This window comes from Ylistrum balloti, unplaced genomic scaffold, assembly GCF_031769215.1.
Source record: "Ylistrum balloti isolate Yb309-2 unplaced genomic scaffold, AGI_CSIRO_Ybal_v1 Utg370086, whole genome shotgun sequence".
Lineage (NCBI taxonomy): Eukaryota > Metazoa > Mollusca > Bivalvia > Pectinida > Pectinidae > Ylistrum > Ylistrum balloti.
This window is the reverse complement of record NW_026782120.1, coordinates 468,752-532,500: the sequence shown is the minus strand read 5'-3', so window position 1 is coordinate 532,500 and position 63,749 is coordinate 468,752. Positions and strand designations below refer to the sequence as shown.

At 36.3% G+C, this 63,749-nt stretch overlaps 2 protein-coding genes across 2 annotated transcripts; both read left to right on the top strand.

Annotated features, from left to right (window-relative positions):
- The first annotated feature begins 7,951 nt into the window (after positions 1-7,951).
- LOC132549886 (monocarboxylate transporter 12-like) lies at positions 7,952-19,751 on the top strand. The gene is made up of 6 exons (XM_060213855.1): positions 7,952-8,026; positions 8,537-8,632; positions 12,112-12,255; positions 13,653-13,796; positions 16,950-17,744; positions 19,375-19,751. The coding sequence occupies exons 2-6, from the start codon at positions 8,578-8,580 to the stop codon at positions 19,749-19,751; spliced, it is 1,515 nt and encodes a 504-aa protein (XP_060069838.1). The 5' UTR covers positions 7,952-8,026; positions 8,537-8,577.
- Positions 19,752-28,913: 9,162 nt separating this feature from the next.
- Positions 28,914-63,518, top strand: LOC132549885 (blastula protease 10-like). The gene is made up of 11 exons (XM_060213854.1): positions 28,914-29,007; positions 48,100-48,209; positions 48,966-49,040; positions 50,044-50,139; positions 51,546-51,645; positions 53,932-54,061; positions 56,419-56,500; positions 56,688-56,882; positions 58,914-59,043; positions 61,582-61,701; positions 63,391-63,518. Exons 1-11 carry the CDS (start codon positions 28,914-28,916, stop codon positions 63,516-63,518), a joined length of 1,260 nt encoding a protein of 419 aa, XP_060069837.1.
- Positions 63,519-63,749: the final 231 nt, after the last annotated feature.

The window sequence follows — 63,749 nt, the reverse complement described above, 5'->3', positions numbered from 1 at the left end:
TATTGCGCATTGCGTGTTATCTAGACATGTGTCCTTATATCGATTATTTAGAAATGTATAAGTGTCGCTTTCAGAGTTATTCTTTTCTATTATAACTATTCTACATTTCCAGACTGATTGCCTTGTCAACTAACATCCCCAGACGACAATGGCGTTGTCTGGTCTGCTTCACAACATTAACATAAAACACAACATATACACTCCCTGTTTTTTTTTCTTTTGCTTTTTTTTTCATTTGAAAACGTAAAATAACGAAAATTTAATGCTTTTTCTGTAAATGTCACATAAATTTCACTCACCACGCAACTTAATTTTCAATCATGCAAAATATAGATTTTTGTCAGACCCGTGAATTAATTTTACTGAAGTAGAAACCACTGAAAATCTTGTATAAATATATATCAAAGCCAAATATTTCATCAGATTCAAATGTTAGCGTAAACATTTGAAAACTTTACCAATATTACAGTTATGGTAGTAGCTTGATATGGTGAATTAGGAAGTGTTGAAATGTGCTGGTTTACAAGATATGTTGGCGTCCTAATACACCTTTCTGATACAGAAAAAATTATCAAATACTGAATACCTCACACAGCCAAACATGTAGCCGTCCTTGAGCTAACACGTCAATACTGGGTCAATGACACAAGAAAATATTTCATCTTGAACAATGTCCTAGAGTCGATTGAGAACTGCATGGTAGTAATGTGTCATGTTGAAATTAACAGGATGAAACATTGATAAAACTGTCACTTAAACAGAATACTGGAATGTTAATTAAAACACAAGATCTAGTTCAAATATCGAACGAAAATTTACAAAGAGACTAAATTAAATGAATAATGAAATGAGAGTTAAACCACGTAGGCGTCTTCTGATTAATTGAAAATTTAATATCTAGATCAATCCAAGTGTAGTCTCTTTTAAAATGAGAAAAGACCAAAGCCCTGAGGTACACGACCAAGCTTTGTTCCTGAGTGTTCTATGAGGTACACGACTAAGCTTTGTTCCTGAGTGTTCTATGAGGTACACGACTAAGCTTTGTTCCTGAGTGTTCTATGAGGTACACGACTAAGCTTTGTTCCTGAGTGTTCTATGAGGTACACGACTAAGCTTTGTTCCTGAGTGTTCTATGAGGTACACGACCAAGCTTTGTTCCTGAGTGTTCTATGAGGTACACGACCAAGCTTTATTCCTGAGTGTTCTATGAGGTACACGACCAAGCTTTGTTCCTGAGTGTTCTATGAGGTACACGACCAAGCTTTGTTCCTGAGTGTTCTATGAGGTACACGACCAAGCTTTGTTCCTGAGTGTTCTATGAGGTACACGACCAAGCTTTGTTCCTGAGGTACACGACTAAGCTTTGTTCTATGAGGTACACGACCAAGCTTTGTTCCTGAGTGTTCTATGAGGTACACGACTAAGCTTTGTTCCTGAGTGTTCTATGAGGTACACGACTAAGCTTTGTTCCTGAGTGTTCTATGAGGTACACGACTAAGCTTTGTTCCTGAGTGTTCTATGAGGTACACGACTTTGTTCCTGAGTGTTCTATGAGGTACACGACTTTTGTTCCTGAGTGTTCTATGAGGTACACGACTAAGCTTTGTTCCTGAGTGTTCTATGAGGTACACGACTAAGCTTTGTTCCTGAGTGTTCTATGAGGTACACGACTAAGCTTTGTTCCTGAGTGTTCTATGAGGTACACGACTAAGCTTTGTTCCTGAGTGTTCTATGAGGTACACGACTAAGCTTTGTTCCTGAGTGTTCTATGAGGTACACGACTAAGCTTTGTTCCTGAGTGTTCTATGAGGTACACGACTAAGCTTTGTTCCTGAGTGTTCTATGAGGTACACGACTAAGCTTTGTTCCTGAGTGTTCTATGAGGTACACGACCGAGCTTTGTTCCTGAGTGTTCTATGAGGTACACGACTAAGCTTTGTTCCTGAGTGTTCTATGAGGTACACGACCGAGCTTTGTTCCTGAGTGTTCTATGAGGTACACGACTAAGCTTTGTTCCTGAGTGTTCTATGAGGTACACGACTAAGCTTTGTTCCTGAGTGTTCTATGAGGTACACGTTTTGTTCCTGAGTGTTCTATGAGGTACACGACTAAGCTTTGTTCCTGAGTGTTCTATGAGGTACACGACCAAGCTTTGTTCCTGAGTGTTCTATGAGGTACACGACTAAGCTTTGTTCCTGAGTGTTCTATGAGGTACACGACCAAGCTTTGTTCCTGAGTGTTCTATGAGGTACACGACCAAGCTTTGTTCCTGAGTGTTCTATGAGGTACACGACTAAGCTTTGTTCCTGAGTGTTCTATGAGGTACACGACTAAGCTTTGTTCCTGAGTGTTCTATGATACTTTTCCGGGAGTCAGAGTTGATGAACACAACAGTTAAAGTAATGCCGAACACCATCAAATACTGCTTTGGAACAGGTGTTCTAAAAGTGTAAACACCCTTGGAATAGTTTTAATGATCTGTAAACTTGGTGGCCGCATCTTAATTCTTAAAACATCAGGATTAATAATTTGGAAAAAAGTCAGTTATTTCTTTCTTCTTGTCAAAATAGCATTATATTACCTTTAAAGGAATCAGTCTTTAAAATGTGATATTACCTCAGAAATAACAAAAAAAGTTACTATTTTTCGGGAACATCTTGGTCAATGTAAGTAAGTAAAGTCACGTGTCCCTTGTTAATATTTAAGAAGGAGACAGTACATGACTGAAATTTACATTACAAACACAAAAACACAGGTTTTCGACTGATGTAAGTAGATCTTACTGAGTAATATTCTATGTCTTCGTGTGATATGAAGCTGGACGTGTTTCATGCTCGTTAGTTTGCCTGTTGGTTTGGTTTTTGTTACCTTGTTCTCATTTGAGAACGTGACATTACTTACCTGGATTGACCAAGGTTTACATGGCAAATGTCGTCAATGAAGCAGAAGACGCTTACTCTCCGGAACACCTGGTTTTATCCTCTTTGTACTTTTCAGGAGTCTATGTGTAAATGATAATTTTAAGTGGGATGTGTATAAAGTAAAAATAAAAAAAAAACTTTCGAAGGATTGTCATAATTTTTATTACGAAAAAAGCACACTTTTCCGTGTAACATATCTCAGATAAATGTTTCATTTATCCTTGAAACAATGATTTATCTAAACATTTTAACTATAAACTTAACTCCCCCAAACATATGCATTATATAGTATGAAAGTTTATAGAAACCCATTCAAATTCTGTATCGCGCTTCACAAACGACACAACTTCAAATATTGTTAAATTATATGTTTTCGTCGGACTCATATTTCGCTGCAATCGCTCGGGAATGGTTGCCTTTCCTGAGTGAATTATGCTCAAGAAAGGAACTGAAATTGAAAATGTCTTGGATAATAATCCACAGAAGATTGTACAGATTCGGGAGCGACATATGAACTTATCGTTTAATGATAACACGAAATCGATTTAAATGAAACCTTAACAAGCATTTGTTGTTTTACCACAAGTTGTTTTATCAAATAGTTACCGCATTGTCAATGTATTAACAGCATGTATCACTTTGTTTTCGATAGCTTCACGAGTGGAGCAGTGATAAGCTAAATGTTCCCGTTGTCTCAATAATAACGTCACAACGTGATAACGTCATTCCCTTGTGACGTCACCAAGATATTTATATAGAATGCGAATATGAATTATCAGAAGGTTTCTTAGTTTTAACAATATTTTCATTCAATATTCAACAATTTAGCACATATATATGACACTGTTAGGATACGTAAACAAGCTTAGAACTTTTTAGGCTAAACGTACTCAGTTCGCATAGCCTATTGCTACGGCCTTTCAGACAAAATTTACCGATCCTGGCCTTCTCATTGGCTGACATATCGAAAAGAGTTAGAGCCCTCTAGCGGCAATTTTCTGCGTAAATAATGCCGCGTTCATTCAAATCGCTATTTTAAAAGCATCCAAAATTAGTTTATTTTTTAATAACAATACGATTACTATATATTTCAAAAAAGAAGCACAGTGTGGTTGAACTATTGATAAATTTTGACAATATATTTTACGGAATTCTCGACATGACGTAAGCGTACAGAACACTGTACGTGCGAGTTGATAAGAAGTTAGTCTGGGCGCTTGGTTTGAATTATCAACTAACAGCAATTACAAACAAACAAAACTTACAAACAGAACATCAATTTTGTTTTAATCCTTGTCGTTGTGGCAAGATCGTCTTAATATATAACATCACTTTACCTCATTAGACGTCACCAAATTGGACAGTTCGTCCCACGCGCACACCTGCCGATATGACACTTTTTAAGGTTTTTCACACCCACCGCCATGACACTTTTTCAAGTTTTTGAAGATGAAAAGTTTGTGCTTCGTAGGCAAGATACGTTTGGTGCTCATGATTTATGAATGATATATTTTTAATACTGTACTGATCATGATGTTGACTCTGTTATGACTTGTATTTTTTGTCTTTTAGTTTTATTTGATGAAGGTTGATTGTGCTGATTTCTCAAGGTTTGTTAATATGTATCAAGTTCCTTGAATATTCCTTCAAACAAAGCGCGTATAAAAAACCCCAAAATATTCAGGTTTATAATTATCAATTAACTAGAACGAAATATTTCCATAACATATTTATTCATTTAGCGTGTCATGGTGACATTATCTAATGCATTGGAGATCTTTGAATGCCATCGTTATAATGTTCACAGAAATGTCCTTTTCCAACGCTTAAATGATATGAATTTACAAGTTCATTTTGACTTAGATCTGCTCCTTAATGGAAATGATCAACTGTCTCCTGAAGCAAACTCTGATTTTTTTTACGAGTCCAACATTTTATAAAAAGTAGCAACAGGTTTTAAACCATGAAACTCTGTTATAATTTTACTTCCTATGACGTCATCCCTTCTACCCCCTACCCCCACCCCCACTCCACTTCTTTCTCTCTCTCTTTCCCTTCTCTTTAAAAATATATTTAGCCAATATTTATGTAAATTCTTGATGACTTGATATTGTGATGTTTTTGTTTTGTAACGTATTGAGGAAAGGACAACTATAAGCTGAAATAACTTGTGCCCGATCCTTTTGTAAATAATTTACAATAAAATATGTTTAATTCAATTCATTCAGATCAGAAATAGTAGTAGCTATAGTGAAAATATTGTAAATTTTGTTTATATATGGAAGTCTGGTTTAATCTCAAAGAACTATAACTTTATAGACATAATTACTGGAAGAAAACTCTAACCATGAAACTTCAAGGAAGATAGCCATGTAAATACATTTAATGTAATTACTTACACTTTTATCTATCTGAAATGCTGTGTATACCTTATCTACTTTCCTCAACTACAAATATAATTATAATAAGTAAGGGCCATTACTTTGCAATACATTCAAAATAAAGAAGTAGGTATAAAGTCCTTTCGATTTGTCTAAATCCTCATATTGATAGGATAGTAATTGCAACATCTTGGGTATTTCAAAGGTTTTATTTAGTCAACTTCATCATAGAGCTATTTATCATTTGGCTTGTTGGCGATATGGTTGTGTGTATTTTGTTATTTTTTTTTACCTATTTTGATTTATTCACATTATTGTCGTCAAATTTGAAATAAGAATTAAAGAAGATATAAAATCGCTTAAAATTAAGAAAAATAGCCTCTGGTTCTCTTATTATAGTAAGTTTTGCATTCCAAAGAGCTTACCGGTTATTTGTGAACATTTTTCAATACGTTTAGCCTCTCAGTACTTTCAGTACTTTGATTAATTAATTCTTTGCCAAATGATGATATCGTATTAATAGAAGGGACAATGTTGATAAAGTATCCAAGCTGTGTGTTAAATATCTTGCATTTACTTCTTTTTCATATGAGTTTCAAGAAGCACAACATTTAAATCAGATTGAAAGAACAAAGAGTAAAATGAAAATTAAAAAAGAATACTTTCAGAAATATCGTATGGAACGATACTCCAAAGTCAATATAGAGGGAATAAGAAACATGCTTGTTGTTGACGGTTCGTTTAAACTGTATGTGGTACGTGACTGCCCAACCCTGCTTTACACACTCGAATCCAGACGAAGTTCCGTCTAACGATGCATGATATAAATCGGGTGTTTTTTTACACGCTACACCGCTGTAAACTTTAACAGTGGAGGGAAGTTTTACAACACCACGGTAAGGTAGGTCGTACATAAACAGCCGTAAAATATACACGTTTTTCTTCATCACGAATGCAAGATTGTCAGAATTGATTGGCCAATATTGGTAGTACGTGACCGATAAGCTACCATGATGTTATAGGTCTGATCTCTGGTTTGTAACCAAACACACATACACACACACACAAATACACACCCGTGTCAATGCTAATTTGTGACCAGTATGCAAATTCCGTGTCAAATATGGAGTCTTACACCGAGGGGTCACCATAGTAAAGTGCTTTTATAATCTGGGGCTTACATTGTGTACCTCAAGTGTTACGTTTTAATGGAAGTAAGCATACATGGTATCAATATTCGAAATTTAAACATCAGTCCGCAAGTTTATCATATCCCATTCCGTCAACATGTGAGATATGCATGTTCATTTGACAAAGCTATGCACTGCTAAAACGGGATGAATAGAATTAAGTCATGATCTTATCTCCAGCCACACTCATACGTAATCTGTGTTAGAGGTTTTGTCGTTATGGTAGAAACACGAGCCCAAAATATATCGATACAAATAAATGAACTTCAATTTTATTCACACGAAGTACTAAATTGTTTATTTTGTATGTGTGTTATGGTAGAGGTGTGTGTATGTATTGTATTTATTTGAGTGCATGTATGCGTGTCTGTGAGTTCCCCCCTCCCCATTTATGTTAATTAAGAGACAACTACATGACTCCCATAACACAAAGATTAACAGAACATGTGAAGTATTAATACAATGTGGTGTCTTTTTAAAATATCAAGTTATGACTAAGACTGTGACGTCACTTTTACAGGAAAATGTCAGGTGTATGACTAGAACTGTGACGTCACTTTTTCAGGAAAATGTCAGGTGTATGACTAGAACTGTGACGTCACTTTTACAGGAAAATGTCAGGTGTATGACTAGAACTGTGACGTCACTTTTTCAGGAAAATGTCAGGTGTATGACTAGAACTGTGACGTCACTTTTACAGGAAAATGTCAGGTGTATGACTAGAACTGTGACGTCACTTTTTCAGGAAAATGTCAGGTGTATGACTAGAACTGTGACGTCACTTTTACAGGAAAATGTCAGGTGTATGACTGGAACTGTGACGTCACTTTTACAGGAAAATGTCAGGTGTATGACTAGAAGTGTGACGTCACTTTTACAGGAAAATGTCAGGTGTATGACTAGAACTGTGACGTCACTTTTACAGGAAAATGTCAGGTGTATGACTAGAACTGTGACGTCACTTTTACAGGAAAATGTCAGGCGTATGACTAGAACTTTGACGTCACTTAAAACCAAAATATACACTGTTAGAACGTGCGAAAACATCAAATATCTTACTAGAATTGTGACGTCGCTTTAACACGAGAATGTCAGGTTATGATTAAAACTTAAATGTAACTGTGACGTCACCAATTAATATGAAATGGACACTGCCTAAAAGCGAGCGCAAGTTGTTCAACAAGATGCACATTTTAAACTGCCTGATCCATGTCTGCACTGAAGCGTGTTTTCAAAATTTGTTTTATATTTCGCAAGATTTTAACAAAACATCGGCACATACTCATGTACCAATCTTCATTATCACCATCATCATCATCATCATCATCATCATCATCATCATCATCATCATCATCATCATCATCATCATCTTCTTCTTCTTCTTCTTCTTATTCTAGAAAACGATCCATCATCATAATCAGGCGATGATTCCGTGGCACAGTTGTAACACACTTGACTTTCACCTAGCCGTCCGAGGTTCGATTCTCTGAAGGGGTTTCCTCCCACAGTCAGATCCCTCGCATGCTTACAACAGGTTAGATTTTATAAGTTGGAATAATAAATGTCTATATGTAAATAAGACACGTACATACAACGCAAAGCGTGACACTATCCTGTGCGCAATGCTATTTAAAAGAAAGACACAAAATTAATTTATTTGTTAATATTACAACAAGTTTAATATCTTTTTTTTTTTTAAATGTTCCAGTATGGACCGCTTGTTTGAGTTGAATTACCATACATAATACCACAAAGCGCTGGCTATAATCACTTATACATGGTTCTTATCGTAGTTCACACAGATGTAACCGAGGTTAAACTCGATCCTCTGTTGGTGACAAGGAGTGTATGTAGATGTAGTTTTTTTTTATCTTGTCGTGGTAGATTTAAACTATCTGTACTTCTGTTAAAAGCGGATATAACCAGAACACAATATATACCCGCGTATGATTAATCTAATTCTAAGTTTCCGAGTATATATGTGGTTTTATCTGCAAAATCTTTCAAATGCATTTAAATGACACTAAATTATATCTCTCAATAGAACGAGGAATACTGATAAAGTGACAGACCACCACACCAGCGATGTCCTCCAACAGGAATACCGTGGACGGTGGTTATGCGTGGGTCATTCTGATCGGTAGGTAAAACCTACTGCAATGTTTCAAACCCTTCAGGAAAACCTCTTTTTGTTCATTTCCAGATAAATTCATGAATTGATGAAGTTAAAAAGGGCAGTACGGACAAGTAAATTGTAAAATTTTCGAAACAATCTGACCCTTTATCAAGGCGCGAAGTATTACATAGTTACATCACGTACATAGAACATTAAACACGTGCTAAGTTTTGTACAACGATTGTGAATGGTAATTGAAATGTATGTGTCACGATAATCCTCTTCGGCCGACAAACGCCCTATTAGAAAGGCCAAACCCCCTTCTTCAGCTTTTGAATGAAAGACGGTGATTCAAGTATCAATTTTATCTTTTTTTTTTTTTTTTTTGTTAAAAGAAATCTCGGTAGCTGCTTACGATAGCCACTGAGTGTAAGGTTAGGGTTATATGTTATTGTACACAACATAACGAGATTTCATCAATTAAACATTTTTGGTACATGAATCGTTTTTTTCAGTTTGTGTTTCATATTCTGTGTTTGTGACGTAACCTATGTACTTCAATATTTTGTGTCTTAATAAAGGGACAGATCGCCTCGAAAATTTGACAATTCGCGTTTCTGTACTGTCGTTATTACTTCATTGATCATATATATATTCCAGTAACACGTATCCAACGTTTGTTTGTTAGGACCCAGTACCAATATAGGACCGTACTGTCGACATTACTTACTAAATTCTAGATATAGAAGATCCAGTACCAATATAGATATAGGAGTGAATTGGTGCATAACATTTTTTTGCATTGTATTTTTGTAAAATACACACAAATTATTAATTTTGTATATTTTAACAACGCTACATAACGTATATTTACAAGCAGATGCCATATATCGTTTAAAACACCAGTTGAAAACATTTCACACCTGTATTCAAACACGGATGTGATTTATATGTTGAACAGATCTGGATGGTAAGATAATGGGTTTCTAGTTACACGTATTCTAAATAAGGATATTTTTACTTGAAAGATGTTCAACTAGTGTGACAAACAATGCGAGCCAAAGTAATGATATACAGTTTGAAAAGGCAGGCACGTCTATACAATGCACGGTTTTAAGTGCAGCCAAGCTGTAGTTGTGTAGTGATGGGTGATAACTCTAATTTTATAAATAATCAGGACGCTTTAAAAGACATATTATTTTACACGTTATGTTTGACTAGCGGTAGGGGCCTGTAATTATTCAAAAGACATCCGTATGGTGTAATTTCTTTCGGCGGATTAGGGATGTCATTTAGACCCTACTTAACCACTACCCAACCCTCCTGGGCTCGAAATTAAACTTACAATAATATGATTTGGAATTGTATTAAATATCTAAATTTTCCTCTTGCCTGGGTAAAAGCATTATTAGATATGAGCATTTTGTGCGTTGTACATAATCTAAATCACATTATTTAGTCGTGGGTCATGGTTGTTGTAATATATCCGGTGACAAAATGTTTCTATGATTTGACAACATAGTAAGGAATATAACTACACATATATAGGCAATGGTTTTACATCATTTAACATCTCATTAACAGTTATGGTATTTTAGAAACAAAAACAAATGTACCGAATTTCGGACAAAGTAGAGACACAAATATTTCATTATGTACAACGATATTGTAATGAACATTAAAAAGTAGTAACAGTTACCTCCCTTAGTTTCGCTGCGTGAAACGTTCCGGTACTACCAGACAACGCTCAGAGTATGTAATTTTTGGATCAGATTCACTTCCTTCTCATTTGAACGAGTTTTATGCTGTTATTAATATTTTTTGTAAGTTAAATGATGGCTTCACAGATTATTTATCATGAAAACTGCTGTCGGTTGAACATGTCGCTGAGCTGACGCAATAAGCTGTTACATCTATATATTTACGGTATGAATCATGTTATGTTGAGGTTAAAGGGGGGAGATTTTATGAACTTTCATCGATATCTCGAAATTACTTAGGAAAGTGACTGTAGGTTCTGACTGTCGTTTTACGGTATGTTTGTTTTACTAGAGATTTTGAAATGTCTTTTTGCATGAGTCTCTAAAATAGCCTGTATTTGCAATCTTTGTCTCCATATTTTCTCAGGGAAATGTGTTGGTTTGTAGCCTGTAATTGTAATCTTTGTCTCCATGTTTTCTTAGGGAAAAGTTTTGTAATCTTCGTCCCCATGTTTTCATAAAATTGACATTGCTATTTTCAGCTGCTGAATCACAATACTCCGTCTTCTTTGAAAGTTGCTCTGCTACCGATGTCTCTGTCAATTTTCATAGAAAAGTATACAAACATGACTGATCCCCACCCCACTCCTTAATCTATCCTCACCCCCACCCCTAACCCACCCCTACCCCTACTCCCACCCCTACCCCACCCCTACCCCACACCCATCACTACCCCACCCATAGCCCACACACCCGAACATCTACCCCTTCCCAACCCCTACCCCACCCCAACATAACAACAAAACATTTAGAAATTGATCCTGAATTTTTGACCATATGTAGCGTAACAAACATTTCGTTACAGCGTGTACCCTCTTGTACATGACGTTAGTTGGCACGTGCAAAGCGTTTGGTATCCTGTACAACGAATTCCTAGAGAAGTATGACGCTGGTGCTGGAAATACAGCCTGGATTAGTAGTCTTATGTTATTCCTCTGCTTCGCTCTAGGTAGGTGTCGCTTTAAGTACAAATATAGGTGTCGCTTTATGTACATATATAGGTGTCACTTTAAGTATACATATAGGTGTCGCTTTATGTACATATATAGGTGTCGCTTTATGTACATATATAGGTGTCGCTTTAAGTACACATATAGGTGTCACTTTAAGTATACATATAGGTGTCGCTTTATGTACATATATAGGTGTCGCTTTAAGTACACATATAGGTGTCGCTTTAAGTACATATATAGGTGCAACTTTTTGTACATATATAGGTGTCGCTTTCAGCAAGTGTACTGTTTGTATCGGTAGGTGTCGTTGTAGGTAGGTATTCTATTTTTGTGTGGGTAGGTGTCACTGTAGGTAGGCTTACTATTTTTGTGTGAAAAGGTGTCGCTGTAGGTAGGTTTACTATTTTTGTGTGGGTAGGTGTCGCTGTAGTAAGGTTTACTATTTTATGTGTTGGTAGGTGGTGTTGTAGGGAGGTTTACTATTTTTATATCGGTATTGCCGCTGTAGGTAGGTTTACTATTTTTGTGTAGGTAGGTGTCGCTGTAGGTAGGTATACTATTTTTGTGTGGGTATGTGTCGCTGTGTCACTCCCACCCCTAACCCACCCCTACCCCTACTACCACCCCTACCCTACCCCTACCCCACACCCATCACTACCCCACCCATAGCCCACACACCCGAACATCTACCCCTTCCCCACCCCTACCCCACCCCAACATAACAACAAAACATTTAGAAATTGATCCTGAATTTTTGACCATATGTAGTGTAACAAACATTTCGTTACAGCGTGTACCCTCTTGTACATGACGTTAGTTGGCACGTGCAAAGCGTTTGGTATCCTGTACAACGAATTCCTAGAGAAGTATGACGCTGGTGCTGGAAATACAGCCTGGATTAGTAGTCTTATGTTCTTCCTCTGCTTCGCTCTAGGTAGGTGTCGCTTTATGTACATATATAGGTGTCACTTTAAGTATACATATAGGTGTCGCTTTATGTACATATATAGGTGTCGCTTTAAGTACACATATAGGTGTCGCTTTAAGTACATATATAGGTGCAACCTTTTGTACATATATAGGTGTCGCTTTCAGTAAGTGTACTGTTTGTATCGGTAGGTGTCGTTGTAGGTAGGTTTACTATTTTTGTGTGGGTAGGTGTCGCTGAAGGTAGGTATTCTATTTTTGTGTGGGTAGGTGTCACTGTAGGTAGGCTTACTATTTTTGTGTGAAAAGGTGTCGCTGTAGGTAGGTTTACTATTTTTTTGTGGGTAGGTGTCGCTGTAGTAAGGTTTACTATTTTTGTGTTGGTAGGTGGTGTTGTAGGAAGGTTTACTATTTTTATATCGGTAGTTGCCGCTGTAGGTAGGTATACTATTTTTGTGTAGGTAGGTGTCGCTGTAGGTAGGTATACTATTTTTGTGTGGGTATGTGTCGCTGTAGGTAGGTGTACTATTTTTGTGTGGGTAGATGCCGCTGTAGGTAGGTATACTATTTTTGTGTGGGTAGTTGTCGCTGTAGTTAGGTATACTTTTTGTGTGGGTAGGTGTCGCTGTAGGTAGGTTTACTATTTTGGTGTGGGTAGGTATACTATTTTTATATCGGTAGGTGTCGCTGTAGGTAGGTTTACTATTTTTGTGTGGGTAGTTGTCGCTGTAGTTAGGTATACTTTTTTTGTGTGGGTAGGTGTCGCTGTAGGTAGGTTTACTATTTTTGTGTGGGTAGGTGCCGCTGTAGGTAGGTATACTATTTTTGTGTGGGTAGATGTCGCTGTAGTTAGGTATACTTCTTTTGTGTGGGTAGGTGTCGCTGTAGGTAGGTTTACTATTTTTGTATGGGTAGTTGTCGCTGTAGTTAGGTATACTTTTTTGTGTGGGTAGGTGTCGCTGTAGGTAGGTTTAATATTTTTGTGTGGGTAGGTGCCGCTGTGGGTGGGTATACTATTTTTATATCGGTAGGTGTCGATGTAGTTAGGTATACTTCTTTTGTGTGGGTAGGTGTCGCTGTAGGTAGGTTTACTATTTTTGTGTGGGTAGGTGCCGCTGTAGATAGGTATACTTTTTTTGATATCGGTAGGTGTCGTTGTAGGTAGGTTTACTATTTTTGTGTGGGTAGTTGCCGCTGTAGGTAGGTATACTATTTTTGTGTAGGTAGGTGTCCCTATATATATATTTTTTTTTCTTTAATATCTACTATTTCTTCGATTTTGCAGCTTATATGTGAATTCATTCCAAGCCATATCATGCAGAAGATCTTCAGCGTAATTTCATTTTTGGATGAACAAGAAAATTATCAGTACGATTATCAATGTATAGTATTTTCTATATATAGGACCTCTGGCTAATTATCTCGTTGGAGTTTTCTCGTTTCGGGCTGTGGTCATGTTTGGCGGGCTTCTCGTGTCTATCGGCTACTTCATCAGTGCCTTTGTGCCACGAATGGAGTGGATGTTTCTGACAATCGGAGTGATCTGTGGTAAGTAAGAGACAGATAGTGACACTGTAAGTAAATTTCCATTTTCTCATAACCGGATTTTGTTATGGGCGTGGCAATTTTTTATTATTCTTAGTCAATTCATGATTGTGAAATAAATGATATTAACATGCCAACATTGTCGTGATCAGTTCAGTAGGAAAACTGTTGTTTTACAGACGACATTACTTTTTGTGTGCAAACGTAATCATATATGACACAAAAAGTTACAGATCCAAACTGTTGATCAACAAATAAAGTTGTCTTTTCCAGTAATAGTGTTTCGGCCGTCGTCCGGCGTGCGTAAACTTTTGACATTTTAAACTTCATCTAAAGTTCCACCCGTGGGATTGAGTACCAACTTGTCTGAATTGATCCTGAGATGATCCTGACCAAGTTTATATTTTAAACTTCTAGTTCTACTGGTGCCATAGAGCTATATACTGGCTTAACATTAAGGAAAGGTACCCAACAAAGTGTTGTTAATTTTCGACTTTGTCAAAACTTTGTCATGAAAGGGAGGCCATTTTGTTACATGATTGCGCAATCATGGCTTTGCTGTGTAACACCTATTACATACATTATTATATATAGGAGGCAGGGTTAGCCCCTTATGACACAAGGGCTGTGCCTACAGAAAGGAAACTGACTCAGATTTAGGGTTAACTGCTGTCTGAAAACTTTCCTGTTAAATAATATGTAACACTTGTTACAGTTACATACTCCTTACCAAAACTACCATCTGAATCATGGATAACAGCTTTTTAGTAAGATTTCATTCAAAGTAGAAAAATGGCATTTCTGCCTGATGAAAGTGTAGTCAGATGACTGTTTAGGCCCCGTGGGCCTCTTGCTATAGTTATTGATAACTTGATTATGTGCATACTTCAGTGAAAACCAACTGTCGTTGTTCGGAAGGTGATAAACTCGACATATATCTGCAATAATGATAATGAAAAAATCAGAGAAAAACTGACCGTGATGTCGGTAGGATTTATCTTTCAGTAAAGTGGACTGAAATATTTCAAACACAGAGTTAAGTGATAAAGTTTAAAATCCTGATACTGAATTAAATTTTATTATTTCCGACATCACTTTCCGTTCCCTCAACAATGTCAGAATTAATGATGGAATGTATATAGACGGAATCATTATCGGTGAAGCAAGCATTGTGACGTCATCCGTTTGTGACATAACTATTCTACATGTACTTAAATGTTAAAATGCGACTCCGTTATGAGACCGTTTCAGGAAAGGGATGCGTATTTGCTTATTTCCCTAGCGTGTACTTACACGAATCGATCCTGGTGATGTGTAGCGAGACTGTGGCGTTTCTGTTCCTTCATAATTGGTGTGGAAGTAGAAATGCATGGCTGGAAGGATAATTGTATGATCTTGTGTAGGAATTGTAACAAAAAACGTGAAAAAATAATGATATAAAATTATCAATTATAAAAAATAAATAAAGAAAGACTGGTGTAGAAAAGTGTGTAGTGACCTGTCACTCTGAGCCAAATCAATATGCTTGGGTTCCAGATCGCCGATCCATGTAACATTGAAAAAAAATTATACTGTCTTGTCTCGCCCGTATAGTTTTGTAAGACATGGATCCTATTTTCCAAACAGACAATCATTCTATAATTTTTGTTTTAGTTTCCTCTGTGACTTTCAAATTCCGGATTATTAAATCTTTGTATCAGATTGCTCATAGTGTACCGTTTACTGACAGAAGGAAGATAACTCCATTTTTTCTCAGTTTCTATGTGTGCGTTCGTGAGAATCTTCTCGTCATGATGGATAATATTTGTGTCTCAGTATTGCAAACGCACAAAGGAAGGAAATAATATTATGATTTGACAACATATACCGTGAAGGTTACTTGTGAGGAACCAAGACATTCAGTTCCTATATCCTTTTACTGAAGGATCAGTGCCTATTAAAATCGCCTCATCACAACCAATATTTGAATGGATTTCACGACATGATATGTTACAGTACTAATGATGGATTATAGCGTATTTTGTCACACATCTATGCACCTTAAAGAGCCAGACCCACTCCTCGACCGATATTATTTTATATAAAAAATCATGATTTTCTATTTTTCTCGGGTAGCAAAAGTTCTCACTAACCCTGTAATACCGCAATTTTAAAGTAAATCGCTACCAATCTAGCGTAATAAATAGTTTTAAAAAAAGAATTCGAAACGACTCAGTGCTAATTCATAACTATGCAGGAAGTCCTGCCCTCTGACGCATGCGCAAAGAACTGTAAATAAATCTGTCGTCTTCCAACATAGCAGAAAGCGTGCGAGGGAAGCGGGGAAGAAAACGTGTTTTGACGGACTCTGAGACGAAAAGAAGAAAGATGGCTGGTTCATACTCTGTATCGCTCTCTGTTTGGCTCTCTCGTGTAGCATCACTCTAAAATTATATTCATAGATACTCTTATCATCGAATATTCGCTTTAGATATATCCATTTCGCGATGTTCTATATGTTCGTTACCGTATCGTAGCCCCCTTTGAGGGTCTCTTTGCAATTAATCGTAGTTTTCTCGCAATCTGCACGTTTTTGTGTCATATCTAAGCATTGAAAGATGTGATCAATACATACGTTAGATGATTTCCATACATGATATATAGAGTATTGATTGCATTTATCGGGTAAAATTTCTTTACAAGCGATGTCACATGGACGTACTACTCACCTCATCCTCCATTTTTGTTTTGGTTCTGACTGCGTCTAAACGTATCACGTGACTTTTCCTCATCAATATTCATATCCTGGTGTTGATTAATGAGACTAATTCCGGCACCGATATCTCCGGTACCCTTTCAATTTCAAGTTCGAAACTTTATACAAGTCTTTGTCTATATAGTATCTATTAGTATACAACAACATTTCCAGTCAATAAAATATGAAAAATATCTATAACGGAGTTGGTCTGGCTCTTTAAGATGACTCGTGATAAAAATAAATAGGTAAGTAATTTCAGAAAATAATTGTTCTTAATTTTAGAATTAAGTCGTCATGTAGGCTACATGCCTGTTGTACGACTGAATATTTCACAAGACAAGCCTGGAATGTAAATATATTGGCAAAGATATTTTTAACCTGTATGTTTGAAAAAAAAAGTTTTATCGTTTTTTTCCCAGGGTTTGGCAGTGGACTTGCATTTGCTCCTTGTGGAACTATTGTTAGTTTCTATTTTGTGAAGAGACGGGCACTTGCCAATGGGATAATGGTATCGGGTAGCGGACTTAGTAGCTTTGTATTCCCGTACCTCTATCAATACTGTATCGATACATTCAGTGTCACCGGAGCAATGATTATTATCAGTGGTGTTATACTTCACATGTGTGTAGCTGGCGCCCTCTTACGACAGCCCCTGGAACTAACAGATAACCATACTCCATTTGATCAAAGTACAGTTGACGAAAAACAAGGTCACAAAGAGACTCGAACAACCGAAAAAACCTGTAATGTTTACCTGAAATTACTGCGTAATACACGCTTAACAATGTTTATTATGGTGTTTACAATAAATATCTTGGCATACGCAGCAAACTTCGTGGCGTTTCCTGCGCATATGCAGTCTCTTGGATTCCATGAAAATGAAGTAGCTTTGGCATTTTCTATGATCGGAGCGGCTGAGGTTTTAACGAGAGCTTTATTTGGCTGGTTCGCAGACAAGAAATACATATCAAACAGCGTAATAATGATATTCTCAGGTGTAGCGAGTGGTACTGCTGCTATTTTGTTACCGTGTTTTAAGACATTTCCCGTCATGGTGGCGTACGGGTTGGCGGTAGGAATATTCCCGGGAGCCTTTTGGAGTCTGATGGCCGTCGTTCTATTGGACTGTGTGCCTCTGATTGAGCTGACGTCAGCCTTTGGTCTGCTCTATATATTCATGTCCTCAGCGATAGCTTTCAGCCAACCGGGAATGGGTAATTAATTCATATGTAATATAGTTTCGATAAAAAGAGTTCCATTTCGGATTTTAGGATTAGCTATCCTTTAACATGATTTTGGTTTGTGGTTTTTAGACTGTAGATACATTACATTTACGTGGGGTTCCATTTAAGTAATTTTAAAGAAAATCAATATGTTTGCCTTTCGATATCGATGAAAATAAATCTCCCACGAATTAATTCCTCAATAAATGTTATCGTTCGTTTATTTTCAGGCAAATCGTTTGGTTTTTATACAGACAAATCGTTTGGTTTTTATATACAGACAAATCGTTTGGTTTTTATATACAGGCAAATCGTTTGGTTTTTATATACAGATAAATCGTTTGGTTTTTATATACAGACAAATCGTTTGGTTTTTATATACAGACAAATCGTTTGGTTTTTATATATAGACAAATCGTTTGGTTTTTATATAGACAAATCGTTTGGTTTTTATACAGACAAATCGTTTGGTTTTTATATACAGACAAATCGTTTGGTTTTATATATACAGACAAATCGTTTGGTTTTTATACAGACAAATCGTTTGGTTTTTGTATACAGACAAATCGTTTGGTTTTGGTTTTTATATACAGACAAATCGTTTGGTTTTTATATACAGACAAATCGTTTGGTTTTTATATACAGACAAATCGTTTGGTTTTTATATACAGACAAATCGTTTGGTTTTATATACAGACAAATCGTTTGGTTTTATATACAGACAAATCGTTTTGTTTTATATACAGACAAATCGTTTTGTTTTATATACAGACAAATCGTTTGGTTTTATATACAGACAAATCGTTTGGTTTTTATATACAGACAAATCGTTTGGTTTTTATATACAGGCAAATCGTTTGGTTTTTATATACAGACAAATCGTTTGGTTTTTATATACAGGCAAATCGTTTGGTTTTTATATACAGGCAAATCGTTTGGTTTTTATATACAGACAAATCGTTTGGTTTTTATATACAGGCAAATCGTTTGGTTTTTATATACAGACAAATCGTTTGGTTTTTATATACAGGCAAATCGTTTGGTTTTTATATACAGACAAATCGTTTGGTTTTTATATACAGGCAAATCGTTTGGTTTTTATATACAGACAAATCGTTTTGTTTTGATATAAAGACAAATCGTTTGGTTTTTATATACAGGCAAATCGTTTGGTTTATATATACAGGCAAATCGTTTGGTTTTTATATACAGACAAATCGTTTGGTTTATATATACAGACAAATCGTTTGGTTTTTATATACAGGCAAATCGTTTGGTTTTTATATACAGATAAATCGTTTGGTTTTTATATAGACAAATCGTTTGGTTTTCATATACAGACAAATCGTTTGGTTTTTATATACAGGCAAATCGTTTGGTTTTCATATACAGACAAATCGTTTTGTTTTGATATAAAGACAAATCGTTTGGTTTTCATATACAGACAAATCGTTTGGTTTTTATATACAGGCAAATCGTTTGGTTTTTATATACAGGCAAATCGTTTGGTTTTCATATACAGACAAATCGTTTGGTTTTCATATACAGACAAATCGTTTGGTTTTTATATACAGACAAATCGTTTGGTTTTTATACAGACAAATCGTTTGTTTACTTTCAGGCTGGATCGAAGATGCTACTGGTGACTGGAATTTATCTTTTAGGATGATGGGAACCTTTCACTTCCTAACGACGGCCATTTTACTGGCTGAGCCTTTGATTTTAAAGTTATTTTGTTATGATTTTGGTGACAAAGAGAAAAGAGATGATCATGAGGAAGAAATTGAAGAATATGTTAGAACTAGCGATATAGCTCGGCGATCTTCTACAATTCGTCATGATAATTATGATTCTAAAGAACATGTTAAAGTTTCTTTAATACGTGAAAGGGATATTATTGCAGAAAATGAAACAAAATCCTCACATCCGACTTCAAAAGATGACGACCGTTCAGAACTGCTGGCACCTATTGCAGCTACAGAAGAGATTGATGTATGATAATTACGGTGGTATAAATATGTATGTAGCATTATATGTCATACTATGATGTGTGTTGTTGTGTTACATTTAGCGTTTAGGTGGGTATGGTGTTACTCATGTTCGTCCAACGTCCCGTCTGGCGCAAGCTTATCATCACAAGTTAAACATCTCGTCATATTTCAGAAATTTAATTTTAACTTTGTAATTTTACAACAATCGCGAAACAATTTATTCTGATTACCTTTGTTGGCTCGGAGGTAAGCGCACGAGGGCGGGGGTTACCGTGGGAGGAAACTCTTCCCGTCGAACAGGTGACCCCTTACCTTTTCAAGATTCGGACCCCGGACGGCTCGTTGAAAGGCGAGTGTGCTACTACTGAACCACTCAATCACTCTATGAATGTTATGCCTTCCATCTAGTGCAAATATGATTTATTTCGAAACTTCCTCTATCAACACTATTTAATACTTCATATCTAGGATATTTAAACGTTTGAGATTCAAAATCTAACGAGCATACTATCCTGTTGTTTATCTAAATTCCCGGATGTTATTCTGTAAAGCTGGACATTTTTACGGGTCTAGATTTGTTTGCGATTTCCTTTAAACACGATGATTTTATGTGGGAACAAATTAAGATTTCTCGACCTGAATGTAAAAGGATATCTTCCTATCTTATACACACGTGGTTCGTATTTAACTGATTGTTGTGACCATCTTATTGTACCGCGAAATAGCGCAAATATCATCCTCGCAAAAATGATCGGCTGTACGATATTTGACACACGAACTTTTTGTTCTGTGTTCTCCTCAATATTACATACCATAAGGTTTAATGATATTAAGCATTTAAAAGCGAATTCTATCACACTTGTCTGTGATGCTGAAAGGAAAATTTTGTAAAAACTTTACAGAGTTTTGATAAAATACAAGTTAAGACTACCCACTCTGTCCAAATTACAAAATCGTGCTATTGTTTATTGTTCTGCTACAAAATCATATCTCCGGTTAAAAGATAATTCCGTATTTCTTACACTTTTTCGATCTTCAACCTCAAAGCTAATGTAAAACTATAATAACTTTCAATTTTTGGACATTGCTGGTCAGAAGACATGTAACCCTCCACCACCACCCCACCCACCCCAGTGAACATATCACCTTGAATTTATTTATTTATACATTAAATTGTCCCATTGCTATGGAGACATGAGATTTACCCTTTTCCATAAATAGTTCATAGCGTATACTATCTTAAACTATAAATTTACATATTTTGGTGGAAATTTTATTCTAGCTATTTTCGCGCTCAAATTATACAGCAAATGTCCCGTTTCTATAAAGAAAAGGCCGGAAAGGGCCCGACGTGGTTGTCCGTGTCCGCAGATAGATTCTATCGTACAACTGAACGTTATGCTATCTCATACTGTAAATTTACATATTCTAAGAGAATTTTTTAGCTCTTTTTATTTTAGCAAATTATTGCGCCAATGTTTGATTACGCTACTTACAGATTCTGTACACTGCTTATATAGCAATCATAGTGGTTACTAAATTCCTTATTTTTCTTTTTTGTTAAGAACTTAAAGAGCGACGAAATGCCATCGCGTCAAAATACAGACGTTTACAGAATACTCCAGTGTGATTACCGGCCTCAGTACATTGCATACATCGCGTCAAAATACAGACGTTTACAGAATACTCCAGTGTGATCAGTACATTGTATACATCGCGTCAAAATACAGACGTTTACAGAATACTCCAGTGTGATTACATTGTATACATCGGCCTCCGTACATTGTATACATCGCGTCAAAATACAGACGTTTACAGAATACTCCAGTGTGATTACCGGCCTCAGTACATTGTATACATCGCGTCAAAATACAGACGTTTACAGAATACTCCAGTGTGATTACCGGCCTCAGTACATTGTATACATCGCGTCAAAATACAGACGTTTACAGAATACTCCAGTGTGATTACCGGCCTCCGTACATTGTATACATCGCGTCAAAATACAGACGTTTACAGAATACTCCAGTGTGATTACCGGCCTCCGTACATTGTATACATCGCGTCAAAATACAGACGTTTACAGAATACTCCAGTGTGATCAGTACATTGTATACATCGCGTCAAAATACAGACGTTTACAGAATACTCCAGTGTGATTACCGGCCTCAGTACATTGTATACATCGCGTCAAAAATACAGACGTTTACAGAATACTCCAGTGTGATTACCGGCCTCAGTACATTGTATACATCGCGTCAAAATACAGACGTTTACAGAATACTCCAGTGTGATTACCGGCCTCAGTACATTGTATACATCGCGTCAAAATACAGACGTTTACAGAATACTCCAGTGTGATTTCCGGTCTCAGTACATTGTATACATCGCGTAAAAATACAGACGTTTACAGAATACTCCAGTGTGATCAGTACATTGTATACATCGCGTCAAAATACAGACGTTTACAGAATACTCCAGTGTGATTACCGGCCTCAGTACATTGTATACATCGCGTAAAAATACAGACGTTTACAGAATACTCCAGTGTGATTACCGGCCTCCGTACATTGTATACATCGCGTCAAAATACAGACGTTTACAGAATACTCCAGTGTGATTACCGGCCTCAGTACATTGTATACATCGTGTAAAAATACAGACGTTTACAGAATACTCCAGTGTGACTACCGGCCTCAGTACATTGTATACATCGCGTCAAAATACAGACGTTTACAGAATACTCCAGTGTGATCAGTACATTGTATACATCGCGTCAAAATACAGACGTTTACAGAATACTCCAGTGTGATTACCGGCCTCCGTACATTGTATACATCGCGTCAAAATACAGACGTTTACAGAATACTCCAGTGTGATTACCGGCCTCAGTACATTGTATACATCGCGTAAAAATACAGACGTTTACAGAATACTCCAGTGTGACTACCGGCCTCAGTACATTGTATACATCGCGTCAAAATACAGACGTTTACAGAATACTCCAGTGTGATTACCGGCCTCCGTACATTGTATACATCGCGTCAAAATACAGACGTTTACAGAATACTCCAGTGTGATCAGTACATTGTATACATCGCGTGAAAATACAGACGTTTACAGAATACTCCAGTGTGATCAGTACATTGTATACATCGCGTCAAAATACAGACGTTTACAGAATACTCCAGTGTGATTACCGGCCTCAGTACATTGTATACATCGTGTAAAAATACAGACGTTTACAGAATACTCCAGTGTTATTACCGGCCTCCGTACATTGTATACATCGCGTCAAAATACAGACGTTTACAGAATACTCCAGTGTGATTACCGGCCTCCGTACATTGTATACATCGCGTCAAAATACAGACGTTTACAGAATACTCCAGTGTGATTACCGGCCTCAGTACATTGTATACATCGCGTCAAAATACAGACGTTTACAGAATACTCCAGTGTGATTGTATACCGGTCAAAATACAGACGTTTACAGAATACTCCAGTATTACATTTGTATACATCGCGTAAAAATACAGACGTTTACAGAATACTCCAGTGTGATCAGTACATTGTATACGTCGCGTCAAAATACAGACGTTTACAGAATACTCCAGTGTGATTACCGGCCTCAGTACATTGTATACATCGTGTAAAAATACAGACGTTTACAGAATACTCCAGTGTGATTACCGGCCTCCGTACATTGTATACATCGCGTCAAAATACAGACGTTTACAGAATACTCCAGTGTGATTACCGGCCTCAGTACATTGTATACATCGTGTAAAAATACAGACGTTTACAGAATACTCCAGTGTTATTACCGGCCTCCGTACATTGTATACATCGCGTCAAAATACAGACGTTTACAGAATACTCCAGTGTGATTAACGGCCTCCGTACATTGTATACATCGCGTCAAAATACAGACGTTTACAGAATACTCCAGTGTGATTACCGGCCTCAGTACATTGTATACATCGCGTCAAAATACAGACGTTTACAGAATACTCCAGTGTGATTACCGGCCTCCGTACATTGTATACATCGCGTCAAAATACAGACGTTTACAGAATACTCCAGTGTGATTACCGGCCTCAGTACATTGTATACATCGCGTCAAAATACAGACGTTTACAGAATACTCCAGTGTGATTACCGGCCTCCGTACATTGTATACATCGCGTCAAAATACAGACGTTTACAGAATACTCCAGTGTGATGATTACCGGCCTCAGTACATTGTATACATCGCGTCAAAATACAGACGTTTACAGAATACTCCAGTGTGATTACCGGCCTCCGTACATTGTATACATCGCGTCAAAATACAGACGTTTACAGAATACTTCAGTGTGATTACCGGCCACAGTACATTGTATACATCGCGTAAAAATACAGACGTTTACAGAATACTCCAGTGTGATTACCGGCCTCCGTACATTGTATACATCGCGTCAAAATACAGACGTTTACAGAATACTCCAGTGTGATTACCGGCCTCAGTACATTGTATACATCGCGTCAAAATACAGACGTTTACAGAATACTCCAGTGTGATCAGTACATTGTATACATCGCGTCAAAATACAGACGTTTACAGAATACTCCAGTGTGATTACCGGACTCCGTACATTGTATACATCGCGTCAAAATACAGACGTTTACAGAATACTCCAGTGTGATCAGTACATTTTATAAAAAAAGTCCTTTAAAGACAACTCTTACTATGATATACATCATGATTTAATTTCTTCATACTGGTCTTTTTTCAGATGAAAGTGACAGTGTATATATATATATATAGTCACTTATAAAGTCATATATCAATTTTTATCACGCTATGCCCATTATCTCCTATTTATAGACCCTCAGTGTTGTCATGTGACCATTTTTATATCATTTGTTCAGTGTGATCGGGTGGCGTAGTGGTAACGCACTCAACTTTCACTTAGACGTCCGCGGTTGATTCCCGCTACGGACGTGAAAAGGTCACTGGGCTGACCACGTGGATTTTTCCTGGTTGTTCCGTTTCCTCCGACAGTCAGACACCTCGCGGTCTTACATCCGGGCCAACAAGAATGATTAATACAAGCGGTAGCTTGTAACACAAATACAGTTGATATCACTTGTTTACCTGTATTTCGGGATATGTCGGGTCAAAGTTGGAAAAACCTATCCATAACGGCCACTCAATGGAGCAGGGAAAAGTGGTCTTTATACACAGGTGGCGTTTATATAGAGCATGATATTCTTAGTGTTTGTCTGTAAACACGTCACAAAAATATGCATATATAGTTAACATATAAACATGTGCTTCAGATGTAATTTAAAATTCGGTATTTAATGCACGGTATAAATAGACAAATGTATCGTGTGAATTACGTGATTATGTAGATTTCAAAAGTTCACGTGATCAATACTGATGACTGTCAAAATGTATCCACTTATCGTTTCAGGGGTTTTAATTTCTAATGCCCGCCAATCAAGATTAATTTCAGTGTTTTTTCAATTCTGATAGAGAGTAGAGAAATACAAAAACATACTGTTGACTACTCTGACAAAATCACGTGCACAACTTTAATGACGGAGGTCAGTGACGTCACTGTGATTGTAAGTTTACTATCATCACCTTATCTATAGGGCGTTATAAGCAGGTGTGAATGACGGGTACAAAAGGTGTACTTGTACTGTTACGTAGGAGCTTGACACCAGTCTAAATATCATATTTTTTTCATTTCACAGACGAATGATCTTTTATTCAATACCAGCAACTCTGACCTCCGGTTGACGAGGTAGCATGTCCCACCCACCTAATTAAAGTTTCTTATGAAAATTTTTAATTATCACGAAAAGTAGGTTTGGATCTGATAGGAGCTTAACGTATCAGGTATGATCATGTAATAAGTTTAACTCACTCATACACCTTAATCACGACGTTGTTTATTTCAACAGCTGTGATTTCAGAAGCGGGTTTCGTCAAGAAACAGCAAACGAACTCCGCTTGTCAGAGTGGTTTTAATCCTGATATTGTGAGAATATTGCGCAAATATGATTTTATATGTGCACCTAATAAAATATATTTCAGATACCGTTTTTCCTAGTAAAGTATTGTGGAAATCTATTGTTCATAAAGCTGTGCATAATCGAGAAGAAATATTGGCACACGATAAAATGATTCATAATACAATCTGTCCACATATTTTATGGAAATTAGCGTTGAAGTTTCCAGAACATTTGCATAGAATGCAAAACGTTATGAAGTTGTGTGTCGACACAAGGTCTTCTAATGTAATGGAATTATGTCATTTTTGTGGAATTTTACATAGCGATATTACTACCCATATTGTTCTACATTGTACAAAGACTGAAGTACTAAGAGACAATCTTTGGTGCCTGATCTGTTCAAATGTTGATATAGAATTGATGACTTATTTGCAATCTTTGCCAGATTTTGATATCATACATGTATTACTTGGTGGAACTGTTCAGTATATATTGTCTGTATTAGACTATGAATGTTTTGCATTAATTTGCGCCATTTCTATTGATAAAATGATGAAATTGTGGAGCGTACTAACACTGACGTACGTAGTGTACGATATCTATACGGTCACCTTCATCAGACAGATGACCAGTGTGGAGTGTACTAGCACTGACGTACGTCACCTTCATCAGACAGATGACCAGTGTGGAGTGTACTAGCACTGACGTACGTAGTGTACGAGATCTACACGATCACCTTCATCAGACAGATGACCAGTGTGAAGCGTACTAACACTGACGTACGTATATTTGGTCACCTTCATCAGACAAATGACCAGTGTGGAGCGTACTAACACTGGCGTACGTAGTGTACGAGATCTACACGGTCACCTTCATCAGACAAATGACCAGTGTGGAGTGTACTAGCACTGACGTACGTAGTGTACGAAATGGTATGTAATCCTATTATACATTAAGGTAGAAAATAATATGACGAGATGGTAAACAGATTATAAAAAGAGAGTAGTCGATTCGTCTTCATGCAGTGCTAGTACGCGTCATACTCAAACCCTCCACTGGCTGTGTTAGTTTATTACATAGTGCCGTCAGTGTCAACACGTAAATCAGCAGGAAAGTAGGAAAACAGGTCAACATTGTCTTTATTCCTATTCGAATTCGATAAAACCCGAATAAAATATATTCAAGAGAAAGATTTACCCGAACTCTATCGAATATATACGATAATAATATATTCCATGTAAATGTTAGTCAATCCGTGCAAGGAATGTCACGTTCCCTAATGAGAACAAGGTAAACAACAGCTGAACCACAAGCCATATTAACGAGTGCCAAACACGTTCAGCTTCATATAGCACAATACAACGAAACAGACTATTTCCTAATGAAATCACTTTCTTTAATGGTATGTTGATTGTAAAGAAAGCTATTGTCCATTCTTCACAGCCGTTTTAAAAACATTTCTGCCGTAAGGAAATTTGATTTTCCACTCTGTGCACTACATATTCTGTTCTAAACAGCAGACGTCGTTGTGTTTTTGTGAGAGATTTTTTTCTTGAAAGATAAACGGCCGTACACATGTGCAAATGAAAACTGTATTGTATACTAAACCGTATTTCATAAAAAATACTTCTCGATATCTCGAACCCGGCGAGACCATGGGAAAACTTCGAGATAACCGAGTATTCGATTAAAGTGAGTTCGAATGTTGTATGTAGAGTGAGGTTTCGAATTGAAAAGGTCTTCGAGTTATACAAGTTCGAAATAACAAAGTTAGATTGAACGTATAAATCAAAGCAGAAATAGACAGCGAATGAAATCATAAAAAAATTTATTAAAGCCCTGGTTAACAACATCTTCAAGTCAAACAATTGACATATATGTACCAATGGGAACACTTTACTCCACTCCTGGCTCTTGTTGTCGTTTTCACACTAGGCTGAATACATATAAGAACTTATCAAAAATGTCACAAGGACTTTGAAAAGTTATTCAAATTCCTATTCAGATATATTGATGACGTCTTGTTTTTCAATGATAAAAGATGAACCACATCCATCGTGTAAATTACCCAACAGAATTGGAAGTCAAGGACACGGCAGACCAACGATACCAAACACGGATAGTTTCCCTCTAAGCTGCAGGATAGGTATGATCATTTCAAATTCCGTATTGAGAATTTTCCATTTCTTGATATGAACATGCCAACATCGTCTAATTCTCCCTGTACTTTTTAAAGGAGTCTCCATGCATTCTTTTGTTCCTATTTTGCCATGTGTATCATTACATTTGTGTTTAGATAATGATTCCGTGAGCGTATTGCCCTTTTTTGTTTTGTTTTTAGTTTTTCATTCCAAACTTGCTTTAAATATCGAATCAAGTGCGACTTGAAAAAATAAAAAATGCTTCCTAAAGGACAGCGATGATAAGGTTTAATGTTTGGAAATATAAAAGACGAGGTTGATAAATAAAAAATGAAAGGACATTGCCAGAATATGGAATGTTGAAGACATTGTTAATAACACAGAAGACATACACTGGTACTTGCTGCTGCAGAAGGATAAAAAATCTATCTGTCGATACCGATTCATGAAACAACCTTTTAACCATAAAAAACACGTGCTGAAATCTACACTGTTAATTCGATATATGAATGCCTAGACCCATCTAAAGTTTCATTGATTATAATGTACACTCTTTACAATACGTTTAAAAACTTGGTGCACAAACCTGTAAGATGTAAGCTTTTATTTACCGACTTGATATAACGTGGTGTTTGATTTAAAGTATGTCATCAAATATCCCACCTGATCAGATCAAAAGTGAAAGTTGTATGTGAACATGCCACAATGTTTCTAGCATAGAATGATAAAAATCTCGTAAAAGATTAATGATAAAGACGGGAATAATCAAGTATTGAATTAGGTAAATGAAATTGAAGCCGTCATCAAAATGTCAACCATATGTTAGATCGTTAATATGAGTGTCAGTCATGCATTTACGTCACACACATGTCCCGCCATAATGATATGGTAACGTATCCTGTATAAGCAAGGTACAGTGCCCCCGACCTATCGTGTAAAACCAATATGTACCTATATATATATATCTTTTTACAGGTATAAAGGTAGGCTTGTGTTGTATACCTCGATACTAGCCGGCCATGGCTTATGTAGTAGCGTGTCTCCTTCTGGTCCTACTGGCACAGTCATTGGATTCATACCCAAGGGGTGCTGATGTCAAAGGTCAAGACCAAGGTAGGTTTTAAAGGTTAAATATGTCGGATATACACACCTTGTATTTATATGATATAGAAATCAAGGAATCGTTGTAGGCTCTGAATCTATATTTACTTAATGTAGTTTGAAATGAAACGTTGTGGGCTCTGAAATTGTATTTACTTAATGTAGTTTGAAATGAAACGTTGTGGGCTCTGAAATTGTATTTACTTAATGTAGTTTGAAATGAAACGTTGTGGGCTCTGAAATTGTATTTACTTAATGTAGTTTGAAATGAAACGTTGTGGGCTCTGAAATTGTATTTACTTAATGTAGTTTGAAATGAAACGTTGTGGGCTCTGAAATTGTATTTACTTAATGTAGTTTGAAATGAAACGTTGTGGGCTCTGAAATTGTATTTACTTAATGTAGTTTGAAATGAAACGTTGTGGGCTCTGAAATTGTATTTACTTAATGTAGTTTGAAATGAAACGTTGTGGGCTCTGAAATTGTATTTACTTAATGTAGTTTGAAATGAAACGTTGTGGGCTCTGAAATTGTATTTACTTAATGTAGTTTGAAATGAAACGTTGTGGGCTCTGAAATTGTATTTACTTAATGTAGTTTGAAATGAAACGTTGTGGGCTCTGAAATTGTATTTACTTAATGTAGTTTGAAATGAAACGTTGTGGGCTCTGAAATTGTATTTACTTAATGTTGATGGTTAGGGATCAAAGTAGGAATCGTATTCGGTCCTTAGATCTATTGTCCTCGTTCCGCTTTGTTTAGACATTTGAGGAGAAAACTATATCGGATATATATACATATATATTACTCGTCAAAATATATATTTGTGTACTAATTGATTGGTGAAAGACAACACAGGTGTTGTTCTGCATCACTATATGAGTAACTTAGAGAAAATGATATAAACAAAAAAAATATTCATTGAAGGGATACGTCACGTGTTTCCCCTTCAATATTTCACTGCTGCTTTGTTCGATTTTATTGACGCAAGCCGGTATTTGATTTAAGCATTTTAAAAACTTTGTACTCATTGTTGAATCCTGGAAGGAGAAAACGGGTTAATTCATAATTCGGTAAATATGTACAAGTAAAGGTAATGAAAAACTTTGCATATAGCATTTAAATTTTAATTTGAATTTTATATTTTTTATTTTCAACTGATTTTAGATCAACATCATGTAATTTAGATTGATATATCTAATAAAAAATGGAGAAAAATATGCATATTGTGTATTTCATATTCTATAGAATAGTGTATTTGGCACTAACACGAGAACCGCGCGTGAAAATCGTTAATACCTTCACAACGTTCACTCCATTGATATCATCATTTGTTAGATTATAATGTAGATGTTAAGTAAGATGTTTTAATTTGTGTGTAATGGCCATTAACTATGTTGATCTCATTATGTTTACATTTACGTTGCAGTTTTTTTCTATATGAACCATGAAAACAGCTATTCCTTTTATAAAACTATATATATTATGAGTCTAAGATTGTACAAAAAACACATTAGTGAATAACACCTCTTAATAATGTAGAGTTAGATACAGTACAGACAAACAATGAATCAAACTGTATCATACAGCTGTTCTGTCCTTCTTGGACTTGTCAGTGATGCTACATCATACAGCTGTTTCGTCCTTCTAGGACTCGTCAGTGATGTTACATCATACAGCTGTTCCGTCCTTCTAGGACTCGTCAGTGATGTTACATCATACAGCTGTTTCGTCCTTCTAGGACTCGTCAGTGATGTTACATCATACAGCTGTTCCGTCCTTCTAGGACTCGTCAGTGATGTTACATCATACAGCTGTTTCGTCCTTCTAGGACTCGTCAGTGATGATACATCATACAGCTGTTTCGTCCTTCTAGGACTCGTCAGTGATGTTACATCATACAAGTGTTTCGTCCTTCTAGGACTCGTCAGTGATGTTACATCATACAGCTGTTTCGTCCTTCTAGGACTCGTCAGTGATGTTACATCATACAGCTGTTCCGTCCTTCTAGGACTCGTCAGTGATGTTACATCATACAGCTGTTTCGTCCTTCTATCGTCCATCATACAGCTGTTCTGTCCTTCTAGGACTCGTTAATGATGCAGTGATGTTATGTTACATCATACAGCTGTTTCGTCCTTCTAGGACTCATCAGTGATGTTACATCATACAGCTGTTTCGTCCTTCTAGGTCTCGTCAGTTATGCTAAGGGTATACATTCGATTTTAAAAAGATGCTCATTTAAACATAATGATGTGTGCCTAAGGCAGTTTAGTAGCAGATCATTGTTTGTTATCCCGTTTTATACGGAACGAACATAATAAAAATGTTAAATATTCCACGCTATTAACAGTGATTTCAGATTCACACATTTTCCATCACAGTTTGGCGTCATTGCCAACATTCTGGCATCGTTAAGGTAACGTCCGAAACAGCGAAGTCAAAGGTATGTAAGATAAGATTGTAAATATTTAGCTCCGCTTCCAAAATACAGACAAATAAGAATAATCAATTATGACCTTTGTTTGATTAGCAGCCCAGTATACAAAAATTCAGACTTTAATTGAATTAATTAGTTGACCAGACAACATTATATTTTCATTGTGACCACAGTAAGCGAGCACGTCATGACTGCTCGTGACATCCCAGCTCTTCATTTTACGTTGACTGTAATTAGTATCTAGCTATTCAGATTTATGTCATAATTATATATATTCAAATCTATGAAAAGGAGACAAATGTTTCAAACTTTTGCGAAGATTAAGAAATGCATTAAATAATCATTATAAAGGAAAAAAAGTACACTTAACTGACTTTGAGCAATAAAAACAATGTGAAAACCTGAACTATTTTATTCTACTGAAACAAGTACTTACCAATGATGTGATTTTGTAATTATCGACTGATTCCGTTATAGGCAATATCAATATCCATTTAGATAAGCCAGATGACATTCGTATCGCCTATAAACGAGAATTAAGAAATACTTTAATGCTTAATTTAGTGACATACTTCTTGATTTTTATTAATATATATTCATTTTGTTTCTTAATTCCGATTGATATCGGTAAAAAATTGAACCTTGTGAGAATGTCAATAAAATCTGCGATAAGATGTTAAATGTTTTCCAATATTAAGGTCTTAAATCTCATCCATACAAATGGTATCACACATCATTATATAACCTAAATAGACTGAAATTATTACATACGTCCTGGATGTGTTTTTAAACATACAACATAGAGTACCTGGAAAGATGACAAGAATTCTATGGCAGTACTTATCCAAATAAAACCAACTAAAGAACACGCTGGTAACTTGTAAACTTACAAACATGTACTTAAAGTGATTCATTTTTTTTAAAGATATATAAAGACTATGAAATCTACTAAAGTATGAGCCTGTGTACCTCCTTGTCTACATTTTAACATTTTGTTTGGTTTCTTGGGATTCTCCTCAGTCGTCTCCTAGCATTAAAATCTAAACCCTTAACATTACTGGCGAATCCTGAAAGGAGCAAACAGATGCATGATGCAGTTTAATGCATTGGATGATTCTACTGAAATTTTGTATCTAAAGGTGTGTTTTTTCAATCATATATATTATATCGTTCCCATTTGGGGACAAGATATTTCTTTCTCGAATTAACCAAGATTTAGATGATGGGTGTCGGCAATGAAGCAGAAGACGCTTATTCTTCCGAAGAACCTGGTCTTGTTCTATTTGTACATTTTTCGAAGTATCCATATAATCCTGACTTTTTTCTTATTGTCACACCATCGACTCGGATTCGCTGTGTGTTGAACGTATTTATTAATACCCCTGGTTTATGAATGCAACCACCTCACTACACCGACCGTCTCAATAATTTACATCCGTAGCTATATATGGCGCCTGGACTCCCGAGGACGTCCAGAGCGACGTGGCTAGTCTGTGATTCTGCCCAGCACCCAGGGGTATCCCTAGTTTTATTACCCTACACACTCACTCTTGCACGACTTCCTCACATGTCACACCTGGACAAGTACACGTCTCAAGACAACACCATATAAGGACAGACACTGACAATACATAACAGGTAACACACCAAATAAGGACATACACGTAAATGCACGGACAGTAACGAATACAAATTAAACAGGACGTTTACAGATACTTACTCCTATTCACCCTGTGACATTATTTTGCTATGTTGTGATTAATGAAGATTCATTAAATATATCCCTATTTTCTTTGTTATTTCTGCACAATAACAACATCAGCGTTATAGCAGATATTAAGAAAAGTGACAATCCGTTACGCGGTCCTTAACGTAAATGCAGATGAATAGGGTTGGTATTATATTCAGTACTCAGAAAAAGACAAGAAGCTCATTTTAGTTATTAGACTACAGGCACGAACAGCTAGTTTTTGAGACCTGAAGCAAACTAGCTTTAAAACGTCCATCAACTGAAACACACGGATCATGAGATCACGGTCCGAGTGTTCCTTAATTTTGTGTCTATCCATGCCATTTGAAACACGCAGTTTCATGAATTTAATGTATTTGCAATGTCCTAAAAGACATGGACACGTTTTTGAATGAGAATGAGGTTACCCGTAACACAAAGGTGCAAAAGATGCAGATCGATGGGAAATATATGGAAAGTTTATGGTTGCCATAGTGATCTCATTGAGAAATATTATATCTTTTTGTGTGACATGAAGCTTGACGTGTTTCATGCTCGTTAGTTTGCCTTTTGGTTCCGTTACTGCATCCCTTGTTCTCTTTTGAGAACGTGCCATTACTTACTTGGATTGATCAAGGTTTACATGACGGGTGTCGTCGATGAAGCAGAGGACGCTTACTCTTCCTGAATACCTGGTCTTATTCTCCTTGTATTTGTTCAGGATTCTCTGCGCAAGTCTTTCTTTTGTTCATATTTTGAATTATGATTATGTTGCCATGTTGGTATTTTCTTGATTTTTGTACAACAAAATCATCAGACATTCTAACGATCTTTTACCACAGAAAGTTTCGTATCACACAAAAAAGCAAAGTATGGTCTATTGGGCCCTTAAACTTCCCTATGGTATTCATCAACCATAATCTTTCCAGAACCTGTGTTGTAAGGTTACCTGTTAAATGAAATTATTCAAACAAACAAAACATCAATTCTGTATTTGTTTCGATTTTTTGTTCAGTTTTTAATCAATCACATAACAAGCATTTGCGGTAAAATTCTCCCAGGGTGCAAGGAACGACAACTTAAGATGAGGTGACCCTACCAATGGCTGGAATCTGTCGATTCGCTAGAATGTCTTAAAAGTCTCGTGGAACCTACCGCTTTCTTCCCGACTACATGAAATATTACTGCCATTCAGCAAGAAACAGAGAATATTCTCTATACATTCGCTTCATTTTTTTGTACAAAATCTCATCTAATAAACAAATTTAACGTAATCTCGTTTTTGTACCATCGTTAAGATATGAAGTGATAGACATTGCTAGTGGACTTTGAAGTCCCTGAGGTTTGCCGTGACCTTCATGTCACGTTTTAATCCATTCGAATAGCGGCACAGTTCAGAGAATACACGTGTACTTGACGCTGTTCTAGAAGTACCTGATATGTAAAATTGGGAGAGTGCACCTTAACGTTTAGAATCAATGACGAGTCCTAGAAGGACGAAACAGCTGAATGATGTAACTTCACTGACGAGTCCTAGAAGGACGAATCAGCTGTATGATGTAACTTCACTGGCGAGCCATAGAAGGATGATACAGCTGTATGATGTAGCATCACTGTCGAGTCCTAGGACAAAACAGCTGTATGATGTAGTATCACTGACGAGTCCTAGAAGGACGAATCAGCTGTATGATGTAGCATTACTGACGAGTCCTAGAAGGACAAAACAGCTGTATGACGTAGCATCACTGACGAGTCTTAGAAGGACGAATCAGCTGTATGATGTGAAATCACTGACGAGTCATAGAATGGTAAAACAGCTGTATGATGTAACAACACTAGCGAGTCCTAGAAGGACGAAACAGCTGTATGATGTAACATCACTGACAAATCCTAGAAGGAGGAATCAGCTGTATGATACAACATCACTGACGAGTCATAGAAGGACGAAACAGCTATATGATGTAGCATCACTGACGAGTACTAGAAGGACGAAATAGCTGTATGATGTAACATCACTTACGAGTCCTAGAAGGACGGAACAGCTGTATGATGTAGTTTGATACGATGCTTGGCTTTACTGTACCCAAGTTTAAATATGTATTGAAAGGTGTTATTCACTTGTGTGTCTTTTGTACAATCTTCGTCAGTGTTCTGATCAAAATCAAGTGAAAGGTAGTTTTGATTAAAACACTTTGATACAGCACACTTCGAATTTTTTCCTTATAAACCTTTCAATATCTAATTTTTAATTTCCGGTCCTTGTCCAGCTAGATTACTCCGTTGTTTTTGTACCGAAATATCTGTACTTGTTTTTTTGTACTGAGTTATCTGTACTTGTTTTTGTACTGAGTTATCTGTACTTGTTTTTGTACTGAGTTATCTGTACTTGTTTTTGTACTGAGTTATCTGTACTTGTTTTTGTACTGAGTTATCTGTACTTGTTTTTGTACTGAGTTATCTGTACTTGTTTTTGTACTGAGTTATCTGTACTTGTTTTTGTACTGAGTTATCTGTACTTGTTTTTGTACTGAGTTATCTGTTGTTGTTTTTGTACTGAGTTATCTGTACTTGTTTTTGTACTGAGTTATCTGTACTTGTTTTTGTACTGAGTTATCTGTTGTTGTTTTTGTACTGAGTTATCTGTTGTTGTTTTTGTACTGAGTTATCTGTACTTGTTTTTGTACCGAAATATCTGTTCTTGTTTTTGTACTGAGTTATCTGTACTTGTTTTTTTGTACTGAGTTATCTGTACTTGTTTTTGTACTGAGTTATCTGTACTTGTTTTTGTACTGAGTTATCTGTACTTGTTTTTGTACTGAGTTATCTGTACTTGTTTTTGTACTGAGTTATCTGTTGTTGTTTTTGTACTGAGTTATCTGTACTTGTTTTGTACTGAGTTATCTGTTGTTGTTTTTGTACTGAGTTATCTGTACTTGTTTTTGTACTGAGTTATCTGTACTTGTTTTTGTACTGAGTTATCTGTACTTGTTTTTGTACTGAGTTATCTGTACTTGTTTTTGTACTGAGTTATCTGTTGTTGTTTTTGCACTGAGTTATCTGTACTTGTTTTTGTACTGAGTTATCTGTACTTGTTTTTGTACTGAGTTATCTGTTGTTGTTTTTGTACTGAGTTATCTGTACTTGTTTTTGTACTGAGTTATCTGTACTTGTTTTTGTACCGAAATATCTGTACTTGTTTTTGTACTGAGTTATCTGTACTTGTTTTTGTACTGAGTTATCTGTACTTGTTTTTGTACTGAGTTATCTGTACTTGTTTTTGTACTGAGTTATCTGTACTTGTTTTTGTACTGAGTTATCTGTACTTGTTTTTGTACTGAGTTATCTGTACTTGTTTTTGTACTGAGTTATCTGTACTTGTTTTTGTACTGAGTTATCTGTACTTGTTTTTGTACTGAGTTATCTGTTGTTGTTTTTGTACTGAGTTATCTGTTCTTTTTTTTTTTTGTATGCTGAAACATTATGATAGAAAAAATAGATACATCTGTATTTGTTTTGCAAAATATGTATTTTGATGCTGAAGTATGAATACCAATATCTGTAAGTAAAAGAAAATCAATGTTTCTTTAAATAGAAAAGGATTTAATAGAAATTTCAATATACATTGTTGATAATTGATACATTGTCCATTACGTAACTTCCACGAAGAAAGCATCCCTGCTGCCCGTAATCTTTGGTAAGACCGCGATAATTTTCACCATAGATAACAGCAAATTTTACAGTATGAATCCGATAATTGATCACAGAGAACTAAATGTGATAGTTGAACTGTTGTTTTATACTATACATTTTCACGTCCATTCCTGAAATATAACCCCGGACGGTGAAATGCGAGTGTGTTACCACTGCGTCACCACCCATATAAAGCTAAACACAGCATTCATTGGCTTTGTTATCTAAAAAAAAAAAACCTTCGTCAAGTCGAAATAAATACCTATTTCAATGCCCAAGATACAGTAGGAATAGAACTATAATCCTGACTGGGAAATTCAGCAATTTCTTTTCAAGAGTAAAAAGGTTGGTTTAGACGTGTCCTTGAGTTTATCTAAATTTCCAACTCGTGATGTCTCATTCAATATAAAATTCAACATGTCTTAACATGTATAGGTATTATAACTACTGGAGAATGATGGGAAAAAGATAAAGAATTAGTATAGGTAACACGATATAATCTGTGATCTGACGTAGACTAGTATTACCGAAAATTACAAATATTACGAATAGCGTTATCAGGGAACGTTCCTGTCGAATCGCCAATACCTATCCGTGACTGTAGTCAGGTAAATTACCTACTGTAGTATACCTATCAGAAATGACATGTCATTTCAGTCTTAAATAGGAGCGAGATATATGACATAATAACTACTTTTGATTTTCATATCAATTTTAATATCTTGTTAATGATAAACAGAAATAGCGTGCCAATAGAGTCCCCGAGATACATTAATTTCCCGACCATTGTGATCTATCTAGTACGATTGCTTGCCTAATGGCCATTGATGGCTTTAACAATGAGTAGTACAGGTGTAAGAGAGGTGCAGAAAGAAATCAAATTAGCAGACATAGAAGGCGTTAGTTAGGATAGAAAAACATTCGGACGTTTTTTGTAATTCTATGGCAAGTATCCGACACCTGCCAGTAAAATGTCAGTTACTACACAACACATACACCTGTAATCAGAGACGTAACACGTAAGGGTTATGTACAAACATGCACCTGTAATCAGAGACGTAACACGTAAGGGTTACGTACAAACATGGAGTGTGTAAAACGATCACTATAGTTAGAGGAGGTATGTTGTCACGGGAGAAACCCCTCTAAATAGTGGGCTATTAGACTGGGAAGTAGTTGTAAGCACGGAAAGGGTCGTGTCCCCTGTCACACTCTAGTGTGAAGCTCTCTCTGTTATTGTCCTTGTGATAAAAAACCCAGCATCCCTAAATCATTAGTTTTACTTTTAAACGGCGAAATAAAAACCAGATCAATAAAAGAAAAGTATGAAACTTCGAAAAAAAAAGAGAATACTTCGGATTACACCAAGCTGTCAGTCTTTCAGACATTTTGAAATTTCAACATGGTAAATTGTTAACGATAACAAGCAATAAAGCATAGAGAAAACCCTAGTTTCCATCAGAGATCACCAACGCAAACATTCAACATTCCCTAATTATTCATCAACCTGTTTCATTCAAAATGTGTTCTGAGTTTGGAAGGCAGCAGAAAAGTGTGTTTAAAATCTAAATATTTAGCGTTAAGTTGGAAAAAAGAGGAAGGAGAGAAGGTGTGGTATAACTTAATCACTGTTATAGGACAGGAATCAACAGTTATATATCTACAACATAATCACTGTTATAAGACAGGAATCAACAGTTGTATATCTACAACATAATCACTGTTATAAGACAGGAATCAACAGTTATATATCTACAACATAATCACTGTTATAAGACAGGAATCAACAGTTATATATCTCCTTTATAACATAATCACTGTTATAGGACAGGAATCAACAGTTGTATATCTACAACATAATCACTGTTATAAGACAGGAATCAACAGTTGTATATCTACAACATAATCACTGTTATAAGACAGGAATCAACAGTTGTATATCTACAACATAATCACTGTTATAAGACAGGAATCAACAGTTGTATATCTACAACATAATCACTGTTATAAGACAGGAATCAACAGTTGTATATCTACAACGTAATCACTGTTATAAGACAGGAATCAACAGTTGTATATCTACAACATAATCACTGTTATAAGACAGGAATCAACAGTTGTATATCTACAACATAATCACTGTTATAAGACAGGAATCAACAGTTGTATATCTACAACATAATCACTGTTATAAGACAGGAATCAACAGTTGTATATCTACAACATAATCACTGTTATAAGACAGGAATCAACAGTTGTATATCTACAACGTAATCACTGTTATAAGACAGGAATCAACAGTTGTATATCTACAACATAATCACTGTTATAAGACAGGAATCAACAGTTGTATATCTACAACGTAATCACTGTTATAAGACAGGAATCAACAGTTGTATATCTACAACATAATCACTGTTATAAGACAGGAATCAACAGTTGTATATCTACAACATAATCACTGTTATAGGACAGGAATCAACAGTTGTATATCTACAACATAATCACTGTTATAAGACAGGAATCAACAGTTATATATCTACAACATAATCACTGTTATAAGACAGGAATCAACAGTTATATATCTACAATATAATCACTGTTATAAGAGCTGAATCGGCAGTTGAAATTTCCGTTCGTGATTAAAGTAATTTAAGCTGATAGAAATGCTTTTTGGTCCGATATTTAAATCATTTTTGACAATCATTTCAAAATGACAGTACCTTGAATTGATGATTAATTTAATGATCTCGTAATTCATGATAATGATTTTTCGATAACTTTTGTCTGAAATTTTGTCCAACAACCTAACTAATTGTTTGATAGACTTTCCATCAGAACACCATTTCTAAATTCAATAGTCAGTTTACATGTCAAACATAATGTAACGTTACATGCATTTTAATCTTACTACAACGTCAATCAGAGTATCAGACAGTCTTAGGATTCTCAGCCCTCCTGTCAGACAGATGTCAGTCCTTTTGTGAATACTTACTTTAAAAGGATTAGTTAATGATTTACACGACAATTATCGACATTAACAATAGTGATGATTCAAGTAGGAGACCAACTGGTAGATGACGTGACACTGTGATGACAGGTGTGTATAACAGAGAACATTATTCGTTTTGATCATTTCAACTGATGTCACCAATAGACAGCAAAATAAGGAATTTACCTAATCATATTCCATCATTGAACTGATATCCAAAATTGATGATTGCTTAAGGTATTTCAATAATGAACCACTGTATATGTTCCATCTACAACGAGTTTTATGAAAATATGTATACTAATAATAATGATAATAATAATAAATATATTATAATAATAATCTAGTTTTAGCATGTTTACTGTTAAATTCAGTGATATAGGTTTTGTTGATGACGTAGATATTCAACATTTAATTTCAAAACAGGTCTGAAGGTAATTATTAATCTCAGATTGATATACATAAACATTTATATAGATATTGTACCAATCCAGCGCATGTTGTCCATATCTTTTACATCTGTACAATTACATATACATATACTAAACACGTACTTCACAGCTATGAAGTAGAAAGTAAATAAGAGGAAAACTTGACGAGGAAGCTTTAAAACAGCTCAGAGATAATAGCACCACAATAGCACCACAATAGCACCACGTGGTCTGAAAGTGAACATTACGGGGACAATGAGGTACCCTGAGAATGCACGCTGGTCCTCTGCATGTTAGATTCTGTGACTCTTTGATCTTTGTCAACCGGAATTCTGACGTAATCAACCGATGTTTTTTTTCTATATTTCACATTCCAGTAGTACTATTATTATCTATATTCTTATGTATCTTCGAGGCGTATTATTTTGATATAAAGTTCACGTTTGAAATTTCTGAACGTGACAAATAGTTGCTCTAAAGTAGATGAAGGAACCAGGTCTGATTTAGAGAGACATAAACCTTTCGTTAAACCCATATTCTAAACTCAACAAGCCTTGATATCGCTTTGTTATTGTAACCATGGGTACGGAAATCAGCCCTGGTGAGACTCAAACTTTACAATAAGACTGTCTTATATGATTTGATTGCTGCTGAAAGTGTTTTTCAAAAGTAATTCTAAAAATAAATTCTTCAATCCAAAAACAAATTGTCATCATGTTTTTCTTTTATCCTTGACTAACAAACATTACATCGTGAGGTTCATCTCAATGGTTATGCCGTATGTTTTCTTCGAGGAGGTGGGTGCTCGTTCTTCATAGAACAAAATTTCAGAGTCAATATTTGCAAAATTTATTTTCTGAAAAAAAAATTGCAGTCTATAAAATCCGTGATTAAATCGATCCTCCAGGGATATAGTATAGAAGTAATTAGAGAGTTGGTGTAAAGTGCTGTAGAAACACGTCAGAAAAAATTATAAGATGAGAGTCAATAATAATTACTATGACACAAATGATATACCAGGCACGTGCACCGACTCAAACTGATCAATATTTACCATAAGAATTGGATTTACTCACTGACGTCATTCAATTAAATTTCCGTACATCATGTTGTCTTTTTGATTAGTGTATCTGAAGTTGATTTTTTCCTGCAGACAGAATTTTAATGATATAATTAGTTGTTTTAAATTTTCAGTATTTGTGTGGGGGCTATGAAATACCTCTATAACACTAACAATACACCACTTAACATATCTCTTTAATTAACAGTTGGACAGAATTTTAAAAGTTAATTTAATTTTTAAATAGGTTAATTCTATTTCACGATAGTCATTTATTGTCAAAGCACGTTTCTATTCAAAATTCAAAATAGATAGCAACATGACATTGAGTTTAATTATATGCACTATTTATAGACGGTTCCGTAGCAATCCTGTATAAGAATATCTGTTAGGGATATATCATATTAAAATTATATCAAATTCGACACTTCAAACAACTAGTTATTAAGGTCATGATGTTGTAAATCTATTGAAACATTGAACTGTTTTCAAATGTCATTCATGAGCATATGAATGCCAACAGAGTAATGGCAAATTCGATGAAGTGTATTAGTACTTTAAGTTTACGTTATCAACTCTCTGTTAATGATATACAGAAGATTAAAGTACGTTAATGGTTTAATAGATTGTATTTAATTTTCTTATCTTTTGATAAGAAAGGCGAAATTTCAATTTATGTATATGAACATCATTTGTAATATCCTAACGCTCACTACCGCAAAAAAAAAACCTCCTAGGCGAAATAGTAAGTCGAGCAACAATTAAACTCTACAAAAGCGTTACGGCATACCACTATGATGCAGGCTTATTGTTATAATAGTCCTAAATAGTAAATTGACCAACCCTAATACCTCAGAGGAACACGATATGAACACAGTAGACTTATAAACATGAACGTTTTATCTTAATTAACACCATATTCAGTCTACATATCAGGTAAGTCTACCTGTTTAATGTAACTTATGAACAGCCAATGTCATTAGTGACATGGTTTTGGGTAGTGGAGGAATGCCGCAGTTTACGGCGAAACACCATTGACCGGAAGTCTGCCCGCATAGGCCTCGAACACGCGACACAGAGGAGCGTACTAACGGGATTTAACCACTCGGCCACAGGGTTCCCGATAACTCTTTAGCAATTCATACATCTATATTCATAACAGAATGAACCACAGACTTTGTTAAAACAACATCAGTATAGTAATTAGGAATCATCAACCAGGTACACATTTTTATTGGGATGCAAGATTAATTTGGCGTTCGTCAGTATCACACAGTCCAATTTTGTATGGATCAAGCAACTTATCAGCTGAAAATGAACATGTAGTTATAATATTATCGATATATGAAAAATACAAAATTTATTTAATCATTGGACTGTTACACCTCCCCGTCTAGATTTTAATTTTTCGTTTGATTACTTTTCCTTGGCCGCCTTCTAAGCTTAAAAAATTAGGCCCTTGGCATCACTGACGAGTCCTAGAAGGACGAAACAGCAGTATGATGTAACATCACTGACGAGTCCTAGAAGGACGAAACAGCTGTATGATGTAACATCACTGACGAGTCCTAGAAGGACGAAACAGCTGTATGATGTAACATCACTGACGAGTCCTAGAAGGACGAAACAGCTGTATGATGTAACATCACTGACGAGTCCTAGAAGGACGAAACAGCAGTATGATGTAACATCACTGACGAGTCCTAGAAGGACGAAACAGCTGTATGGTGTAACATCACTGACGAGTCCTAGAAGGACGAAACAGCTGTATGATGTAGCATCACTGACGAGTCCTAGAAGGACGAAACAGCTGTATGATGTAACATCACTGACGAGTCCTAGAAGGACGAAACAGCTGTATGATGTAGCATCACTGACGAGTCCTAGAAGGACGAAACAGCTGTATGATGTAGCATCACTGATGAGTCCTAGAAGGACGAAACAGCTGTATGATGTAGATCACTGACGAGTCCTAGAAGGACGAAACAGCTGTATGATGTAACATCACTGACGAGTCCTAGAAGGACGAAACAGCTGTATGATGTAGCATCACTGACGAGTCCTAGAAGGACGAAACAGCTGTATGATGTAGCATCACTGACGAGTCCTAGAAGGACGAAACATCACTGACGAGTCCTAGAAGGACGAAACAGCTGTATGATGTAGCATCACTGACGAGTCCTAGAAGGACGAAACAGCTGTATGATGTAGCATCACTGACGAGTCCTAGAAGGACGAAACAGCTGTATGATGTAACATCACTGACGAGTCCTAGAAGGACGAAACAGCTGTATGATGTATCATCACTGACGAGTCCTAGAAGGACGAAACAGCTGTATGATGTAGCATCACTGACGAGTCCTAGAAGGACGAAACATCACTGACGAGTCCTAGAAGGACGAAACAGCTGTATGATGTAACATCACTGACGAGTCCTAGAAGGACGAAACAGCTGTATGATGTAGCATCACTGACGAGTCCTAGAAGGACGAAACAGCTGTATGATGTAGCATCACTGACGAGTCCTAGAAGGACGAAACAGCTGTATGATGTAACATCACTGACGAGTCCTAGAAGGACGAAACAGCTGTATGATGTATCATCACTGACGAGTCCTAGAAGGACGAAACAGCTGTATGACGTAGCATCACTGACGAGTCCTAGAAGGACGAAACATCACTGACGAGTCCTAGAAGGACGAAACAGCTGTATGATGTATCATCACTGACGAGTCCTAGAAGGACGAAACAGCTGTATGATGTAACATCACTGACGAGTCCTAGAAGGACGAAACAGCTGTATGATGTAACATCACTGACGAGTCCTAGAAGGACGAAACAGCTGTATGATGTAACATCACTGACGAGTCCTAGAAGGACGAAACAGCTGTATGATGTAACATCACTGACGAGTCCTAGAAGGACGAAACAGCTGTATGATGTAACATCACTGACGAGTCCTAGAAGGACGAAACAGCTGTATGATGTAACATCACTGACGAGTCCTAGAAGGACGAAACAGCTGTATGATGTAACATCACTGACGAGTCCTAGAAGGACGAAACAGCTGTATGATGTAACATCACTGACGAGTCCTAGAAGGACGAAACAGCTGTATGATGTAGCATCACTGACGAGTCCTAGAAGGACGAAACAGCTGTATGATGTAACATCACTGACGAGTCCTAGAAGGACGAAACAGCTGTATGATGTAACATCACAGACGAGTCCTAGAAGGACGAAACAGCTGTATGATGTAATATCACTGACGAGTCCTAGAAGGACGAAACAGCTGTATGATGTAATATCACTGACGGGTCCTAGAAGGACGAAACAGCTGTATGATGTAGTTTAATTCATCGTTTGGTTCTCAGAATATATATAAAATTAATATTTAATTCAATAATCCAACTTTTATAACCCACGCTAGCTAAAAATTATGACCGTAAGTACTGTACAGTCTAGTAATAAGATAGAAAGGAATACGCTAGGTAAAATATGTCAAATGGAAGCAAGAAAAATATTCTTTATGTTAAAATAATTTATACCATAGTAAAGCTTGTTTATTCTTCTACCTAGCTATATGCGGGCATAAGGTAAAAAATATCAGTTAGTTTAATAATTTAACTTTAGCGCACCACCTTCGCGCTTCTCATACAGTATCTTATATAGTACCGTCACTCGGTTAACAGCGGACATAGCACAGTGTTATCGAGTCGCGGGTAGAAGGTGAGGAGAAAAGTTGCCCATGTTTGTTTCGAACTCCAAGTTGTAACAGGTGCTATTCGCTTGTGTGCGTGTGTTCACGGAAGGTACCAGAGTCAGTTATCTACATTGTAGACTGTCGATATCTGATCGGACTTCTTGTTATATCAATTTCACATCAAATGCCAATACCAACTGATACCCACAAGGGATCCATACCTGTAACGATCACGTGCAATGTGAAATTTATTCCCAGTTAAGTGATACCGGTAACTATATACATATTTTCTTGCTAAAGGTTATAATCTGAATGAAAAAATATCTCGTGTCTGAAGTTTCGTTTGCTTTGCCATGAATGACATATGGAAACGTTCGAAATATCTTCGTGACAAATCGCTGTTAAAACTTTCAAGTACTGTTTAAGTTTGTCATTCAATGCAAAATTTTGTTGCATCCAGCAGGTATACATAGCAATGAATAACACCGTCACACTGTCTGAAGGTTGATAAGATTTGTTGAATTAAATGCCTGACATCACAACTATATAGAAAGTTACAAGTGTGGTTTCTATGACAACACTGTCACCTTTATCAGACTAATGACCATTGTGAAGAGTATTAACACTGAGATATACAGAGTGCGAGATGATCGTGAAATTTCTTTATCTGTCAGCTGTAACGTAATTAAAGGTTAACAATGTAGGGTTTGAGTTTATACATTTGGTGTCCACAAGCTACTATTACGTGAAATAACAATTCATCTACTTCGTATCAAGCCTGGACGTAGGTGTTCAAGGTTAACTGGGACCCTACGTCACTGCCTTGCTACAGTCTTCTTTATTTAATGTATATGGCAAGTTTACTGTGTTACTCTGTGTTATTGCGGTGTTAAGTCAACTTTATCGTTCAATGTAGTGTGTTTCTCGGTGTTATTGGTTGACGTAATCACTGTGTTACTTTATCTAACGTGTCTAGTGTTGTGTTGTTGGTTGATGTAATTACTGTGTTACTTTATCTAACGTGTATAGTGTTGTGTGGTTTATGTAATTACTGTGTAACTTTATCTAACGTGTCTAGTGTTGTATGGTTTATGTCATTACTGTGCTACTTTATCTAACGTGTCTAGTGTTGTATGGTTTATGTAATTACTGTGTTACTTTATCTAACGTGTGTAGTGTTGTATGGTTTATGTAATCACTGTGTTACTTTATCTAACGTGTCTAGTGTTGTGTGTTTGATGTAATTACTGTGTTACTTTATCTAACGTGTCTAGTGTTGTTGGTTTATGTCATTACTGTGCTACTTTATCTAACGTGTCAAGTGTTGTGTTGTTGGTTGATGTAATTACTGTTACTTTATCTAACGTGTCTAGTGTTGTGTGTTTGATGTAATTACTGTGTTACTTTATCTAACGTGTCAAGTGTTGTGTTGTTGGTTGATGTAATTACTGTGTTACTTTATCTAACATGTCTAGTGTTGTGTGTTTGATGTAATTACTGTGTTACTTTATCTAATGTGTCTAGTGTTGTATGGTTTATGTCATTACTGTGCTACTTTATCTAACGTGTCAAGTGTTGTGTTGTTGGTTGATGTAATTACTGTGTTACTTTATCTAACGTGTCTAGTGTTGTATGGTTTATGTCATTACTGTGCTACTTTATCTAACGTGTCAAGTGTTGTATGGTTTATGTCATTACTGTGTTACTTTATCTAACGTGTCTAGTGTTGTGTGTTTGATGTAATTACTGTGTTACTTTATCTAACGTGTCAAGTGTTGTATGGTTTATGTCATTACTGTGCTACTTTATCTAACGTGTCTAGTGTTGTGTGTTTGATGTAATTACTGTGTTACTTTATCTAACGTGTCAAGTGTTGTATGGTTTATGTCATTACTGTGCTACTTTATCTAACGTGTCTAGTGTTGTGTGTTTGATGTAATTACTGTGTTACTTTATCTAACGTGTCAAGTGTTGTGTTGTTGGTTGATGTAATTACTGTGTTACTTTATCTAACATGTCTAGTGTTGTGTGTTTGATGTAATTACTGTGTTACTTTATCTAATGTGTCTAGTGTTGTATGGTTTATGTCATTACTGTGCTACGTTATCTAACGTGTCAAGTGTTGTGTTGTTGGTTGATGTAATTACTGTGTTACTTTATCTAACGTGCCTAGTGTTTTATGGTTTATGTCATTACTGTGCTACTTTATCTAACGTGTCAAGTGTTGTATGGTTTATGTCATTACTGTGTTACTTTATCTAACGTGTCTAGTGTTGTGTGTTTGATGTAATTACTGTGTTACTTTATCTAACGTGTCTAGTGTTGTGTGGTTTATGTAATTACTGTGTTACTTTATCTAACGTGTGTAGTGTTGTGTGGCTGTTTTATATAATTACATAAAGTTTATTTCATTGTGTTTTTATGCTAATACTTTCAGACATCGTGTACTGCACGAGGAAGGCCAGTAAAACTTAATCTTATCGTCTCTAAATTAAATTTCCACATCCAAGGATTCAATACCCAGGCCCTTACCCTCACTGAAAAGTCCTCAGAGAACGAAACATCTATTTGATGTAGTAAAGTTAGTTTTGCATAGATTCTGAATGCGTATATGAAGGTACTATTCACTTGTGTGTCTTTTGTACAATCTTTGACCCTACTGTATCTAATTCTTAATCTGTAGTAAAAGGTACTATTCACTTGTGTGTCTTTTGTACAATCTTTGACCCTACCGTATCTAATTCTTAATTTGCATTAAAAGGCACTATTCACCTGTGTGTCTTTTGTACAATCTTTGACCCTACTGTATCTAATTCTTAATTTGCATTAAAAGGTACTATTCACTTGTGTGTCTTTTGTACAATCTTTGACCCTACTGTATCTAATTCTTAATTTGTAGTAAAAGGTACTATTCACTTGTGTGTCTTTTGTACAATCTTTGACCCTACTGTATCTAATTCTGAATGTGTATCAGGTGGTAGACACCGCTAATGAGCTATGATATATCAAGTTCCTAATCTACTTGACGTTGACGGCATCATTCTCTAAATCTGTTTCTAGATCGCGACTTGCGTGAGCTGATTAAAGATTTAATAAAACTTAAAGCTGGTGACAATGATCAGAGATCAGCGTTACATGGAAAAGGAAAGGAAGAGGAAAGAAATGAGATGGTAGAGGAAGACGAGATTGAGGGAAACGATGCGTTGGAAGACATTTTGATGGAATTGAAAAGGGATAATTCGATACAACAGAACAACTTAGAACTTCCTGCAGAGGGCGGAAATGAGGAGGAGGAGGAGGAGGAGGAGGAGAGGGAAGAGGAGGAGGAGACGAGATCAGGGGGAAACATCGACAAGACTAAGTTCTATAAATCCAAACTAACGAAACAAGGGAAAGTTTGGGGTCTAAACGATGACAGACGAGAGGAGGGTCATGGTATCGACTTAGATAGAGTGGTAAATGTTGTATAAATAGTATGGTTGGTTATAGCAATAACTTACTTAAATCGAATACTCGATTATCTCGAATTTTTCCTATTGTCCTGTCGAGATAAGAGGTTCGACTGTAGTTCTCTCACTCATCTAATATAGAATGCCTTTCAAAGTGTTTCCCATATAAAAATGGGATTAATATGATGATTTTAGTTATCCGTATTGATCAACAATATACTTTCTAACAACTGTTCATATCAACTATTCATTCTGCTATTGTAATGTTCTCCGTTCGCTCACATGCTGCTTGTGGGCACTTTATCTAAAGACTAGTATGACAGTTTTCCACAGTTCACTGATAACTTTTGTTTTCGTGCAGAAGTGAAATTGGTGTCACATTCTGAGAGTTATCAATATCATATCATCAATCAAAAGAGTAAGACCATGAGTTCTCGAAAGCTTTTTGGTAAATTCATCGATTCAATTTCATTTCAGAATATCAACCCTGACAGTGAACTGGAATATCTACTTTTGACATTTCAAGTCGACGAACATGGCATAAAACAGCGAGTATGTAATGATACATTGATCGAGATATTTTGTGTTTTTGATCGAGATATCTCGTATTTTTGATCGAGATGTCTAGTGTATTTGATAGGAATATGTGATGTTTACAAAATGCTAGCTGTCCCTGAAAAGGTTCTGGCCACGATTTTTTATAACGCTATTTTTCACGCTGAACCACTATAATAATGTATTTATCCAACCCCTCTCGGCACACAGACAATCGTGAAAACTGACCTTCCCCGTTTAGCCTAGATTGGTGAATATGCGTATTGTGAATGTAAACTGAGATGACATGAAGTCAATATCGTTTATAGATCTTAATTTATAAATTTCCATTCGTTATGTAACGTCTTACGGCTTTGTACCACGTGGTATTGAAAACTAAAAACAATTAATATGTATTCCAAACAATTATAATTTCTTCATTCGCCTGTTAGGTGTCAAAATTATAACTTGTATCAGAGGATGATGTTTCAGGTGGGGTTTTTTAATAATGTTTACACAGATGATATGATCTGAAAACGTTTTATGAAGCAGGTGGGCTTCTCGTGTAAACGAATTAATAATCAGTTAGATGAGTAAAGTAAAAAATAGTATTTACAGTTATACATGTACAGGAACAAATGGCATAACGTATTTTATATATAAAAAGCGGCAGTAACATACTGTAAATCACTTACATTCTGTGTGTTATATTTTCTATCATGAGTTGCTGTCTTTTTTCTAGAGCATAAATGAAGCCTTTCATCGATCTAAATCAAAATAATTTTAATTTTTTTAGGAATTTCGTTTTTAGGAATTGCCAGGAAATTTAAATTAAAGATCAGTCATTTATCCGCTGTATAGCTGTTTTGTTATACCTCGAAATTCAAGTGTGCTGTGACCAAGCGGTGCTGTGTAATGATCACTGTCATGTTTCACGAGGACACGTAGTATGAAAATTGAAACGACAAAAACTGTTTATAACAATATGTAGAATAACATATCCACGTCATCGCTGTTACAGGCTGAAAATCTACACAGTGACACGGAAAGAGTGAAAGGTGAAGAGCATGACATTCATCCTACACCACCAGAGGATACAGTCGAGTCTCAACGCCAGGTAATCATACCCACTAAACAAGTGCACTCCTTAACGTTTCTATGTAATCAAGGCCAAAGCGACATCCGGGTTCCCTGGCGCATTGGTGTGTGATACAAAGTTACGCTCGACCAGAGTATATCTGACTTGGTTTTAAGTTTACATTGACCAGGCGATTAGATCGAGGTTTCAAAACAAGAAATGTGAAGCAGTATCAGAGAATACAAGGAAATGTATACAATACCCACATGTACAGAGTCATACAATACTGGTGTAAAGGAGACAACCTTTATATCATAGAGTACAGGTAACATCATCCTCCATCATGCTCTTTTTTCATTTCATTGCAACACATTTCATTGATAAACTTATCAAACCATGAATGCTTCAGGAAATTGTTAAATGTTAAGTCTTTTCCTCAATCACGCGATAGAATGTAAACCATACACAGATGTACAGACCCTATTGGTGGAAGGGAGACAACTTTTAAATTTCTTAACTTTAGTGCTTATAAATACACAATATTGAATTCAATATTACACGGCAATAATCAATTAGTATCCACAAACTTTTAGATTCAATAAGATATTTACAAGGAAACGTCACTTAAAGGATCTGTATTTGGATTTCTACACATGTTGGTGGGTCAGGACTGTGGAAGTGGGGATAGGGGGTGTAGATCTGTTTACAGGTAACAGTAACCTAGATCTATTTACAGGTAACAGTAACCTAGATCTGTTTACAGGTAACAGTAACCTAGATCTGTTTACAGGTAACAGTAACCTAGATCTGTTTACAGGTAACAGTAACCTAGATCTGTTTACAGGTAACAGTAATCAATACAATAAGAGATTGTTGAGATCATTTTTCAGCTCACCTCGTTCAAACGACCGATTAGCGTATGCCAATGCATGGTGTCCGTTGTTCTGTCATCAACATTTGTTTTTTTTAAAGTCGGTACTTGTCATGTTAAAGACTTGGTGGATTTGGTCAAATACCTCCCGAGGAGAAGAGGAGGTGATTTGAGGGTAAATGTTGGGTCTCGGCATAACGAAGCATGAGTGGCTCTTTAAGCCCAAAAGTGAAAATAGAAAAATTATTTTAAATTCTTGTTCTTTTGTTGAAATGCCTTGATTCTCTTCCTATAAGGTCTGAGAATGTTTGGTTGAAAATAACGTAATTTTGTATCAACCAGGAGTCTGGCCCCCTAAAGCCGCATAATTATATAGTCCAGGTTTGATCTGAAGCATCCTTGGGTGAATAGGACACAATTTTGTACAAACGGTTTGATCACAAGGCTGGGTTCCAATAGGGAAATAATTTTAGAAATCATTCTTCATTTTCTTGAATTCTTTGTTAAAGACTGTACCTGAATTAGCCAGTTGAGCGATGCAGGTCTCATGGGCCTCTTGTTATCGATTATTTAGCTAAATGGACATGGCTTCACGAGAAGGAATTTCATCAAGGATATCAACAAGCTATGGCCGGGTGGTATAGTGCCGTACGAAATCGACGCTGGTTCTTTCAGTGAGTATCCCTTATCATATGCATGTTGTTTCCATTATCTTCTGTGACAGAGTGCATAGGAGGAGACTGGTTACCTCCCTTAATCCTCTACTATCCGCCAGGACTGCGCTCTTCTTACAAACGTACGAGGGCCAACTGAGAGGGGAGCAGTCTATGAATGGGAGAACACGGGTTTATGCATTGATCTTATTATAATGTCTATTTTGTCCTTTAAGTTCAAGGTCACTATAATATTGATCAAAGTCTATGATTGTTAGTTTATGTTTGAATAATCATAGATACATATATCCATTACGTTTGGTTATACATAATGATTAAACATATAACATATGTATTACATATAGATATATGAGAATCATAGGTACATATCAATAACATTTAGTTACATATAAACTTTTTGTGAAATATTTATGTAAATAGGTGTGACGTTTTAATGGCTATACTGTGACTTTCATCAGACAAACGATGCATACAGTGTACGAGATTGTGATCATTGTACTTTCCAGCTGTGATATTTTATACACTAAGGTAAAATGTTGATAATTAAAGCTTACAGGTGGAGTATCTAAGATAATACCACTAATAAATAGGGCAAGGGAGATAATAAGAGGAAGCAGGGTTCAGCGTTTTCATCCAAATTAGGGGAGAAGTGTAGGTGTTTATGGCTTATGAGATTTTCATCGGACTGGAAAGGATGGTAGAGTTGATTTTATCAAACAGGAAGATTAAGGCAGGGCTTTATCATCAAACTTTGGGATTAGTGATCTTTGATTTCATCCATCTGAGGTGATTTGGTCATGATTATTTTTCAATATAGGGGAGGCGGGGTCTGGCAGGGGAGGGTGGAGTAACGACATCGGGAGAGTAGACATCTTGGTTTTACATCATATTGGGGTGGCCAGGGTCAAGTTTTTATCCATCTGGATGTGGGTGTCTTGGTTTAACATCCCATTGGAGAGGCCAGGGTCAGGTTTTTATCAATCTGGATGTGGGTGTCTTGGTTTTACATCATCACATTGGAGAGGCCAGGGTCAGGTTTTTATCAATCTGGATGTGGGTGTCTTGGTTTAACATCCCATTGGAGAGGCCAGGGTCAGGTTTTTATCAATCTGGATGTGGGTGTCTTGGTTTAACATCCCATTGGAGAGGCCAGGGTCAGGTTTTTATCAATCTGGATGTGGGTGTCTTGGTTTAACATCCCATTGGAGAGGCCAGGGTCAGGTTTTTATCAATCTGGATGTGGATGTCTTGGTTTATCATCCCATTGGAGAGGCCAGGGTCAGGTTTTTATCAATCTGGATGTGGGTGTCTTGGTTTTACATCACATTGGAGAGGCCAGGGTCAGGTTTTTATCAATCTGGATGTGGGTGTCTTGGTTTAACATCACATTGGAGAGGCCAGGGTCAGGTTTTTATTAATCTGGATGTGGGTGTCTTGGTTTAACATCACATTGGATAGGCCAGGGTCAGGTTTTTATCAATCTGGATGTGGGTGTCTTGGTTTTACATCACATTGGAGAGGCCAGGGTCAGGTTTTTATCAATCTGGATGTGGGTGTCTTGGTTTTACATCACATTGGAGAGGCCAGGGTCAGGTTTTTATCAATCTGGATGTGGGTGTCTTGGTTTTACATCACATTGGAGAGGCCAGGGTCAGGTTTTTATCAATCTGGATGTGGGTGTCTTGGTTTATCATCCCATTGGAGAGGCCAGGGTCAGGTTTTTATCAATCTGGATGTGGGTGTCTTGGTTTATCATCCCATTGGAGAGGCCAGGGTCAGGTTTTTATCAATCTGGATGTGGGTGTCTTGGTTTATCATCCCATTGGAGAGGCCAGGGTCAGGTTTTTATCAATCTGGATGTGGGTGTCTTGGTTCATCATCCCATTGGGGAGGCCAGGGTCAGGTTTTTATCAATCTGGATGTGGGTGTCTTGGTTTATCATCACATTAGGGAGGCCAGGGAGGGGGTGCATAAAGAAGTGAAAAACCGAAGAACAGTAGGGGTGAGGATTTCCATGAAGTAAGAAGGAGAAGGGTCTGAAATCGATCAAATTGACAGAAACTATTAATCGGAATATCAGCTCAGTTTCCTTTGAATATTGTTTGTTTTATTTGTATACGCTCACCCTGATGCTATTCCTAAACGTGTTCTGAATTCATTGTGTTTACTTTAAAAATGTACCCTGCCCCCTTATCATTATCATTGTAAAGTACCATGACAATATTGAGCGTTCTGGCAGAGACGTTCACTTGTTGGTGGTAGTAAGTTTTCTCTCGATTTAATCAGGCGATGAAGACATTTCTGTCATACAAGGTGCTATGGAGGAAGTGCAATCTAAAACCTGCATTAAGTTCCAGCCATTTGACACAGATTCCAGTTCAACCCTAGGCCACAATGCCTATATCCTGTTTACAAAGTAAGTTCATCAAGATATTACAAAGAAACACTTAATAAATGACTGAAAGAAGGATCAGTAATAAAACCATCTATATAATTATCAAGAAACTTTTCAGCATCACTAACGAAATGACGAAACAGCTGTATGATGTAACATCACTGACGAGTCCTAGACGGACAGAACAGCTGTATGATTTAGCATCACTGACGAGTCCTAGACGGACAGAACAGCTGTATGATGTAGCATCACTGACGAGATTTAGAAGGACGAAACACCTGTGTGATGTAGCATCACTGACGAGTCCTAGAAAGACGAAACAGATGTATGATGTAGCATCACTGACAAGTCCTAGAAAGACGAAACAGATATATGATGTAGCATCACTGACGAGTCCTAGAATGACAGAACAGCTGTATGATGTAGCATCACTGACGAGTTTTAGAAGGACGAAACAACTGTGTGATGTAGCATCAAATCACACAGGGTTTCAAACGATGATTAAAAGATATGGAGAACTGTAACTGTCATCATAGTGAACTAAATATGAAATACTGTGTGATATGAAGGAGGTGCTTGATACTTGTGTTAGTGTGTCTGTTGGTTTCTTGTTCTATACTTGTTCTCGTGACATTAATGACCTTGATTTACTGCTGTCGTTGATGAAACAATCGACACTTACTCTTCCGGAAGACCTTGTCTTTTCCTTCATGTCCTTAACACGAGTCTCCGTGTATTTTTTTTTCTTTTCTCTATATTTTGCCCTATTTTTATGGAATTTGAGTTTGAATCATGAATATGTTCTCATGTTGGTATTTTTTGAAATATGCTCTGCACTTGTGCGTCTTTCGCGTCATCTTCAAATGCATGAGACAATGAGACTGTAACCTAACCGAGACGATGGATTGCAACACAAGAGAGAACAACAGTTTACACTATTTACATTTATTACAATTTACAAAACTACTGTCCAAAATGTACATATGGCATACCTAACATGATGAAATCTCTCACTCCACAGATTCATACTGCTAATAATGATATTTCACACCAGTCTACACACTATTATGAAGATGCTACACACAAATAACTACTACCTAAACCTATAAACTATAAACCCTAACCTACTCCTGGTATTCACATCCTATATACACCATATACACCCTACAGTTCATATATGAGCACAATCCGGCGACTGGTTCCCCTGCATAGCCCACGCAACAAAGTTTGTAGATCCTGACGTAGAGATGCCTCCTCCGTCATTCCATAGAGTGACTGTAAGTGTCCATATCTCCTGACTGTAGCACAGGACCGTATATGGCACAGTTCCACCAAATGAAAACACAATCTCGTAGTACGAGGTATATGAAGTCATCAGACAAATGGAGACGATCTCACCAAAAGATCACTGAAGATCACTAAAGAATTGACCATAATATCGCCACAACACGCAGCTGGGCCTCCATAGCATCCATGCACTAATAGCGTTCAATATGACCGCAAAAACATGTCAACACAACACTCCTGCATCGCTCAACCGAATGCAGTACAACAACGACAGGAATAATCAACAACAAGACAACGAAGTGTCCATTCTGGTAACAATCATATGGCTGTTACGGGCTTCCATACATGAAATTTCGCCGTCAGCTCATGATATGGTTCGGGCATGATATGGAGCTACAATATACAAATAATACCCTATAAGGCTATATTCTACACATTATAACTAATAAAGAAATGATTATATTTATTTCTATTACTGTAATCTATCTTAAGTAAACACGGCAATACACATCACCGCTCTCGATAACGCGTTCGCTCACCCTTTACCTGTATACTGATATAACTCGCTACGCACCGGCTAATACACCTATACGTTCACGGACGCTATCATACACGACTTATATATTCTTAATAAACATATAACTTACCGTGGCTGTATTTCACGCTCCCAAAGCTTTCCCGATGTTTCACACCTGTCAACACATCAAGATGTCCGCCCGAATACCTTACCCGTCGTCCTTTGCCCATGCGCGATAACTTTTAAAAGTTTCGCACGAGATTACAACCAGCCTGTATATAAGCTCATAATTCGTATGTGACAGAGACGTATGCATTAGATTAGATTTTACATCCAGATCACAAAGTTTTGATCTGTTAAAGTATTTTTCAGTCATTTGATGACAAACGCCAAAATTTTGACTCGTGAAGATTTCCAAGGGTTGCTGTTGGTCGACTTGATGTAGATCAGTCTAAAATAACGAAAAATGAAACCTTATCTGTAAACTGTGATATAAGACCGAGAATTATACACCATTATGATTCTGTTAACGAAGATCTGCCCTCGGAATTGAGTTTCTGTATCTTTATTTCAGCGCTGAAGGGTGCTGGTCGTATGTCGGGAAGATATCGAATGGAAAACAAGATATTGGACTCGATACTCGCTACTGTGTCTCCGTATGTAGCTAGGTTATCATAAGCATTCGTTTAATTAAAGATGATATAAAGTCATTTGAATGGCGTTGCTTTACACATATCATTGTAGATTCATACATGTATAGATTGTAAAACTGAAAGAACGTTCTGTAAAAATAAAGAGTGACACAGAGAAGAAAGTTGTAATGTGTTCCCTCATTGTTTTCAGAATCCGACGGTTATTCACGAGTTATGTCATGCATTAGGAATGGAACACGAACAAAGCCGACCGGACCGTGACAATTACGTTACAATCTTATGGAATAATACTATAGACGGTGAAGACAATGGGAATATGGTTAAATATGACACAGATGAGACCAATCCGTATGATTACGAATCCCTTCTGCAGTATCGGCTAAAGGTAAGATTAACAGTCTTTCCATGATGTTTAACAGAATTTACGAACTGTACTGAAGCGTATTCGTGAAAAATACGTCCAAATGAAATAAGTCTGACTCACGAAACCAACGACAATATAACCGTCACGAAAATTAACTCTTTCACAGTATTATTTTATGCAAACATTTGGTTTAACTGATATGTTTCAATTGGATGATGCAACATATTTAACACTAATTATATGATTGTACAAACGACACACAAGTGAAAAATACTTTTAAACACAAATCAAGAATTAGTTACAGTAGGGTCAAAGATTGTACAAAAGACACACAAGTGAATAGTACCTTTTAATACAAATTAAGAATTAGATACAGTAGGGACAAAAATTGTACAAAAGGCACACAAGTGAATAGTACCTTTTACTACAAATTAAGAATTAGATACAGTAGGGACAAAAATTGTACAAAAGACACACAAGTGAATAGTACCTTTTACTACAAATTAAGAATTAGTTACAGTAGGGTCAAAGATTGTACAAAAGACACACAAGTGAATAGTACCTTTTAATACAAATTAAGAATTAGATACAGTAGGGTCAAAGATTGTACAAAAGACACACAAGTGAATAGTACCTTTTAATACAAATTAAGAATTAGATACAGTAGGGACAAAAATTGTACAAAAGGCACACAAGTGAATAGTACCTTTTACTACAAATTAAGAATTAGTTACAGTAGGGTCAAAGATTGTACAAAAGACACACAAGTGAATAGTACCTTTTAATTCAAATTAAGAATTAGATACAGTAGGGTCAAAGATTGTACAAAAGACACACAAGTGAATAGTACCTTTTAATACAAATTAAGAATTAGATACAGTAGGGACAAAGATTGTACAAAAGACACACAAGTGAATAGTACCTTTTACTACAAATTTAGAATTAGATACAGTAGGGACAAAAATTGTACAAAAGGCACACAAGTGAATAGTACCTTTTACTACAAATTTAGAATTAGATACAGTAGGGACAAAAATTGTACAAAAGACACACAAGTGAATAGTACCTTTTACTACAAATTAAGAATTAGATAGAGTAGGGACAAAGATTGTACAAAAGGCACACAAGTGAATAGTACCTTTTACTACAAATTAAGAATTAGATAGAGTAGGGACAAAAATTGTACAAAAGACACACAAGTGAATAGTACCTTTTACTACAAATTTAGAATTAGATAGAGTAGGGTCAAAGATTGTACAAAAGGCACACAAGTGAATAGTACCTTTTACTACAAATTAAGAATTAGATAGAGTAGGGACAAAGATTGTACAAAAGACACACAAGTGAATAGTACCTTTTACTACAAATTAAGAATTAGATAGAGTAGGGACAAAGATTGTACAAAAGACACACAAGTGAATAGTACCTTTTAATACAAATTAAGAATTAGATACAGTAGGGACAAAGATTGTACAAAAGACACACAAGTGAATAGTACCTTTTACTACAAATTTAGAATTAGATACAGTAGGGACAAAAATTGTACAAAAGGCACACAAGTGAATAGTACCTTTTACTACAAATTTAGAATTAGATACAGTAGGGACAAAAATTGTACAAAAGACACACAAGTGAATAGTACCTTTTACTACAAATTAAGAATTAGATAGAGTAGGGACAAAGATTGTACAAAAGGCACACAAGTGAATAGTACCTTTTACTACAAATTAAGAATTAGATAGAGTAGGGACAAAAATTGTACAAAAGACACACAAGTGAATAGTACCTTTTACTACAAATTTAGAATTAGATAGAGTAGGGTCAAAGATTGTACAAAAGGCACACAAGTGAATAGTACCTTTTACTACAAATTAAGAATTAGATAGAGTAGGGACAAAGATTGTACAAAAGACACACAAGTGAATAGTACCTTTTACTACAAATTAAGAATTAGATAGAGTAGGGACAAAGATTGTACAAAAGAAGTAAATATCACATTTTAGTACAAATATTCTTTTAATCTTTTAATCTTATTGTATTTTTAACACCTAGGCTTTTGCAATAGACAGCAGTGATTACACTATTCGCTTCCATGACCGTGAATTAGAGTTTCTGGCCGGCCTGGCTAAAGAGTTAACGTTCTATGACGTCATGGATATAACAGCAGCTTACCATTGCACAGGTTAGTATATAGTACTGTACTTGATGCATGTCTTCTTGTTTATCAGTAATTTCAAGTGAGAGTTTGATCATGAGTCAAAATCCCACTGCGAAAAAGAGTTCTACTGATGGTTCTCACGGGTTTGTTTGATGTACATTAATGTTAAATTTATCATGTACGCATTTAATCTAAGTTTAAGTCGCCGGTTTATTTGCGAAGAAGTCCAAGTAGTTCTTATGTTATGTTTGCCCTACTTAGGGGATTTTACCAGATATTTCCATTTACCACAGTGTGAGTGTGCGTCAAGTTACGGGAGTTATGATCCTTTCCCCGAGGCCTTTAGTTTCCCTAAGGTGTAGCCTGAATAACGACTAAACAATTTTCTGGTTTCTGAAGTCCAGGTCTACTTCCATAGACTATCAGTCAAATCCATGCTTTAATCATGAATTAGGCATAAACCAGAGATGTCTTTCTTACTAGGAACTACTTTCAAAACAATTAGTAAGTACGCAGATCCACTTCAGTTAAAATGCTAATGAAAAATGAAGCCAATTACAAAGTGAAACCAAGCAATGAACTGAAGAGAACAGATTTTATCTTTTTTGTATCAAACTCTGCCAACATCATGGTTTGTACCGGACAGCAAGGGGCTTTTTAAAGTCCAATAGTCAGAAAAGAAACGGACAATCTGTATTTAAGACTTAGAGATGAAGCAGAAGACGCTTACATTTCCGAAACACCTGACTTATTTAACTTGTACGTTTTCAGCAGTCTCCGTATAATTGTTTTCTTTTGTTGATAGCCTTAAAGCTAGTTATTACGAATTTATTTGGAAGAGTTCCTGATTGCATTAATTTCTTGACGATTTTCAATGATCAGTCCGAGGGGTACAGAAATCTATACCGATCAATCCGAGGGGTACAGAAATCTATACCGATTAATCCGAGGGGTACAGAAATCTATACCGATCAATCCGAGGAGTACAGAAATCTATACCGATCAGTCCGAGGAGTACAGAAATCTATACCGATCAGTCCGAGGAGTACAGAAATCTATACCGATCAATCCGAGGGGTACAGGAATCTATACCGATCAATCCGAGGAGTACAGAAATCTATACCGATTAATCCGAGGAGTACAGGAATCTATACCGATTAATCCGAGGAGTACAGGAATCTATACCGATTAATCCGAGGGGTACAGAAATCTATACCGATCAATCCGAGGAGTACAGAAATCTATACCGATCAATCCGAGGGGTACAGAAATCTATACCGATCAATCCGAGGAGTACAGAAATCTATACCGATCAGTCCGAGGAGTACAGAAATCTATACCGATTAATCCGAGGAGTACAGGAATCTATACCGATTAATCCGAGGGGTACAGGAATCTATACCGATTAATCCGAGGAGTACAGAAATCTATACCGATTAATCCGAGGGGTACAGGAATCTATACCGATTAATCCGAGGGGTACAGAAATCTATACCGATTAATCCGAGGGGTACAGGAATCTATACCGATTAATCCGAGGGGTACAGGAATCTATACCGATTAATCCGAGGGGTACAGGAATCTATACCGATTAATCCGAGGGGTACAGGAATCTATACCGATTAATCCGAGGAGTACAGAAATCTATACCGATTAATCCGAGGGGTACAGGAATCTATACCGATTAATCCGAGGGGTACAGAAATCTATACCGATTAATCCGAGGGGTACAGGAATCTATACCGATTAATCCGAGGGGTACAGGAATCTATACCGATTAATCCGAGGGGTACAGGAATCTATACCGATTAATCCGAGGGGTACAGGAATCTATACCGATTAATCCGAGGGGTACAGAAATCTATACCGATTAATCCGAGGAGTACAGGAATCTATACCGATTAATCCGAGGAGTACAGAAATCTATACCGATCAGTCCGAGGAGTACAGAAATCTATACCGATCAGTCCGAGGAGTACAGAAATCTATACCGATCAATCCGAGGAGTACAGGAATCTATACCGATCAGTCCGAGGAGTACAGAAATCTATACCGATTAATCCGAGGAGTACAGGAATCTATACCAGGAACATTGTAGGGAGTAAACTGTTAGTAGTAAACCATACGGATATTTAGGATACGGTTCACACTTACTCCTAACATAGGGTTTCAAACGATGCAGGGTAATGAAAAAAATTGGGGAAGTTTTACGGTCGTCATAGTGATATTTTTAGTCTACTTCTTTGTGTGATATGAAGCTGGACGTGTATAAAGCTGGTTAGTTTGCCTGCTGGTTCCGTTGTTGTATACATTGTTCTTATCTGAGTACCTGACGTGGTTGACCACGGTTTACGTGGCGGGTGTCATTGATGAAGCAGATGTTTCAGATATCAATTTCTTGTCGTGTTTTGATAAGTTAATACTAAACAGTTTATCATTTACCTAACTTATGGCCTCAGTTACTTATGCTGGTTTCTAAAGAAATGATCTCCATCTTTATAATAAAAAAGCATTTTGATCGAGTGCCATCAATACAAGAAATACAATCTCCTCGTTTTTTAGACAAATGTGGCGCAGATACACCAAGATGTCAAAATGGTGGATTCGTGAATCACCACTGTGAGTGTACATGTCCGGAACATCTTCACGGAGTCGACTGTTCCTCGGTCGAAACGAATTCAGGTAACGTATAAAAACTATAAAACACAAGTTAATTTAGTCTATAATTTCTATAATATTTCTAATCAGTAAAGCAATTCTGAACTTTTTTTGAAACTTGAAGTAAGATATTCTGCAAGTGTGTGACGTCATTGTTTGTCATCGAACCCTGACGTCACGTTTTCCTTCACTGTAAACGGGGCGATCATTTAAATCGTATAATAGGAGATTTTTGAGTTACCAATTACGGTCGCCTCGGTACAATTTAAATTATTTTAAATCTTGGAATCTGATTAAAAGTTATATATATATATATATATTTATATCAAACTACTGAACCATTATAATATACAATAAACAGTCGAACCACGTTATCTCAAATTCGTATAAAACTCGAAAAACCACGTTTGATTTGAAGAATTTCGTCGGTTCCTTCCTAACTTTACACAAAGCTTTTTGATAGAATACTTGATTATCTCAACATTTTTCCCATGGTCGCGCCGAGTTCGAGATAACAAGGTTCAAATGCAAATTAAACAGACATTTCAGCTTTCAATAACAATGAAAACAAAATAATTTAAGATATATGATTCTTATGGGATTCGCCCAAGATAGAATACATTCTGGTCAAGATAGAAGACGAAACCGGAGTTTAAAAGGATACTGCCATGTCTATCCCTGATAAATTGTTTGTCTCTCCACTGCATGAGAGACAAAGACTTTGGGTTTTACAAGTGTAAACAATCTCAACCCAGTGTATCAATAATGTTCTATTTACAATGGAACTTCTTAATCTGGAACTCGTATACCTCGAAGACCCTGTTTAATTCGAAGCATTTCGTCGGTTCCTTCCGAACTTTACACAAAAGATTCGAACTCACTTAAGCGAATGCTCAATTATCTCGAAGTTCTTCAATGCTCCAGCCGAGCTCGAGATAACGAAGCTCGACTGTATATATAAATACTAGATCAAGTGATAAATCTACATACACACTAGCCCCGTGTCTTGTACTCATAAAATTGTAATAGAACTCGGAGAATTTTCGGAAATGCATTAGTTTATTATTGTGTATCCACAAGAAAGTTGAGAAGGAATTATGGACTGATCACTGTTAGAGGATTTATGTATAATGTAAGGATAAAGGTACTTTCCAATGATAAGTATCTATCTCTGATGTATACAATAATCCCCAACACTCCGTATAGGGATGAAACATAATGAAATTGTGCACACGTAAAAGCCAGTATGTACTGTCAACTGAGTTAAAAACATATAAGATTTCACTTTTCTATTGGTGTACATTTGTATACAATAACGACCTTTTAAAAGGTGAAATCCCAAATCTGATGTAGATACAGAATGGAAAAGGTCGTTTTATTTACGCCATACAACGCATTACAAATGGTACAGACAACACAAATACACTATATATATCAAAACTGTAGCTGTTTATTGTGTTTGCTTGTAACCGGTGCAAGGTGTAAACTGTTACCACGATATCTAGTTCCGACAGAGAGTATACGTTACACAGCCTAATTGTGCGTGTTGGTTCGTCTAGTTATTTTAAAAAAATCAAGACAACCGATTAATTTATTCTGTTTTTTTTTCTTTATTTCTGAGATAATTGGTATTATTACATTTTGGTTTTTGTTCTGCCTTTTCATATACAAATTAGTTTGTAACATCACTTCCGCATTAATGCTTTGTTTTAGGTTGTGGTGGTATAGTCGATATTACGTCAGGACCTCGTACAATTCAATCACCAAACTACCCACAAAACTACAGCAAAGAACTCTGTACATGGCTTGTTCAGGTTTGGAAATACTTTTTTTTCTTTTAGACGATTTAAGATGTTCAAGATGCAATAAGACTATAACAAGTATTCATTTTCATGGAACTTTCCTCGACGAATACTCTTCATTCCTTCCATAATATGCATGATTTTTTCGCAATCGTATTAGTATTATATTTGTATATTGGTCGCCGGACTGAGATCTGATAATTTTATAAACGTTTTTCACAACGTGATGTGATAATTATATAAACGTTTTTCACAACGAGATGTGATACG

Excerpts from the sequence above, each read along its gene's own strand:
- LOC132549886 (XM_060213855.1), top strand. The coding sequence starts at position 8,578 with ATGTCCTCCAACAGGAATACCGTGGACGGTGGTTATGCGTGGGTCATT. Across the intron at positions 13,797-16,949 it reads GACAATCGGAGTGATCTGTG|GGTTTGGCAGTGGACTTGCA; the intron begins GTAAGTAAGAGA and ends TTTTTTTCCCAG. Across the intron at positions 17,745-19,374 it reads TTTCAGCCAACCGGGAATGG|GCTGGATCGAAGATGCTACT; the intron begins GTAATTAATTCA and ends GTTTACTTTCAG.
- LOC132549885 (XM_060213854.1), top strand. The coding sequence starts at position 28,914 with ATGGCTTATGTAGTAGCGTGTCTCCTTCTGGTCCTACTGGCACAGTCA. Across the intron at positions 54,062-56,418 it reads GCCTATATCCTGTTTACAAA|CGCTGAAGGGTGCTGGTCGT; the intron begins GTAAGTTCATCA and ends TCTTTATTTCAG. Across the intron at positions 56,883-58,913 it reads TTCTGCAGTATCGGCTAAAG|GCTTTTGCAATAGACAGCAG; the intron begins GTAAGATTAACA and ends TTTAACACCTAG.